At 37.8% G+C, this 72089-nt stretch overlaps 2 protein-coding genes and 2 long non-coding RNA genes across 13 annotated transcripts; 2 read left to right on the top strand and 2 right to left on the bottom strand.

The window, feature by feature from the left end:
- Positions 1-17794: 17794 nt before the first annotated feature.
- Positions 17795-24744, bottom strand: LOC133801972 (uncharacterized). 4 transcript variants are annotated; one of them, XR_009877097.1, is made up of 4 exons: positions 24608-24744; positions 24346-24520; positions 22374-22484; positions 17795-18609 (listed from the first exon to the last, which is right to left on the bottom strand). It is a non-coding gene; the product is annotated as an uncharacterized LOC133801972 (long non-coding RNA). The 4 variants fall into 4 exon arrangements; XR_009877096.1 differs by lacking the exon at positions 17795-18609 and adding an exon at positions 19170-19389; XR_009877100.1 differs by lacking the exon at positions 17795-18609 and adding an exon at positions 19398-19696.
- Positions 24252-25673, top strand: LOC133801965 (uncharacterized). The gene is made up of 2 exons (XM_062240201.1): positions 24252-25145; positions 25362-25673. Exons 1-2 carry the CDS (start codon positions 24310-24312, stop codon positions 25453-25455), a joined length of 930 nt encoding a protein of 309 aa, XP_062096185.1. The 5' UTR covers positions 24252-24309; the 3' UTR covers positions 25456-25673.
- Positions 25674-26978: 1305 nt separating this feature from the next.
- On the bottom strand, positions 26979-36390 carry LOC133801929 (uncharacterized). Of its 6 annotated transcripts, XM_062240176.1 has the most exons (12): positions 35976-36023; positions 35537-35651; positions 33345-33978; positions 32645-33263; positions 32473-32549; positions 31783-32388; positions 29575-31552; positions 28909-29070; positions 28779-28825; positions 28206-28331; positions 27494-27560; positions 26979-27420 (listed from the first exon to the last, which is right to left on the bottom strand). In XM_062240176.1, exons 7-12 carry the CDS (start codon positions 29765-29767, stop codon positions 27350-27352), a joined length of 666 nt encoding a protein of 221 aa, XP_062096160.1. In that variant the 5' UTR covers positions 29768-31552; positions 31783-32388; positions 32473-32549; positions 32645-33263; positions 33345-33978; positions 35537-35651; positions 35976-36023; the 3' UTR covers positions 26979-27349. The 6 variants fall into 6 exon arrangements, with proteins under 6 accessions (XP_062096160.1, XP_062096155.1, XP_062096146.1 ...); XM_062240171.1 differs by having other exon boundaries at positions 31783-32479; positions 32604-33263; XM_062240162.1 differs by lacking the exons at positions 33345-33978; positions 35537-35651; positions 35976-36023 and having other exon boundaries at positions 31783-32549; positions 32645-33333.
- A 28962-nt stretch (positions 36391-65352) lies between these two features.
- On the top strand, positions 65353-68235 carry LOC133824292 (uncharacterized). Of its 2 annotated transcripts, none has more exons than XR_009888510.1 (2): positions 65353-65868; positions 68170-68235. It is a non-coding gene; the product is annotated as an uncharacterized LOC133824292 (long non-coding RNA). The 2 variants fall into 2 exon arrangements; XR_009888511.1 differs by having other exon boundaries at positions 68150-68235.
- The last annotated feature ends 3854 nt before the right edge of the window (positions 68236-72089 follow it).

Below are 72089 nucleotides of genomic sequence, written 5' to 3'. Positions count from 1 at the left end.
CTTGACAAGAACCCCTACGATTGGAGGATTGTTGTGTTGAAAATGACAGCGATGGTTTGCAATCACATTCAAGGAATTATGAACAAAAGAAAGGTGTTGCTATGGCCCATAGAGCAATACTGGGTGTTAAGGGAAGCGTTGCCGATATATCCCGAGACCTTTCTCCAGTTGGCCATGTCATGGCACGACGTCATTCAGGATGACCTGGACTTTAGCACCATCGAGTACGTGATCTACGATCTTATGGATAACTATGATTTTATTCGTGTGGAGCCAGTTATGGTAAAGACGGATGATGGAGAGATGGAGGGGCATTATGAGACGGTGTATGATTTGGAAGGAGATATGGCATGTCAAGAGGTAGTGCATGCCATACCACAAGTAAGCGCTAGGATGAGGGCATTGCCAAGCGCTCCTGACTACTTCCACATTTCAGAGGACATCTTCGACTATAGCTCTGGGGACGAGTCCACAGTTGAGGACTAAAGTCTGTCACATAGATCCTTCAATGAAATGTTAACAAATAAAGATGGGATTTTTAAAGAACCCTAAGGACTTATGTTTTTGGTTATTGAACACTTTATGAGTTGTTTGAATTTTGGAATAATTTTGAACATGCTTTGAATGTTTAGGTTTAATAATTTCCTCGTGCAAACTCTAAATGGTGTGGATTTGAAATGTATGATAATTTTCATGAATATCTATCAAACCATTATGGGATTATCCTCCCTTATGATTTCCTTTTGGTGCCTTAAAATCTCATAATGTCAACAAGAGGAAGAGGAGGCAAGAAAAGAGGAGGAGGCTGAGGAAAGGGTGTTTCCACAAGATCTAAGGCCACAACAACTCCTGAAGTGAGAATGCCATCAGTCCAACCAGCAGCCCCAACTGCACCAACTGTGGATCTGGCCGCAGAGGTAGCAAGATTGAGGGAACAACTAAGGCGGAGAGATGAGGAATTAGCACATGCTAGGCAAGTGCCCCAAGTGCCCCAAGTGTCTCAAGTACCAGTAGCGCAGCCTCAGCCGCAAATACCACCCCCTACACCACTACCTATGACTTATGGGTTTGAGCCGGTTTATGAGCATTTCAAAAAGCAAGCCCTACCTACCTTTGAAGGGAAAGATGATCCCATGGTGGCAGAGGATTGGTTGAGATCAGTTGAGGTCATCTTCGATCATATGGATTTGAATGATCGCCAGAGAATTTCATGTGCAGCCCACTTACTCAAGTTGGATGCACGGATATGGTGGGATGTGGTTAAATAGACTCGTGACCTAAATAGCATGACTTGGGCAGACTTCGTTCAGGCATTTAGCAAGAATTATTACAGTGCGGCCGTGTTAGCACCCAAAGTAAATGAGTTCATGACTTTGGTTCATGGAAACCTATTTGTCACTGACTATGCGCAGGAGTTCATGACTTTGGTTCATGGAAACCTATCTGTCACTAACTATGCGCATAAGTTCGATAAATTGGCTAAATTTGCTCCTGAAGTTATACCAACTGAAGCTCTGTGAGTCCAAAGGTTCATGAGAGGACTTAAGCCAATGATTGCTAGGGACGTTAAGATGACCAATGCTGAGGTGGTCAGTTATGCTGAAGTACTAGATAAGGCACTCGAAGCAGAATACTAGGATCGGATATGGAAGAACAATGGTGGCAGAAAAGAGGCCCACTAAAACAAGGGATTCAATGAGGGCAATAAAAGGAAAGCTAATGAAGGGCATAATAGTGGCACCGATAAGAGACCTAGACCCCCGGCCACAAATGACAGTAGTCACAACACTCAGAACCACCATATCAACTGCAATAGTCGCTATAATGATCTGAACAGTGGGAATTACAAATGCAACAAAGTAGAGCACCCTAGCTATCCTAAATGCTCGAAACGACATATGAGAGAATGACAGGTCGACACCAACAAATGTTTCAAGTGTGGTCAGGCAGGACTTTTGAGAAAGGATTGCCCACAATGGAAAGAGGGATAGAATAGTAACAACAATCTAGTGCCAGCACGGGTTTTTGCTTTAACCCAGAATGAAGCAGCCAACAATAACACCGTAGTCACAGGTCAGCTCCCTAGTTCTGGTATAATGTGTAGAGTCCTTATTGGTTCTAGAGCGACTCACTCTTATATTTTCATGAATATGAATGATAAGTTGGGTATGCCTTATAAACTGTTTGAGCATAGTTTTAGTACAATGTTACCGTCGAGAGACATGATGTTGTCAACTAGATGGTTACAGTCAGCACAAATAATGATAGAGGGCAGGGAGTACCCGGAAGACCTTATAGAACTAAATATAGCAGACTATGATGCCATAGTTTGCATGGATTGGTTATCCAAACATGGAGCGATGATTGACTCTCAGAAGAAGACCATGGAGTTCAGACCAGAGGAAGGAGAACTCTTTTCTTTTAAAGGATAAGTAACGGGTTTTCGTACACCCATAATATCAGCACTGGAAGCACGGAATATGATGCAGCATGGTTGTTCGGCATTTCTGGCTAGTGTGGTGGATAAATCCAAGGAGACAAAGTTAAAACGGAGAATGTGCATATCATCTGTGAGTTTCCAGAAGTGTTTCCCGAGGAATTACCAAGATTACCCCCGGACAAAGAAATCGAATTCGTGATCGAACTTGCACCAGAAACAGCACAGATCTCTAAAGCACCCTATCGAATGGCACCTGCAAAGTTGAAGGAACTCAAGAACTAGCTACAAGAATTGTTGGATAAGGGGTTCATAAGACCCAGTCATTTTCCATTGGGGGCACCAATCCTATTTGTGAAAAAGAAGATGAGAGCATGAGAATGTGCATCGATTATCGAGAACTTAATAAGGTCACCATTAAAAACAAATATCCTTTGCCTAGGATAGATGATCTTTTTGATCAACTGCAAAGGGCAACAATATTCTCAAATATTGATCTGTGATCTGGGTATCATCAGTTGAAAGTAAAAGAGGGAGACATTCCTAAGACGACTTTCAGAACTCGCTACGGGAACTATGGGTTCCAAGTGATGTCTTTTGGACTCACAAATTCCCCAGCAACATTCATGGACATGATGAACAGGGTATTTAAGGACTATTTGGACAAGTTCGTAGTAGTGTTCATAGACGATATCCTTATCTACTCGAAGACCAAGAAGGAGCATGAGGAGCATTTAAGGTTGACCCTAAAAAGACTACGAGAACATCAGTTATATGCTAAGTTCTCTAAGTGTGAGTTTTGGCTGGAACAAGTAACTCCTAGGGCATATAGTGTCCAAGAATGGGATAGCAATGGATCCGTTAAAGATTGAGGTAATTATAGACTTGCCCCAACCGAAGAATGCCCCAGAGGTTTGAAGCTTCTTAGGGTTAGTGGGTTATTATCGAAAGTTTGTCAAAGGATTTTCAAAGATCGCCACACCCTTGACCAACTTGACCCGTAAACATCAGAAGTTTGCATGGACCAAGAAATGTGAAGAAAACTTTCAGACCATGAAGGATAAGTTGATCTCTGCACCTATCCTTTGTGTTCCCACAGAGGGCGGGAAGTTTGTGGTTTATTGTGACGCATCAAAAAACAACTTAGGGTGTGTGTTGATGCAGGATGGGAAGGTGGTAGCTTATGCTTCAAGACAACTCAAGGAATATGAGCAATGGTATCCCACTCATGATCTTGAGTTGGCAGCAGTGTTGTTCGCACTAAAGATATGGATACATCACCTATATGGGGATAAGTGAAAAATCTACACTAACCACAAAACTCTATGAGACAGCGAAGGTGGTTGGAACTAGTGAAAGACTATGATTGTGAAATTCTATACCACCCAGGCAAGGCCAATGTGGTTGCAGATGCACTGAGTAGGTGAGGATATGGGAGTGTCTCAGCACTGACCACAATAGAGATGCCTCTTCAGAAGGAGATTATAAAGGATGACATTGAGTTCGTGACAGGAGGCCTAGCAAACCTCACATTACAATCCTCCCTACTAGAACAAATTAGAGAAGGACAGAAAGTGGATGAAGCCCTAATGAAGCAAGAGGCTTTCGTACAGGAAAGTGGTAGCAGTGACTTCACAATGTCCAACAGTGGATTGAAACGATACAATGATAGGATTTGTGTGCTTGATAATGATGAGATTAAGGAAATTATTATGAAAGAGGCGCATATGACGCCCTATTCCTTACATCCAGGGTCGACAAAGATGTACCAAGACCTTAAGGCATTGTATTGGTGGCCTGGAATGAAGAAGGGTATTGCTGAGTTTGTTGTCAGATGCTTGACATGCCAGCAAGTCAAGGCAGAACATCAATGGCTAGCAGGGTTACTTCAACCGCTTTACATTCTGGAATGGAAATGGGAGGATATAGTAATGGATTTTGTGGTAGGACTACCCATGACCTCAAAGCAGCATGATTTTGCTTAGTTAATAGTGGATAGGTTCACTAAGTCTGCCCATTTTCTACCAGTTAAGACTACCTACTCGGCAGACCAATATGCAGAATTATATGTGAGTGAGATAATGAGACTTCATAGGGTTCCAAAGTCGATAATTTATGATCGAGGGTGACTGTTCACATCGAACTTTTGGAAGGGATTACAGAAAGCTATGGGAACAAGGTTAAAGTTTAGTACCGCGTTCCATCCCCAGACTGATGGGCAGTATGAGAAAACTATATAGATTCTAGAGGACATGTTGAGATATTGTGCTTTGGACTTTTCTGAGTCTTGGCACCGATACATACCCCTAATGGAGTTCTCCTATAATAATAGTTATCAATCCACTATTGGGATGGCTCCCTATGAGATGCTTTATGGGCACAAGTGTAGATCTCCTTTGCACTGGGATGAGGTTGGGGAGAAAGAGATTTTAGGCCCCAAGGCAGTTAGGTAAGCCAGTGAGGAGATCGAGAAAATTTGTCAAAGGATGCTTACTGCTCAAAGTAGGTAAAAGAGTTACGCGGACCTTAAGAGAAGGGACATCGAGTTTTTAGTGGGCGAGTTTGTGTTCTTGAGAGTCTTGCCGATGAAAGGTGTTATGCGATTTGGAAAGAAAGGGAAGTTGAGCCCGAGATATATAGGTCCATTTGAGATTTTGGGCGGAGTAGGGCAAGTTGCGTACCGTTTAGCACTTCCCCCAGCAATAGCTAAAACACATAATGTCTTTCACATCTCAATGTTGCGTAAGTACGTGTCAGATCCCTCTAATGTTTTTGAGTTACGAGCCGTTACTGAAGCAGGAGCTGAGTTACAATGAACATCCCGAGGGTGTTATTGAAAGGGGAATCAAGGAACTAAGATCCAAAAGGATTCCATTAGTTAAGGTCATGTGGAAGAATAGTACGAAACGAGAAGCAACATGGGAGTTGGAGGAAGACATGAGAGAAAGATACCCTGAGTTATTTGGTAAGAAATAATTTCGGGACGAAATTCCTTTTAAGGGTATATTGTAGCGCACCAAAAAAAATTATTTATTTTTTATTAATTTTTTGCTTTGTTTTATTTAATTGTTAAGTGTTATGAATTATTTTCTTTTAGAATTGTTTGTTAGAAATTGTGTGAATTTAATTGTTAATTATTTTATTTATTTATTAATTTAATTTGTGAGTAAAATGAGTTTTGATTGAAGGTACCAAGGTGCATGGTAAGTAGAGATGCACCTTAGTAATTAAGTGTGTGCATGTGCGTGGTTGCATGGTGTACATGCAGTAGAATTTTCCTACACATTTTGTTTCCTTTTATTTGAATTATTTTTATTTAATTAAAAGAATTAAAAAAAAAAAAGACAAAAGGAAATGAGAGTGTGTGTGTGTGTGTGAATGGAGGAATGGGAAGATAGGCTTACCTTTTAATTCCTATATTAGTTTCTCTTAATATTTTGTGAATTATGGGAATTGATTTGTGATGGGATAATGGAAGGAATTAAGGGAAGGAATATTGGGAAACTTCCTTTTTCTCTTCCTAGCTTAGGGTTCAGTCAAGGGAGCTTGATATAGAGAGGTTGAGTGTGAGAAACCTAGTGGTTGTCGAGTTCTAGAGAGAGAAGGAGAAGGAAGAACGTGAAGAAGGAGAGAAGGAGAGAAAGAAAGAGGAGAAGGAGAAGAAGGGCATTCGAAGTCTCTAAGGTATGGGTTTGGGTTATGATTTCTTTTCCTCCTCTTCTTGGTTCTAAGTTAATGGAATCTATGGTAATGCTAGGTCTTAATCTCATAAGAGCATAGGGAGTGTGATCTAGGGTTTCGGCCTACAAGGGTAAGAGTGTGTTGGTTCCTTATGTTAATCTATATGGGATTTTAGCTTGTTTGGTCTAATGATTTGGTGATGATGATAAGGTTGGAGGCTAGCAAACAAGAGGGTGACCATAGTCATTTTGGGTTTAGGTTTCTATCAAGGAGGTAGTTGATCTCTAAACCTTGTTTTTGACTTTGTTGTTATATTGAAAAGATCTTAAGGTTTTGATGGCTATTTGAATCCTTGCTATGTGTTGATTTGGGTTGTCTTTGAGATACTTGAATAAGATGCATGGTATTTTTTATTATCTTGGTAGATTGGATGGTGGGTTTCGGCCAAGCATATATAGGGGTTTCCTTTATATTTTATTTTATTTTATTATTGCTATTTTATGTTAGGTACATGTTCTAGGGTTCATTGTGTTTTTGGCCTAATAAATGATTTGGACTCTTGTTATTGAATCCATGAAATTTGATGAACATGTTTATGAGATTTTTATGTGTTTATGATGTATTAATAGGTTAAGGCATGCATGGGTGATGATTGATACATGCTAGGTTTCATGTGAATGTAAATGAGGATTTTGGTATTTTATGTTTATGTTCAAGAGGGTTTTCGGCCTAGGGGAGATTTTAGATGCATGTTGGTCAATTTATTTGATGTCACCTACACTCATTAGAAATATGCTAGGTTATTTGGTTAATTGAGAATTTTCTTACATCTTTTATAATTGTCAATTTGATGATACATGAAGGTTATAGTGTGAGTTTTGAGAAGCATGATGTAAAGATGAATTTTCATGATCAAATATGCTTGCTGATTTTGTGTATAATTGGTGAATAAGTTTGGTGAAATAATGATTTGCATGCATAAGTGATGTTCCAAATGATATGTTGATTTTATGTAAATAAAAGGGTATTTTAATTCACATTTAAAATGATATTTTTACTCAATTAATACCTACAGTTTTTTTATATATTTTTATGAAATATAAATTTTAATCCAAGTTTATTATTTTTGAGTGATTAATTTGTTGCTGGAAGTTTTGGGTAAAAAAAATAAGAAATGTCTTTAAATGAAAGAAATAGTGTGTATTTATTGAAATAAATTAATACCCTAAATTATATAGTGAAATGATATTTTTAAAATGTAGCCATGAATTTTCACAATATTAATAGGTGCAGTTTTCTTTAATTTTAATAAGAATTTGTTTGGGTTTAAATTCACTTTTTATTTTTGAACAAAATAAATAGTTGTTGAAAGTTTAGGTTAATAAGTTAAAAATAATGGATTTACACTACATAAATTAAGTCTTAAATAATACAAGTGAAAATATATTTTCCCACACTTAATCTTGTAATTTTGTTAATTTAACAGGAAATGTTATTTCTAAAGGAAACATGAAATTTTATAAGTGCTTCTAAATAATTTCAAGTTTTATTGTTTCTAAGTGATTTAAATAATAAACGTAAATATTATTTTATGAGAAATTTAAAGGGGTTAAATGAATTAGTGAATCAACCTTGAGACTTGAGTAAATAATGGTAAAATAATATGTTGCTGAATTTTTCTTGAAAAGATTAGAAATGAGTATGTAGAAATTATCGTTTTTAACGTCACTTTTTAACAACGCTCCCACTTATGCATGTCACATACAAATGCACTTTTACATTCAAAAATATGCCTATTATTCAAACATATAATTTTTACTTGGTAACCATGCATGGATAATAGGTAGAATTGGCATTATTGTTTTGTGATTCTATGTGAAAAATGTGCATGTTTGGAAATTATGTATAATTTGCACCGTGTGTGCATGGCCCATGCACACATGGGGTATATATGTTGGGCACGAGAAATCTCATGTAATGCTAAAGAAAACTATTTGATTATGATTATAGGCTCATTGTGAAGTTTGTCCCATTTTTTCTTTGCTCGGACCTGAGGTAAGGAAGTTGGATAAAATCTTTATATTTATGCTATGAAACGGTAAGGTTGGTTTGTATGAGGATAAATATATGTTATGTATGATGATATACTATGTGATATCAAGTACAAAATGCTATTTTGAGATGATATGATGAATTCGATGAATCAAGTATTTCATTTGTGTTGATATGACTGTATTGCATGTGTTTTGTATGTTGTATGAATAAGCAAATGGTTATTAGCATGTTGAACACGACACAACAAAGGGGTTACTGAGGATATAAAATGTAACCCGATTTACTAAGGTATGTCGTAACTCATAGGATGGACACACCGAGGTTATTCAAGGATCAGAGTCTCCTATTTACCTCAAGATGTGACATGGACAAGAGAGAGGGCCATGTTCACAAGGATGTGATGATAATGTTTGAATATGCTGATGATGTGTGATGTATGACATTTATGAATGATGTATGATGATGATGATTAAGTATGATGTATGATGATGCGTGGATATGATGTTGTATGAGTCTTACGATGTGATTATGTTATTTGTTGTGTCTTTCTTTGTATGCTGCTTGTACTTCCTTACTGGGATTTTAGCTCACCCCCTTACTTTCCCCTTTTTAGGTAATAAATAGGGTTTCTCTTTGGCACACGTTGTGATATGAGGAGTTCCGACGTCAGAGTGTGTATGGCGTGGGGGTATCCTATGGCGAATAAAACGATCAACTTAAACACCAAACTTTAAAGAACGATGTTATGGACTTTAATTTTTAAATAAAATATCAATGGGACTTAAACTTTATTTATTTTAAACGTTGCATAAGTACTCTCATTTTTATTTCTAACTATTAGACCCAACTTTCATGTTTTTGCAAGGCCCTACTGGATTTCCATATGTTAAGTGGCTTTCTTTTATAATTTTATAAGTATGGAGATATTTTACAAAGTAGTAGTTTAGGGCATTTTTACAATAGTAGGTAGATTCAATTAATATTTGGTATAAAATTAAGAGTTGTAAAAAGTGGCTAAAAATTGAACAACCAATCTAAAAACGGGTACTCACCCTTACTTATTAGTTAAACTCTTTAATATAATAAATCATTATTTACTATTCTAAATAATATTCCACTGAAAATATGAGATTGCACTCTTGAAATTATAGAATAATTTATGTACTTTCAGATAGTCCATTGATATAATCACCACATGCAATTCAATCCTTCAATAATTTTTTCATAATTAGAGCTACATTAAATTATCATTTTACCACTCTAATTATGTCTTTATCCTTAAGTATCATTAATTCACTAGCAAACAATTAATCTATAAACCTTTTATAAATTAGAGGTCTCAAACTATTCAGTTCCATAATTAACACCTAAGGGAACCATTTTTCAATCTTATGAAGAAGGTTTGGATTCCATATCTGTAAATCATGTCCCCAGCCATCTATGCCAGTGAATCTTTAAAACAAAAGTCTTAAGCCTGTTTTACAAACAAACTGTGACGAATGAATCGAAATGTCCAACTGACATGAACAAGAGTTAATGATCACTTCAAGATTTAAATTGATCTGCATATGATCATTGAGTGATATGATTATACCTTGTATGGTTTTTATATCATCAATTCATATGAAAACACCGGCATTTAGTAAATGGGTCCAGTTTCACTACAAAAAACTTAACTTTTAGTCACAGTCATTTAGTGACAACAAAAATAATCTGTGACTAAATGTATTTTTTAGTTATAATTTGTGGCAAATAATATTTTAGTGACAACAAATTTTTTGTGACAATATTTTTTTTTTTTTAATTTTATAAATTTTAGAAGGCCACGATAAAGTATTGAGACTAATAGTACATTTAGTGACAACTAATAAACATTTATGACTAAAATATGTCACTAATTCATATTTAGTTATAACCATAATTTGTTGTCACTAATAATTGATTTTTATTCACAACTATAACTTTATCTGTGACTAAAATATCCAAAATAAAACAAAAAATTATTTCTAAATTATTAATTAAAACAGTAAACACAGAAGACACTGTATCGTCTTCTCTCCTTTGCTCTCTCTCTCTCCTTCGCGCTCTCTCAACTCCATGTTCGATGGCTGAATTCATTGCCGATCAAATCTCTTTCTGATCAAATCTCTTTCTGATCAAATCTTTCTTCTTTCTCAGTTACAATACAGATTTTTGTCTTCTATCTTTTGTGTTTTCCCATCAACGGAGGCTTTCGCAAGGATTACGAACAAGGACCGAAGTTACTTCTAAGATCATCTTCACTTGGCCTATTTCAGCCGCTTCCAAAGGTTTGTTTTCTCTTATATCCTAATTTTTTGTCTCACCTTCAATATATATTTTTTTAGGTGTTCAAATTAGGGTTCGTAATTTGATTTTCCAACTCTTAATTGTCAAGAGTTTACACTATTGAGTTATTGTAGGATACCAGTTCTCTATGACTGTTTTTCTATATCATTTTCAAGATTTTGTGTTACTATCATTATTTGTTCATTGCCTACGGTTTCAAATTTAACGCATCAAATTAGCAGATTTTCAATTATGCATGTACTATAGAATTTCGCTACTATGGTGGTTTCAAAATTTTGAACTCTACTTATTTAGCCAATTTTTAGGTTTTGGCGTTGGTTTTCAAGAGAAATTTATATGTTTACGATAGACTTATAAAACAGGGGAGGATACTCAGAATATGAGTTTAAGTTAAAGTAATTGTATTGGTAATACTTCATTGAAAATATTCTACCATGTAGTTTAAATTAATTACAACTAATCTAGTATCTTGCTCTGGTTTAGGAATAGAACTGATATGATATATTGAGCAATGCTGGTAATTTGTGTTTAGTTAGTGGTGTGCACTGTGAAAGCAACATGAATGTGATTGTTGTATTTTGGATGTTTAGTCAAAATATGACTATATTGGACATTGTTAGTTTTAGCCTCTGCGAAAAATAAAGTTGTGAAACTTGAGGAAAGGACACATCCTATACGATGATCTACTTCATCTAGTACACAATCCTGGGCTAACTCCCTAATTGAAAAAGAGGTGTAATTTTTTTAGGGAGTTTTAACAAGTATTATGGCTCTTAAGGTTGGTTGAATGAATTTTTTCATCAAAAGTATTTTTGTCTTGATAACCACTTCTTTTTATGGATATAACCTACCATTAAATTTGTTATGATCTTCAGGGAATACTATTTACAAAAGAAATTCAATTAATTGAGGGTAGTGTTTTTAATTAATTGTAGGAGAGACCAAGATCTTAAGAAGTCTTTGTTATAAAAATGATGTTATTTCTTGCATCTTTAAGGAAGAATTGACCCTCCATGATGTGTGTTCACTTGTCCTTCTTTGCTATAATAATTGTATATGTGTTCACTTGTCTTCTTTGTCGTAATTGTTTCAAATATTGAATTTATCATTCAATGATTGTATATAGTAAGCATAAATTACAAAGTTGGCACCTCTAGGAGGTACAATATACTGATGTATTTACGCGTGCAAGTCAGATATTTTCATGGTCTCTATAACTCAACTAAGTTGAATTTTATTTATTGTATTTCTGGATAGGCTTTTGGGCCATAGCAATATCTAATAGAGCAAAAATGTGCTTCTCTTTAAAGGAAGTTGAAGAGCTATGGAAGTAGGTATGAGTATAACTTAGTACTCTTTTCATGTTAACCTTGTCATCTCTCTTTTTTTTTTAATCTTTAAGAAGTTGTTCAGGGAAATGTTTTTCAAATAAATGAGGTGTTGCTTTCTATTAGACATTTTTTCCATTAAGGATTTTTTAAACCATTTCAATAAAAATTGACCCCTAGTCTAGTTCATCATCCATGATTTATGAGTTACATGGCATTATATGAAAATATTTATACAAATCTAACGTAGCTCTTGATATCTATTTTTAAACTTAGAGTGGATAATGTCTTATTCTGAGTTTGTCTCTTAACAATAGAACTAGTAATTGATTTGGTAATTGTGTTTTCCCTTTGATCAAATGAAGGAATGTATATGTGTTTATTCTCTAATTGCTTTAGCATTACACTTTCCCTTAAATGTACAAGTGGTATTTTTTCCAGGCATGTTGTACTAGTTTGGCACTCATCATTACTATGCAATTCCTTTAAAATCAACTTCAGCTAGTTGTTAGTCTTAGCTTTCAATCAGTTAGTTTTACTACGTCTGGTTACTATTTGTTACCTGTTGTAGCTATATATACATCTCTTTGTAATATTCATGATCAATCAATAAGAAAGCTTCTCATTTCATTTATTTTCCTCTGTTCTACACTATGATTTGTAATAATTAGAATAAAGTATCATTTTCTCTTGCTCAGAATAAGGTGTAGTTGATCTCATAACAACATGCTGCAAGAAAGTTCACTTTTTTTCTCTGGCTAGCTCTTATTTACTTCTGTTTGTTAGTAACCAAATTGAGTGTGGAACTATATGACGGTGGGAGGAAGATATGGAAGTAGTCAAGGCTTTTGCAAAGAATGGAGGGGAAATGTGTTAAGACCTGAAAAAATAAGCAAGAACAAACCAGAAACCAAGCACAACACTAGCAAGACAGTAAGTAATTGAAGCACAAAAGTTCTGGAATTTCTATTAAGAGGAATAGGCAAATACACTCTCATAGCCACTGGTGGTATTCGAGAGACCACCAACTCTCCACACATTCAACAACTCACTCTAGGATACCCTTACAAACCAAGCCCTTACCTATTTATAAAATAAACCACAACCTATTCCCATTCCAAAACTGACAGCAATAACACACAACTTAAATAACATAATAGTAATTAATAGCAACCCATTACAATTCTATAACCCCAGAATATGAATCAGCACCCATTACAATTCTATAACCCCAGAATATGAATCAACACCTCTGTTTCTTACGTCTAACATAAGTGATGTGAGTTGGAGGCCTAACATTACCCACCGCCCAAACTCGAACCTTGTCCTCAAGGTTGAAATGGGGAAATTGCTCTGTAAGCACCTCAAAGCGCTCCCAAAAATCCTCAAAAGCTGGCAGCCCCTTCCACCTGATGAGAACCTCAGTACCCGTATAGTTGGGATGTGTGGAGGATCGCACACTAACCACCTCCAATGGTTCCACCAAAAGCTCCATGTCAGAAGAGAGATGAATAGGAATAGCAGGAAAAGATGCATGCTTACCCACTGCTAGCTTAAGTTGAGAGACATGGAAGACATCATGAATCTTGGATGTAGGGGTAACTTAAGCTGATATGCGACCTTTCCAATGCGGCGAAGTATCTCAAAGGGGCCATAAAATCTGGGAGCTAGTTTTTCATTGATTTTGCGAGCGAGGGACTGTTGTCGATAAGGCCTGAGTTTAACATAAACAAAGGTCCCGACCTCGTAATTCACATCACGACGTTTCGAATCAGCAAAGGATTGCATCTTTTGTTGGGCTCGAGAAAGGTGAGACTTTAACTCCGTCAAAATTACATCACGTTGAATCAGTTGTTGCTCTACTTCAGCATTGGCAGCAGAACCTAACTCGTAATGGATCAAGGGCGGAGGGTCGCGACCATAAAGAGCTTTAAAAGGTGTCATGCCTGCCGAAAAGTGGAAATAGTTATTGTAGCTATATTCAGCCCAAGATAGCCATGCAGACCAACGAGAGGGTTTATCCAAAGCAAAACAATGCAAATAGGTTTCTAAACCCCAGTTGACCACCTCGGATTGGCCATCAGTTTGTGGATGATAGGAGGAGCTTCATCTGAGTTCAGAGCCTTGCAAAGAGAACAACTCTCGCCAAAAAAGACTCATAAATATCTTATCCCGATCAGAAATAATACTCCGAGGTACGCCGTGTAAGCGAACCACACCCTGAATAAAAACTTCTGCCACAGAAGGGGCAGAAAATGGATGCTTCAAAGGAATAAAGTGTGCATATTTGGAAAGTCGATCGACAACTACTAGAATAGAATCATACCCTTTTGATTTAGGTAAGCCTTCAATGAAATCCATAGTAATATCATCCCAAACTTGTTGTGGAATTGGCAAGGGTTGAAGAAGTCCAGCTGGAGACATGGCTTCATACTTGCTGCGTTGACAAACATCACATGCAGCAACAAAATTCTGGACAGATCTTTTAATGCCTTTCCAATGAAACCCAGCTGCCAAACGATGATAAGTACGACGTATTCCAGCATGCCCTCCGACCACCCCGCAATGGAATTCGCGAAGCAATAATGGAATATAAGAAGAATCAGCGGGTAAAAAGAGTTTCCCATTGTATCTCAAATGGCCCCCAACAAGTGAATATGCAGAATAAGAAGCGGGATCTTGCTGCACGCAGTGCTTGATATTAGAAAGAAAGGCATCAGCATCAACTTGCTCCTTGAGTTCCTCAAAATCTTGAATGATTATGGCAGAAAGTGTACCCAGCGAGACTTCAACTGGTAATCGTGAAAGGGCATCAGCAGCAGTATTGGCACTTCCTGGCTTGTATTGAATGTCAAAATCATAGCTCAAAAGCTTTAATAACCATTTATGATGCTCGCCATCGACAACTCGCTGATCTAATAAAAATTTTAAGCTGCGTTGGTCCGTACGAACTATGAACTTTTGACCAAGAAGATATGGGCGCCACTTCTTAATAGCGAAAATAATTGCCATTAGTTCCCTCTCATAAACAGATTTAATGCAAGAGACAGAGCTGAGCTTGTGACTGTAAAAAGAAATGGGACGATCTTCTTGCATAAGGACAGCTCCCAACCCAAAACCAGATGCATCTGATTCAATCACAAATTGCTTAGAAAAATCAGGTAGCGCAAGCACTGGTACACTAATCATGGCTTCTTTAAGTTGGCGGAAAGCTGCCTCCGCTTCCGCATTCCACCCAAAAGCGTCTTTCTTCAGTTGCTGAGTTAATGGCCATGCGATCTTGCTGTAATCTCGCACAAAATGACGATAATAGCCAGTAAGGCCTAGAAAACCTCGTAAGGAACGAAGACTGGTTGGTTGAGGCCAGTCCACCATGGCTTGTACTTTTATTGGATCAACTGAGACTCCGGTATCATCAATGATATGCCCTAGATACTCAATCCTCGTTTGAGCAAAAACACATTTCTTAGAATTAGCATACAATTGATTTGCACGCAATAAAGAAAAAACACACCGTAAGTGATAAAGATGACTTTCTTTAGATGAACTGTATATCAGAATATCATCAAAGAAAACAAGAAAAAAATTTCGGAGATATTCACGAAAAACCTCATTCATCAAGGATTGGAAAGTGGAGGGGGCATTGGTAAGCCCAAACGGCATGACAAGAAACTCGCAATGCCCTTCATGAGTGCGAAAAGCAGTCTTGGGCACGTCTTCTCCACGGACACGAATCTGATGATATCCGGATTTAAAATCGATCTTGCTAAATACTCAGGCTCCATGTAATTCATCCAATAATTCCTCAATAACAGGGATAGGAAATTTATCGGGAACTGTTGCTCGATTCAAAGCGCGATAGTCAACACAAAAGCGCCAACTCCCATCTTTTTTCTTCACCAATAAAACTGGGCTAGAATACGGACTCGAACTAGGTTGGATAATCCCAGCCGCTAGCATCTCAGCCACCAACCGCTCAATTTCATCCTTTTGAAACTGAGGATATCGATAAGGACGAACCGAAATTGGTGAGGTGCCCTCCTTGAGAATAATGGCATGGTCCTTGATTCTAGTTGGGGGCAAGCAAGAAGGTATGTTGAAGACATCACTGAAATTAGTTAAGAGAGTGGCCACCGTTGGCGACGATATAGCCAACGAAGCCGAGTTATCCAAATCAGGTGCCAATAAAGTCATGTGCCCAAGTTCCAACAGCAGACCATGCCCCTCATGAGTGATCATTCGCATCATGGCATTTAAGGAAACTTGAGCTTTGCTCAAAGAAGGATCCCCCTGAAGCTTAACCCTCGAGCCTCCCACTGAAAACCTCATACACATGGTACCCCAGTTCATGTAAGATTCCCCAAGAGTAGACAACCATTGGTACCCCAAAATTACTTCCGAACTGCCCAAACGCAGAGGAAAGAAATTTGCAATCACATCAAATTGTTCCAGGTGTAAGCAAACTTGTCGGCATACCCCCATAGTACAAACCTCATCACCATTGCCCATAGCGACTCCGAACTCTCGTGTATGGCTAATAGGCAATTTTATCTCTTCAACTAGGCTTGCTGAAATAAAATTATGTGAGGCTCCATAATCAATTAAAATCACAACCTCTCGTTCGCCAATCAGCCCACACACCTTCATAGTGTGTGGAGAGCATAAACCCACTAAGGAAGAAAGGGATAACACTGGAGATTCTGGTTCATCCTCCACCTCTGAGTTGTCGGTAGTGGCTTTCGCGATCAATTCATCATCACCTAAATCTTCTGGTTCCTCATTGACCCATAAAACTTGAAGTTCCTTCTTCTTACAACGGTGTCCTGGACTAAATTTTTCATCACAACAAAAACAAAGTCCCTTCTCTCGTCTGGCTTGCATCTCTGCATCAGTTAATCTGTGAAAAGAAGATTAGTTAGGGGGTTTTGAAACTGATATATTAGAGGAAACTGGTCGATTAACAGGTATAGTGGATGCGTGAGAAGATCGGTGAGTGAAAGTAGCACCAAAAGGAGTACGCTGCCCCATTGATAAATTGGGTCCAGATCGGTATGACAAAAGGGCCTGATTTTTGTCTTCAATTTTCTGGGCTAATTTCATTTTCCTGACAAGGCCCATGGGCTCCAAAATTTTGAGTTCAGCCCTGATGCCATACTTTCCAATACTTGTTTCGATAAATCACGGAGAGGGGCTGAAAGTATTTCAAACTGCTTTATATACATCTGAACTGTGGTGAGTTGCCGAAGAGAAAAAAGTTTCTCGTGAAGTGACCCTTCTTGAGATGACAGGAAACGTTCGAGAAGCATGTCACGGAATTCGTTCCAGCCACGAAAAGGTCATCTTCCATCCTCCCAATAATACCACGAAAGAGCATCACCCTCAAGACACACCACTGCTGCGCGAAGCTTCTCTGAAGGAAGCATGTGGTTGATGTCGAAATACCTCTCAGCATGAAACAACCATCCATCTGGATTAACCCCATCGAAAATGGGCAGCTCCAACTTCCTGGGTAACAAATCAGACGAGTTTCTAGGCGTAAGTAACTCCGTAGAATTTTCGACGTCCATACTCTTCTCCTTATCACTACTAGAAGTTGCCGCTGGATTCGGACTCGCACCAAATCCAGCAGAAGGTTGAGGACCCAAGTTGGGCCTTTGATGAATAAAGTCATCGAACTGCCTAACAAGGGCGCAAATACTTGACTCCAGGTCTGGAATTTTATCGATTTCGTTGTGTAGTTTTTCAATTTCGAGTCCCTGGAACTCAGATCGCAACTGGCCAAATTCAGTGTGAATGGCCTCCAATTTTTCCTCCAAATCGTCGACCCGGTTCTCCACCCGTTTCACGCCCGCCATAGCCCAGGAAGGAGACTGCTCTGATACCACTGTTAAGACCTGAAAAAATAAGCAAGAACAAACCAGAAACCAAGCACAACACTAGCAAGACAGTAAGTAATTGAAGCACAAAAGTTCTGGAATTTCTATTAAGAGGAATAGGCAAATACACTCTCACAGCCACTGGTGGTATTCGAGAGACCACCAACTCTCCACACATTCAACAACTCACTCTAGGATACCCTTACAAACCAAGCCCTTACCTATTTATAAAATAAACCACAACCTATTCTCATTCCAAAACTGACAGCAATAACACACAACTTAAATAACATAATAGTAATTAATAGCAACCCATTACAATTCTATAACCCCAAAATATGAATCAGCACCTCTGTTTCTTACGTCTAACATAAGTGATGTGAGTTGGAGGCCTAACAAAATGTTAATATGTCTAGTACTTGATTCATAATCTTGTGATAATATGAAGTATATATTTACGACATAGTTACCTCCCTGTGAATTTGCAGGTCATTTGATGAACTTGAAGCAGAGATGCTCCAAGGCCAGAAACTACAATTTATAGCTAGAAACTCTACTTTGAATAAATTAGAATGAGAAAATAATGTCAGAATTTTGGTTTTCAATTTTAACTGACAATGCAATCACGCAATGTTCAAACTCTACTTTTATGAATGACAAACTTGGAGTAAGTTTTGAAAAGTTTTGAATTGGAAAGAGCCAGCTTTCTTATACTTTCCTTTTCCTCTTATCTCTTTTTTGCAAGGTGTCTCAACGACTAAAGAGCTTTTTGAGGTTTTGAGTCACTGAGGATGGCTAGAATTATTTCCAATGCTCACAATTGTGCATAAGATCTGCATTGATCGTCTCTCACCTTCAGCCATTGTTGAATGCAGTGAGTGCAAACCAAAGTTCTCCTTGCATACTGTTCATGGACAATAATTAATGTGAAGTAACAGCAATCATGGATATGATAATCAGTGTGAAGTAACAACATATTATGAAGTCAAGTGTACTATAAATTGTCTCTTAGAATGATACTATAGAGATTGTTGGAGCTGAAACATTTGCAATAGTTGGCTAGTATTTGAATGAAAAATATTTGTTGGAGGTTATTTCCAAGTTCATGAGTTTTTGTGTGGATTTTTTTAACCATTCAAATTACATGATATTTATGGATTGTTTTTGTTATTGTATTGATAAATGAGTTGTTAGTGACAATTTTGTGTTGTCACTAAAATAGTGTTAGTGACAACTCACCAAAGAAGTGTTAGTCAAAACAAAAATTATCACTAAAGATTAATGGGTTGTGACTAAAAGAAGTTGTCACTAATTGTGATGACTTCTGTAACGCCCTACTTCCTTAGAGCCGTTACTAAGTGAGTTTTTAAGACAAAACAATGTGCATTGAACTCGCTAACCGAGGATTTGAAACAAAAGTGTGACTAATTAAAAGTTAAGGCTGTAATCTTTGAAAATGCGTCGTTTCATTAAAACTTCTATTATTAAACATTTGGGATCCCAAAATAAGGTTTGAAAACTAATTACATCTTGAAATAAGGTTACAGTTGAGAAATCATAAAATCATAGATTATTACAGCCATTTTCGAATAAACCCCCAACCAAAGCAGTCGGGCAGGCCAAACATGTACGCGTCGCTTCACGCTCTCCGTACTCATGGTTGGTTGACTCAGTCATGCCCTACCTGCAACACGGAGCACCCGTGAGCCGAAGCCCAGCAAGAAAACTCATGCATAACGTAACATATGCAATTCATACAGTTTATCATAACAGATAATCCACATACAAACAAGTCAACCATTAGACTAAGCAAACACAGCCATGCCGCCCCCGAAGCCTTACCGAAGCCTGGGGTCTCGGTCCTCACTGTAGGGATATCACACGTATCCCCTGGGTCCTACCCTCACCATAAGCATCCCATGTGCTAGGTGTTACTTCCGGCTCCGCTGCCGTTCTCGGCCTTGCCGCCCTCGGCCATGCCGTACATTTTACTATAATCATATATAGCATAAATCAAACAACATTCAAACAAATATCAATTCATTTAAATCTGCACCCTAACATGTAATGCAATATAGGGTCGTGCCCTGCAATCATCTCATCATGCAACATGCAATATAGGGTCGTGCCCCGCAATCACACTATGGGCCCGTGCCCCATCCTACGGGTGTTATAGTTTTCTTACCTGCACTCCGAGCCTCCTGATGCACTAAAGCCGCGAGCACGGTCCTCAAGCACGAGCCTCTCCAATAGCCTAGTCACAACACACATAAAACACTTTTTAATACTAACCAACCCAAAACCACTTCCCGGGACCAATCCCGCACTCTCGGGACCTCTAATTCCCTAAAACAATACACCGGAACCATCCCCCGAGTCCCCGGGCAAAAGCCCAAAAAACCAGAATTTTGCCTGCCAAAATGGCCTAGGGCCGCGGCACTCCCCTCAAGGGTCGCGGCGCCCAGCGACCTACCCCTCTCCTGATGCAACCTCGCACCGCGGCGCCCAAGAACAGGGCCGCGGCGCTCATACGCGAACCCAGATTTTCTGGGTTTTCTCTTGCGTTTTTCCCGAACTTAAACCCCTCCAAATCATCCCAACAATAACCTAAGCCCCAAAACCCATTTCAAACTTCAAATAAACCATACATCAACCCATAAACATCATAACCCAACTCAATAACACAATCAAATCCCCAAAATCCACATCCTTGATTTAAATTTCAGAAAAAATAAAAACTCAAACTTCAAACTTAAACCATGCTCAAATTCCTTAACCCATAACAGAATCAAGCCTTAAATTGCTTAGAATCCATACCTTGAATGAAGAATCCAACCCTATGCTTCCTTGATCCATCCCCTAAGTCTTTTAATTTCAGCTCCATCACTCCTCTTCTTCTTCTTCTCCTTCTTCATGCCCTAGGTCTCCTTCTAGCTTTTCCTTTCTTAATTTTAGACAAAACCCCCAAAAATGCATAAATGCCAAACCGTTCACCCCATATAACCCAGCTGAAATTTGTCTATTACCCTTGCCAAAAGACCACATTACCCCTCCTTGCCTATCCTTTCCCAACTAAACCTCAAGGGCTTACTTGTCATTTTCTATCCATTACAATTCTACCATTTTACCATCAAAACCTGTTACTCTCTATGGTTACTAACAGTCACACAAGTTACCAAATTACCAGTCACCAAAATCTCTCAAGAACTAAGTTACAAAATCCCCGAATTACCCCTAGGCTCCTCCCGAGCCGGGTATAGAAATCTCGTTGTGACTCTTAAGTTAATTTGCTCTCTAGGACCGTCTCGGCACGTGCATCACCATACTAACACGACTCTCACGTGGTACAAATCACGGAATACAATTACCACATATATGCCCTCAGCGGGCTAAAATTACAAATATGCCCTTCAAACACAATCAGGGCCTACATGCATACTAATACACATAGTCATGCATCTCAGATAAACAAATAGTCAAATAACATGCTTTAAACCATAACCATGCATTTAACTCATTAAAATCAACACATGAATTCCATTATGCCCTCCAGGCACACTAATCAAGGTCCTTAAGCCTTATTAGCGATTTTGGGTCGTTACAACTTCTTAATAACTATTAGCTACAAATAATAGTTGTGACTAAAAGTGACATTTAATCACAAAGATATTTTTAAGGTGGCTAAAATTTTTAGCCACTGACTTTTTAGTAATAACTAGGTGTACTATTTTTTTGTGACTAAAATTTTTAGTCACAACTTTTTAAAGTTTTAGTCATAATTTTTGTTGTGACTAAAAGTTAAGTTTTTTGTAGTGTCTTTTATGATCATTATTATATTAAACACCTCCGTTGAGATATCTACTTACATCAGTGATTCAGATCTTGATCATATGTATTCATAATACCAGTGGACTGTACTAACAGTGTTTTGATTAAAGATTCCATAACTTTAATATAAACTGCGAGCTATTTAATTCATTATCTATTATCTTAATCATGTCATACATATACAAGATTATAACTACATTAATGAATTAGAAATTTTTTGATATTTATATAAATATTATTCAACAATAATCATTAATTTTATAAAAATATTTCTTTTATAAATTTCATAAATAACGAACTACTTTCATTGCTTTACAGGCACTATGACCAACAATTTTTCCTCTAATGGTGCAAGGCTCTTTGGTTGGGGTTCCCAATGGTTTTTGGGTGGGGGCTCTAGCAAGTCGTGGCTATTGGGTTCAATGAATCTAGCTGGTCATTCAACAAGGATGAGTTGGAAAATTATTGGTGGTCGATGGAGGTGCGCTACTGTCCTTCATGAGTTTAGTCGGCATCAATTTTTATTATATGGGGGTGTGTTTAATCCAAAAAGTTTACGAGCAATATCGATCTATATTTCGAATAAAGGTGAAGTGGATTATAAATTAATATTATTGAGCAGATCAACAATATTCACCAAGGATTTATCAATAAATTGTGAGAAACCTATTGTGGGTACCCGCATAAAAGCACTCTGATTCTTAAGTCAGACAAGATTCTCTCTTTATACTCTCTCAAGAAAATATGTTAGAAGGGAAATGAATCCAAAGGTCTCATTTCTGGTCCCTTGTAGACTATTCATAGATAAAATAAGACCATTAAAGTGACAGAAGAACTTACTTGACAATCTGGATCCAATGAGATTCGTACTGATCCAACCCTCTGGTGTTTAATTCGATCGATCCTTAGAAGGTCGGGCAAACTAACAACTTCTTCTTTTCCAAACCATTTCTTAGCACATGTTAAATGTTAATTATTCAAATATAGATTCAATCAAAGCATATATTTAAGTGTATATAAAATATTTATTAAATATGAAGATAAATTTGGTTCACACAGATTGAATATATTTGTTATTGTTGGGAATATCTAGGCTTTTCTTGGTTGTTTGGTTTTCTTCTTAGTTTTGTTGTTTAGTTTTTTTTTCCATGTGTGCGACTTTGTAGTAATTATCTGTTATTATTATTTTACCTACTATCTTAGCAAGTATGGTTTTGTTTAACTACCCGGCTCTGGCTTGTATTGTACTTTATTATTGTTTGGCCTATTTTACTTTATTATTGTATGGTCTATTTGGCCTTTATTATTGTTTGCTCGTCTTTCTCAATAGTGATTTGCTGTCGTGGCTTATCAAACAGTTATTGTATTGTAACCGATCCATATTATTTGTTGAATGAGATCTTTGTGTCTTAAAATTATTTTTTTTAAATATAATTTCTATGTCGTTCGTTTTGCTATCATATATGACTAAATCATGTGATGAACTTGAGAATTTAGCAAGGCCGTGAATTCAATGTTCTAATGTTTGAAGGGGCTCGCTCACTATTGATTTACTAACGCGTTTTGGTTTTACTTTTGAGACTCAAAACGTGATTTCAAGTGTATCGAAACACAAAAGTCATTTGACAAAAAACCAATCTACCTAATTTTCATTCCCTACAGATCAAACTTTATTAAAATGTTCTGAGCAGAAAAAGTTTATCAAAAGTACTATTTTAATTAAATTACTTGCTGCATTTGCCTTCTCCAAAAACACAAGATTTTCTTATTATTGAAAAAAAAAAACTAAATTTTGGTTTGTAGCACCAAAACTATTTTGTTTTAGTAAATGTAACATGTCTCTCCTTTCTTTGTCAGATGTACTCTCGTTTTGAATTCAATATTGATGAATATTATCTAACCAAATGTACTAGTTGGATCTACTTAATAAAATTGAATTTCCCTAGAAATGAATTAAAAATAAAACCTTTATAAAAACTTTCCTTGCGGCCAAGCACTTTCATAAAACAGTCAAAAACGCCTCATCGATAGGGACCGTTGAACTTTGACAATAAACTATCAATAACTTTCCAAAAAAAATTATTCAAAGTTTGAGACTCAATTTTCCAAGAAACTTCGATTTTTCAAGGTAGAATCACAATAAAAAGGAATAATGAAAGATATTTTGACTACCATGACTAATGCTACACCACATTATCAACACAGCAGAAAGCCAACCAATCAAAAGTGATTTGCCTATTTTCAATTTTCAATAATCAAGATTGAATTATTTTGCTGCATAGGAAAAATTATTCATATTATCATTCAATACGAACACATTATTTTTTCCTACTTTGGTTTCTTTCCTTGTAGCTGTGCCAATATTTCTGTGCCTTGTGAACTAGAAATAGTCTCATTGGACTTTATTTGTGGAACCTAAAGAATTTTCAGCTCTATAGAAAAAGAAAAATCAACAAAGGGATAATGAATAAACCACAAAAGCAGCAAAAATAAAAATAAACTATTTTATGATTATGCTTTTAAGCTGAATAATTTCTAGTAAACTTTTTCCTTTTTCATTACAGAAAATTTCTAATAAAACTTGACGAAGACAATTGTAGGAAAATAACAAGAATGAGACAATTACTTGCCCCTTCCCATCAAAGACGGCAATTGACCTGAGGCTCTATATTAAAATTTGTCCAATAAACTACATTGACTAGGTCCCTCTTCCATATATACTGCATTACTCACACACCATAATCTCACAAACAAATTATATTTTTTCAACAAAGCCATGCTTAATCACCAACAAAAACTGGATGAAACTCACCTTTGTTCTTCTGGTCCAACCTTAAAGATGCATGCCAGACGAAACAGCATCAGTGAGCAAGAATTCGCCTTCTGGGGTTCATGTAAATCCCCATATGAAGAGAGTTTTGATGGTGGTGGTCCTGATCATTTTAACAGTGGTAGCACTGAACCAGAGTTTCAAGCTACAGCCAATACTGAAGAAGAAGAAGAAGAAGGCTTTAGAGTTTACTCACCCCAATTATGGAAGACTAACCGTTCTAGTAGTAAACAAGAATCTTTACCTTTGCTTCCACACAACCATCATTACAGTAATCTCTCCCCAAATTCAAGGAGACAAGCAATAGTAGATGGTAGGAAAGAGCTCATGGAGATGATTCAACACTTGCCTGAATCTTGCTACGAGCTCTCTCTGAAAGATATTGTTGCAGAGGATCATAGTTTGCAGGAGGGTGAAGAAGATTCAACCACTGTCACCAAAGATGAGACTTTTGATGATTTCAAGGCGGAAGCACCAATTATGAAGCTGAATAGAAAGAAGAGGAGCATCAGAAAAGGTCAGATAACAAGGACGGGAAGTTTGGAAAGTGAAACTTTCCTGATAAAGTCGTTCCTTCCTTCATCTCTGGGCTCAAAGAAGAAAGCAAAAAGCGCCAGAGTTCCTTCGATCAAGTCGTCTGATGAAGCTGAGAGCGATGTGGATAAAGTGTGCTGGATAAAGGGCACTTTTATTGCAGGAAGAAGGAATAAGATTTGCAGAAGTAGCACTAGTGGCAGCAATAGTAGCAGCCAAAGCAGCAGCAGCAGCACTGGCATCACCAGGTATTTGCTTTACAATTTCAGTGCATAATCAAACATAACATGGTATAAAAGCTAATGAAACCATCTTGAATGAGAATTAGAAAAGTTTTGGAAGATAAGGAGTTGTTTGTACACAAACGAGTTATCTCGTTGGAAATTGAAGTTGTTTAAATTAAGGGAATGATTGAACTTTATCAGACAAATCTAACGGTTGGATTCTGTTCCTATATAATACAGATATGCTAGTGAGACTGATTTCATACCGGGTTGCTGGCCCTTTTTCTCTACAAGGAAAAGCAAAAGCATGAGAGAAAAAGGATGCATCTACTGAATGAGGAAGCACTCTTGGAATCCTACCACCAGCTACTAACCAATAGTAGAAAAAGAATATGAAATTTTAAGAAATGACTGCAACCAAGTTTTGCATGTATATAATCAAAGCATAATTTTTTGTTAGTTATGTTGTCCTTGGAAATGTAATAGAGTCAGTGAAAACTACAATGATTCATAACAGTGAAAATAAATGGATTTCCAATGCTGCTACTACTACTACTGTGAAAATAACTTCTTTTTTAAATCATTTTGTATTCTAGCTTAATTTTAATAATTTTTTGCAAAATAACATCCGACACTCAAGATAGGTGATCAAAAAATTTAGACAGCTAGTCAAAATTTTTAGACAACTATTCAAAATTTTAGACAGATGTCATTTTATAAAAAATTATTAAAACTATATCAAAGTGTAAAATAACTCCAAAAAACAGGTCATTATTATTATTATTAGTGTGTTTCACAGTTACAATAAGTGAAAACTTAAGGGTGTGATTGGTAGTTGATTTGGAAATAATTTTATGATTTTGAAAACTCAAAATTTGTGGGACCTACCAAAATATATGATTGGTAAATTGTTTTTGAAAACTATATCCTAATCAGAATTCTAATTTTGTGTTGTAATTTAGAAAACAACAATTTTTGTGTTTTCTCTGTTTTGTGATTCTTTCTCCAAAAACTTAAAATCAAAATCAAGGTTTGTTTGTTCTCTCTACTCCTATCCTTTGTATCATTGCTTGTATTTTTTTTTTGTTGCCAATTTTTATGACTTGAGTATGTTCCCACTAGTAATAAGGTGTTTATAGAACATTTTATGACATTTAGGATGCCCAATTCAAAAATAAGCTGTGCCGGTATTTTTATAGATGACAATGCAATATTGTTATGAATTTAATCAATAATTATTATTAAATTTTAATTTATCATTATAATTCAATTTTACTTAATTAAATCTATTGATAAATCAAAATTTAATATTATACAACCTATGTATATAAAATTAAAATAATATTCAGATTCAGTTGTTCCAATCACGTATTTAGTTTCTATTATATTTTTAAATTTAATACCAATCACAGATTCATTTGTTTAAAACTCAAAAATAGTTTAATGACATTCAACCAATCACATTTTCATAAACATGATTTTAGTCACTAAATTCAGATTTTCATTTCAGAATCTCACTTTTCAAAAATACAATTTTCTAATCGCGAACCAATCAGACCCTAATATACTAGCAATGAAACGTAACTATTTACAAAAATAAAAGTAAATAAGCAATATATCTTTTGAGAAAAATAAGATGTAGTCTCTTATCCTTTGTCCTAGCATATTTACCGCATCTACCCAGACAAAATCTTAGAGAAAACAAATATCACTACTATTGTAACATCTACAACTGGATCTAAGAAAGAGTAAGCATGAAGTATAGCAATTTCCGGAAAGCAACTCATTTGAACTTTTCACATCCATTTACTCGAAATCTTTAAGAAGAATGAAATAAACACTTTCAGAACTCAGAAGTGAGGAAAGAGAACTTTTGTAACGTGCATTATAAATAAACATGACACAAACTTAGCAAAAGCTTTTAAAAAAATAAAAAAAAATAAAAACTTGGCTCATAGCTCAAGCATAGAACTGAGTTGTACAGTAGTGACACATCCAAAAAAAATATTTAGGCTTATAAATATATCAAGATGATGGATCTTTTACATGAACATATTCCTTTTCAGAAAAAACAAGTCCTGCAGAATCATTAGTTCAGAACTTCAGATGAGACTATACCTACCTATGTTTCTTGCATAATTTAGTGTTTTTTTGAAGTGTATGTCAGCTCCTTTTTCCTGTAGTTATAACCTAAACCTGTTGTTTTGTATAGAAATAGTGTCCTCTTGTCAGATATCATTGCTTCTTGCCATCTTCACTATCTTCAATATCCTGTAGAAGTACGCCCCGTACTCTAGCCCTGTTTAATTATTGTGCCATTATCAGGTGAGAAGAACTTGGAAAATGGTAAAGGATACCAGATACCAACTTACCTTCGATGTGCAGGCACAACACGATTGGTAACCTTTGTTGATACTGTATCCCGAGCTGCTTGTTTCTCTACATTTTAAAAGTAAAGGAAGCTTATTAGCACTAAAATCAGAGATGATTCAACAAACACCAATAACAAGCTGTTAATACGCATCATAATCAACAAAGACAATTTGAAAACATAGCCAAAAGAGAACAGCCCTCGATAAGAGTACGCTAAAAGATTAGAATTGTTATTTGGATGAAATTGGAAGTACATTGCAAAATCAGTCTGGTAGCAGCGATTGAGGAAGTTGACAATACAGTTAAATTTAAGAACTACCTTACAAACAGTAATACAATTATGTGAATGTAGCTCGGCTATTTAGCTTGTAGAACTTTTATCTTCTCCGCGTATTTATGGAAAAAGCTCTTCCCTGTGTGTTTCTAATTTCCATAATTACTTTCAGCTTAAGGATTGACAGGAGGAAGAAAGCTAGGCTCTCCCAAATTACAAAACAATCAGATATAACTAATGAGCCCTTAGGATAGTCTATGTATAGATTAGGTAGTCTAATTAAAATATGTTATAAGTGGACTGCCTAACTAACTGCCCCACCTTCCCCTTTCTTCCTAGCATACGTGAACTTAATTATAAAGGAGTGCCAAGGGATCAAAAGATACAGCTAATGGGATAGTAAGTATTTAATGGCAAGAAAGAAAAAAAAAACTCACACCTGGACATTGCAAGCCATTATTCAATAACGCAGAAACACCAGCATTGTCAGTGGAGTTGGTCCTCTGTAACTTTGGCCTCCTGGAATACTGATCTAATTGCTTTAGGAGGCTTTCACTCTTTTCCTGACAGTTGAAGAAAATGTTTTAGCAATGACACTTCTGCAATGAGCTAACAAAAAGAGAGATCAACAAGTATATAGATGATATTTCACATGTGATGCTAAACAGTTAAAATCTTAGCGCACACTACCATTAAATCCTCAGCAATATTTTTCATCAAGGGCATGTTACCCCAATCCATAACGATAGTAATGCTTGCCAAGCATCAAAGCAAGCATTCAGCTACTACAATATATTTCTGATATTTTACATGTTGCTTAATCCCTGGAAAATTAATTAAACTTACGACACCACTTAAGCATGTAATACAAATATAATCAAGAATAATGACATAATATACATTACTGTTATTGCAGAAAAAACTTGAGAAGACATCCCTGTAAAGTTAAAAGGAAACAAAAAATCAACCTAGATTTACTATATATGATATGTGAATAGCAAGAAGCATACCCTCTCAGCAGATATCACTTTTGTCAGCATAACAGAACGATTTTGCTCTGGATACATCAAGAAAGAATTAATAGTTAATTCTAGCACATCGACACAGCATCCAACATGAGTACTGACAAGATAGTCTTACCTTCTACAAATAACTCACGAGTGCTTTTGAATGCTTTGAAGAGCTGAAGAGACAGATTTGCAATAGCAGCACTAGCTGCAGGGCCTGTTAGTTTTGCTAGAGAAATGGAGATCACCGGCATTCCCTTTGTTTTCTGAGCAACTAATTTTGCACTTGCCGCACCTGAAGTACCAAAAACATAATAAAAGCATTAATTTATGTAGTGACCTGAGGAAATCTCATATATATATATATATATACATATATACTGCCCAGAATAAAAACAGAAGCTAAACAAACAGTAAGCAATGGATAAACTTCCTTTTATGGAGAATAAGCAGACATGATCTTAGGTGGTATTCAAGAGACCACCCACTCCCCATACACACTGAAATCTTAATCAGGGATACCCCATACACACAAAATCCTTACTATTTATACACCAAACATCAGCCCATTCCCATTCCCAAACTGAAACTGAAACACACTTTAACTAATATCAATTATAGCAATAATAACCATCTATTCCCATTCTGTAACTGAAACACGCCCAAACTGAAACTGAAACACACTAACTAATATTAATTATAGTAACAATAACCATCTATTCCCATTATGTAACCACAGAATGTTAATGATGTTTCTTACGCCTAACATAACTAATGTGAATAGGAGGCCTAACATTACCCGCCGCCCAAACTCGAACCTTGTCCTCAAGGTTGACATGAGGAAATTTCTCCATAAGAAACTCAAATTTCTCCCAAGAATCTTCAAAAGCAGGCAACCCTTTCCAACGAATGAGAACTTCAGTACCCACTTGGCCTGGTTGAGTGGACGAGCGGACATTGATCACTTCCAATGGTTCTACCAACAGCTCCATGTTTAAAGAAAGATTAATGGGAATAGTAGGAAAAGTCGTATATTTGCCCACTGCTTTCTTGAGCTGAGAAACATGAAAACATCATGAATCTTGGATGCGGGAGATAACTTGAGTTGATAAGCAACCTGCCCAATGCGCCGAAGTATCTCAAAAGGGCCATAAAATCTAGGAGCTAACTTTTCATTGACCTTGCGAGGAAGAGATTGTTGTCGATAAGGTTGCAACTTAACATAAACAAAGTCCCCAAGCGTGAATGTAATATCGCGACGTTTAGAATCTGCAAAATGCTTCATTTTTTGTTGAGCACAAAGCAGGTGAGATTTCAACTCAGCCAAAATGGCATCACGCTGAAGCATTTGTTGATCGACTTCAGCATTGGCAGCAGAGCCCAACTCATAGGGAATCAATGGAGAGGGATCTCGGCAATAAAGAGCTTTAAAAGGTGACATACCAGCAGAAGAGTGGAAAGAAGTGTTGTAACTATATTCAGCCCACGATAACCACGTAAACCAGCAAGAAGGTTTATCCATGGAGAAACATTGCAAATATGTTTCCAAGCCCTTATTGACAATTTCTGACTGACCATTTGTTTGTGGATGGTAAGCGGAACTACGACGTAGTTCAGATCCTTGCAAAGTAAACAGCTCTCGCCAAAAAGGCTCATAAAATTTTTATCTCGATCAGAAAAAATACTGCATGGTATACCACGTAAGCAAACCACTTCACAAACAAATGTTGCAGCCATAGAAGGAGCAAAAAAGGGATGTTTCAGTGGAATGAAATGAGAATATTGCGTCAATCGATCAACTACCACCAATATGGAATCGTACCCATGAGATCCAGGCAATCCTTCTATAAAATCCATGGTAAGATCTTCTCATACTTGATTTGGAATTGGTAATGGTTGGAGATGGCCAGCGGGAGACATAGCTTCATACTTGCTACGTTGGCAAACATCACAAGTAACCACAAAATTCTGAACGAAACATTTAACCAGCTTACCGTTGTATCGCAAATGTCCTCCAATAAGCGAGTAAGCTGGAAAAGAAGCAGGATCTTGTTGCACGCAATGCTTGATATTAGAAAGAAAATGATCAGCATCTACCTGCTCTTGGCGCTCGTCAAAATCAAGAATGACAGGGGCTGAAAGAGTTGCCAATGAGACTCCTGATAGTCTTGAAAGGGCATCAGCAACAGTGTTAGTACTTCCAGGCTTGTACTGAATTTCAAAATCATAGCTCACAAGCTTCAATAACCCTTTATGGTGCTCACCATCAACCACTCATTGGTCCAATAAATATTTCATGCTACGTTGGTCAGTGCGAACTATGAACCTCTAACCAATCAGATATGGGCTTCACTTTTTAATGGCGAAAACAATTGCCATCAACTCCCTTTCATAAATTGATCTGATGCGCGCAACAGAGCTGAGTTTGTGGTCTGATGCGTGTAACAGAGCTGAGTTTGTGGTTGTAAAAGGCAATGGGACAGCCTTCCTGCATAAGAACAGCCCCTAAACCAAAGCTTGATGCATCGGTTTCAACCACAAATTTGCTTGGAAAAATCAGGTAAGGCAAGCACGGGTACGTTTATCATGGCTTCCGTAAGCTGCTGAAAAGTTGTGGTGGCCTCCTCATTCCAGCTGAAAGCATCTTTTTTAAGTTGTTGAGTCAAAGGTCAGGCAATCTTACTATAGTTCTTCACAAAACACCAACAATAGCCCGTAAGGCCACGGAAACCACGCAAGGACCTAAGAGTTTTTGGCTGAAGCCAGTCCACTATGGCCTGTATTTTGGAAGAATCAGCAGAAACCCCAAAATTGTCAATAACATGTCCCAAATACTCAATCCTTGATTGAGCAAAAACACACTTCTAGGATTAGGATATAATTTATGGGCACATAATACAGAGAAAACACACTGTAAATGATAAGAGTGAGTCTCTAGTGTTGAGCTGTAAATAAAGATATCATCAAAGAAAACAAGAATAAATTTTCAGAAATATTCACGAAAAACCTCATTCATCACTGACTAAAAGTGGAAGGAGCATTTGTAAGACCAAATGGCATTACAAGAAACTCTTAGTGCCCATCATGAGTACAGAAGGCAGTTTTTGGTATATCCTCAGCTCGAACTCGTATTTGATGATAGCCAGCCAGATTTGAGATCAATCTTGCTAAACACTAAAGCACCATGCAACTCATCCAAAAGTTCTTTAATAATAGAAGCAGAAAACTTATCTGGGCCAGTAGCTTGATTTAGGGTCCGATAGTCCACACAAAAGCATCAACTACCATCTTTCTTTCAAACAAGCAATACCAGAGTAAAAAAAAGGACTAAAGTCGGGTTGAATAATACCAACAGCCAACATTTCCACCACCAAGCGCTTGATCTCATCTTTCTGAAATTGTGGGATAATGACAAGGACAGACTAAGATGGGGGAGGTACCATCCTTGAGAACAATAGCATGGTCCCTTTCTCTTATGGGGGGGCAAACCAGAAGGCATCTCAAAAATGTCGTTGAATGCCGTTAAAAGACCCAAAATTGCGGAAGAAACTGGTGGAAGACGAAGTAACACTAACTTCCTCGGTTGAAGCTTTGTGAGTAATTTGTCCCAGTTCTAAAAGAATTCCATGTGCACCATGTTAAATAGTGTGCATCATAGTATGCAGAGAAACTTGAGCTTTAGACAATGCAAGGTCACCTTGCAACTGTATGCGTATACCTCCAATAGAGAATTTTATGGTCAGAGCTCCCCAATTCATATATGATTCTCCCAAACTGAAGAGGAAAAAAATCAGCAAGAACATCAAACTCAGGAAGATGCAAACATACCTGCCGACATATCCCTGTAGACTTAATTTCATCTCCCGTACCCAAAGTGACCGAATTCTTTAGTGGGCGACAAAGGTAGCTCCAGTTCAGCCACAAGAGAGGAAGAGATAAAGTTACGAGATGCTCCAGAATCAATCAAATCTAAAACCTCTCGCTCACCAATCCGACCTCGAACTTTCATTGTATAAGGAGCAAAAAGTCCCACCACATAGAAGAAGGGTCTACCACAGAAACATCATCTTTAATATTGGCTTCCTCCTCGTTGGCCTCAATGGACTCTTTGACCTCTAGCTCATCTCCATATACCAAAAGGACTTGCAATTCTTTTTTCTTACAACGGTATCCCAGTCCGAACTTTTCATCACAACGAAAGCAAATACCCTTTTCTCTTTTTTCCTGCATTTCTGCTTCTGTCAAATGCCGAAATTTAGAGGGAGTCGTTGTCTTAGCATAAGGATGAGCCGAAGGCATAGATGAAGACACAATGGGAAGTTGTTGCGCCACATTTCAAGAAAAATTAGACCCAAACGGACTAGAATGTCTTGTAGAGGAAATAGATCCACTTTGGTAAAGACATATAGTCATATTTTTATCCTCAATTTGTTGGGCCATGCGCATCATTCTGGGCAGCCCAATGGGCTCCATTAATCTCAATTTGGCCTGTATATCAGGTTGAAGGCCGTTCCTGAACACACTCTCCAAAATTGGTTAAGATAAATCATTTAGAGGGGCAAAGAGTACCTCAAATTGGCGGCGATATTCACAGACTGTGGTGGTTTGCCGAAGAGAAAATAGCTGGTCATGGAGAGCACCCTCTTGTGTTAGCTAAAATTGCTCCAGCAACAATTGTCTAAATTCTACCCAGCTGCGAAAAGGTCGTCGTCTTTCCTCATAATAGTACCACGACAGAGCATCGCCTTCCAAACATACCACAGCAGATCGAAGTTTCTCTGCCGATGAGAGGTGGTTAAGTTCAAAGTACCATTTTGCACGAAATAGCCAGCCTTTGGGGTTTACGCCATCAAACATGGGTAATTCAAGTCTTCACGGCAAAGAGTCTAGCGATGCTCTCGGTGTCGGAGAGTTGGTTGACACGTTGGTACCTTGTTCTTTGTCATTGCCACTGCCCGATGCCACTGGAGTTCAACAGCCGAAGAAGATGGTGGAATAGCTTCTTCTGACCGGTGAGTAAGGACGTCTAATCTTTTAACGAAGGCAACAATGCTTTCTTCAAGTAATGGGATTTTATCTATACCTGATTGAAGTCTTTCCATATCTAGCTTCTGAAAATCTGATCTCAGCTCCCCAATATCAGCTTGCATTAATTCTAATTTCTCTTCAAGGTCGTCGACCCGATTCTCGACCCGTTTCACGCCTGCCATAGCCCAAGAAGGAGAATGCTCTGATACCATTGTAGTGGCCTGAGGAAATCTCCTATATATATATATATATATATATATAGATATACTGCCTAGAACAAAAACAGAAACTAAACAAATAGAAAGCAATGGATAAACTTCCTTTTATGGAGAATAAGCACACATGATCTTAGGTGGTATTCGAGAGACCACCCACTCTCCATACACACTGAAACCTTAATCAGGGATAACCCATACACACAAAATCCTTACTATTTATACACCCAACGTCAGCCCATTCTCATTCCTAAACTAAAACTGAAACACACCCAAACTGAAAATGAAACACACTTAACTAATATTAATTATAGCAATAATAACCATCCATTCCCATTCTGTAACCACAGAATGTTAATGATGTTTCTTACGCCTAACATAAGTAATGTGAATAGGAGGCCTAACAATTTCCTAGCAGAAGTTTTTGGATTCATTTATCATCTTGAAAGTGGCATGCATCTACAATAATTAGCAAAAAAAATAAATGTGAATTGACATGAAGATAATCACTTCTTGCCCCATGCAAAACAACACAAACCCAAGCCTAAAAGATCTAGTTCATATTCTCCTAGCTTATTATAGTGACAGATGCCACTTTCTTCTGAGAAAGGTAGTCTAAGATTTATTACATTCACAGTCATAATGGTTCAAACACAAACACTCGAATCTTTTTCAGAAATATGCCAGGTGTGCAATGGAAACGTTATAGGCACTACTGTGAGCTAAATTCTAACAGAAAACATCTAGATTCTTTAACCCACAACTTCATCAAACCAAGAAAATAGTGACTAGCTTGTTAAGTCTCCACTCTCCACTGTAAATGAGAGATGGGTAACAAATATTTTGTTCATGATTTGTATCTGATGCATCTTTTTTTTTAATGTGAGAATGTACATGCACATAGTCGTGATGCTAAGAGAAAGGGAGGGCTTAATGGCCAAACATCTAAGCACCCCAAAGATCTCTGTCGAAAATCAACTAGCATAAAATAGACATTTTCTCTTATAACCCAGAGACATAACACATAAGTGCAAATTCAAATCAGAAAACTGACAGTCTCCAAAATCTTGACCCTCCGCTTGGAATTCAAATATGATGAGGGAAAGGGAAAAAAGTGGAGGGATTTTATTTTCTTTTGTTTGGAATTTTGGAGGAAAAAAAATGTTTTAGATAATCTAGAACAAAAACATAAAATAAGTTTGGAGGACTTGGAATTACAACAGAAGGATTAAAATTAAGAGTTTGAATGAAAAAAATTATGAGTTGGGAAAATGTTATAATTTGTTTTCCATGTAATTTCTTTCACATTTTTTTCCTCCACAATATATAAATTCAAAGAGATCCCTTTAGTGTCAAAAAGTACCCAAAAAATAAAAGGCAGTCCAATACATGTACAAATAAATGAAATAGGTCATGAATACAAATGTTTAACCTGACCAAATGACAGTAATGAGACCCTTTTGCTTCAATAATCAGAAAAAAAAATTATGATAATAAATAAAGGAAGCAAGAAATAACCATTGCCCAAGTTGGAATGCCCATCAAGAATAAGCTTTACATCTTGAGATTTTAAGGAAGCCATGACATACTCCATAAACTCAGACCAAGACCCTCCTATTCCAATGTCATCCCTCTGCAAAAAACGCCAACTCTCCATCAAATTCGTTTTAGGAAAAAAGTTTAGAAATAAAATGATACAGGAATAAAAGTAATAATAAATCTCCAATTGAACAAGAGATTCCACTAAAAAATCTAATATGGAAAAAGAATACAAAAACTCGAAATATATAACATAATTCATAAAGTAAGGTCCTTTACCTGGTAACTTGAAGAAAATTCTGACTCTTATGTCTCAAATTTAAGTAATTAAAATAGGTTCAACCGTATTGGATTGGAGCTAAACAAGTGAATATACCTTAAGCATGAAAATGAAGAAAAGAGAATGGAAAAGGCTAACCATGTCCTCCAGCTGCAGAACCGATCGAACGGCCTCCCAAGTGTTGGAGTGGAAATTAGTAACATGGATTGTGAGACGAGAAGTATCTGCACTAGCATGAACATGGAACAAAAATCGATCCAACTCTTCCGGCGATTGCCTACTCGCCCACTCCACTTTCAACTCCCCGAAGATGGGTTCCAAGTCTTGAAACCCCATTTAGCTTTGTTTGGTTAACCAGAAAATAATGAAGGAAAAACTGAGAAACGAGTTAGTGAAGACTGAAGAGACCAGGAATTATGTCGAGTACGAATGTATGGATTGATAGTTCCAGGGAGGGAGGGGGAAATTAATAAGGAAAAATTACAGCTCTTTCACGGTAATTTAAAGAAAAAATTGTTTTATACTGCAAATTATATTATTTACAAAAATAAGGTGGTCCTCCCAACTTTTTTCTTCCACCTGCATCCTCTTGATATGCAATTTTGAAGCTAACATATATTTTTTTTTTTTGTCAAATCAACATTTCTTTCAAATGTTATATTTCAAATCACTTTAATAATTTTTGTCAAATCAATACAATTTTGATCTTATATTTTAAGGAAAATTTGAGTGTTTATGCTTAATAAGCAGTTACAAGTCAAAACAATGTTAGGTATGTTAAAATACATTATTAGTGTTGGTATTAGTCTATATTACATTTAGTTAATTGGTATTAGCATTTTCGGGCCTGAATGAGTGATTTTTGTATCAGAACATGTGAGGAATATTTTTTTGTTATGTTATTTTGTCCTACACAGTCACTTGTCACTATATCAATGACTTGTGTTTTTGTACTCGGTATATATATATATATGAATGCACAGTCTCAGCATCATTTTGAACTGAGCTTAACCTTTTTCAATTTGTCAATTATCCTAATTTTGTATCAGAGCCATGTCGACCAACAATTCTTAGACTCCACTACCACAAGGGACCACCACTGGAGCTGTCCTAGCCTCTGCAGCAGCTACCCCACCAACTGCAGGTGTCAACAATGTCGCCATTACAGGAACCAACTTCCCTGGCACACATTCTCCCTCACCTTCTTTTACCCAGCCCTTCAATACCCTAAACCAACTGTAATGCCCTGAAATCCCTAATACGGTTTAATGGCTGGATTAGTAGGTCGGGAGGGCCATAATTGTGTTATTATGCTATTAAATGATTATATGCATGTGTTATGTGAATATATTATAATATAATGTTAAATGCATGTATGTGGGTCCACATTTAATTATAAGGGCATTTTGCTAATTTGGCCCGCTGAAGGCATATTTGTATATTTTGGTGCATGTTTATATTTTATGGATGAGATCCCATCATTATGTGGATATATTCGAGCTATTTGGCATGAGACGATCTTAGGTTGCAAGTTAGCGGTTTTGTCATAACGAGGTCAATTATTGGGATATTGGATAATGAGAATGATTATTTGATGATATATTGGGAGCTATTGAGATCAGGAGGAAATTGTGGGGGTTTTGACTATTTTGTCCCCAGGGGTGTTTTTGGGACCCCGAGCATTAGGATTATTTCAAGTTACTTAAGCTTGAAGTAACCTGTCAGAAAGAAACTTACGTTCAAACACCTTTCTCTTTCTCCTGTTATCCTTTGTGACCATTCGTTGCAATTTCGAAGAAAACTTGGGTTTTAGGAGTCAGAATCAAGCGAGGATCGAGGCATAGCGATCCTAGGAAAGATTTGAAGCTTCTTGACCGAAGGATTTAGCGAGAAACAACTTAATCAAAGGTAATCCAAGCTTTAAGTTTTGAGTTTTAGAGTTTTTAAGCTTTGATTTGGATTTTGTGTGTTAATGAGTTTTTGATTTGTTTGAACCTCGGGATTTGATGATTTTGGATCATTAGAATGTTTTGGAACTTTGATTTTTGGATTTGGAGATGTTTAAGTAGGTTTTTGGAAGGTTTAAAAGGTGAGAAATCGGAATTATGGCTGATTTCCAGGTGGGGGCCACGGCCCTGTTCTTGGGCGTCGCGGCCCAAGCATGATGCTGATGACGGTGGGGTTGAGGTGGACTGGGAGCCGCGGCCCTATTCTTGGGCACCGCGGCCCGAGCATGATGCTGATGACGGTGGGGTTGAGGTGGACTGGGGGTTGCGGCACTGGGGAAGGTGAGCCGCGGCGCTTGCCCCTGGTGCTCCTTGCCCCTGGTGCTCCTGTCTTGGCTGGGGGCCATGGCTCAGGGTTTTGGGGTCACGGCTCTTGAGGGTTTTTGAGGCCAAATAGATGTTTTGATCATGGGAACTCAAGTCTTAGGCCTCGAGATTGTTCCTACTACCCGGTTTAGTAGGATTCGATGTCCCGGAGGCTAGGTCTTGGTTCGGGAACCTTTGTTATTCATTTTATTGATGGAATCCCATATTTGGTTATGACTAGGTGACCGCTAAGGAACTTAAAGACAGGTCGTTCTCAAGGGTCGTTCTTTTGTTAATTCTCGCTCGAATCAGAGGTAAGAAAACTGCACCCCATATGTACACATGCATGGTTATTCATGAGGCATGTTGAATGTTTAAATGTGGACATTGATTGAATATCGAATGCTTAGCAAATCTTGCTCACTTGTGTATGGCACTGACTAAACAATCAGAATTGGCAATGGTGTCAGTATCAACTGTGAAGCTGTGACTCATTAGTCAAGTTCGGCAGTGGTACTGAGCACTGGTCACATGGTATTGACTCATAATTCAAGAACGGACTTAGCGTGTTAACGCAAGCCAACAAAGATTAGATCTAATTGACATCTGCATTGAATAACTCAAATGAGCATTAATGCTGGACTGACCTCAAGTTCGATGAAAACTAAAAGCGCTTGTCTAGCCAAAGGCTAGTCATTTAGAGCCAGGGCTAGCGAGCCTCGGTGAATGTTTAGTCACATGGCTATGGGTGTCGGGCCCCATAGTGACTTACCCATCAGTCGCTCATATGTTTAAGCTAGTGACTTACCCATCAGTCACTCATTTGTTTAAGCTAGTGACTTACCCATCAGTCACTCATTTGTTTATGCTAGTGACTTGCTCGTCAGTCACTCATTATGGTTTACCAGAACCTCAAGTGTTAAATCACTCATCTGATTAGAGCTATAAGCTCCTTCATGGTTAACGTAATCACAAAGTGATATTTACCCATCTGTTCAGGGCTATAAGCTCTGTATGATTATAATGATAATCATTTGATAGTATTTATATGCATTATTGTGTTTTCTTGCTGGGCTTTGGCTCATGGGTGCTATGTGGTGCAGGTAAAGGGAAAGAAAAGTTCACCCAGCCTTGAGTGGAGAGCTTAGGTGGTGATGTGTACATATGCGGCCGCTTGACCACCACGGCCAAGGAGTTCTCAGGGGAACTAAGGGGTTTACCTTATTTTTGTCGCTTAGATCGGCGGGTTGTAAATTTTACACTGTAATGACCATTTTGTATTGTAAATAACTTGTAAACGTTTTTATGGGCCCATGAACAGTTTTATGTTTTAAATAAAATGTATCATTTCCTTTTGATTGGTTTTCCACCTTAACCTATTAATAACACCTAGAAGCATGTTTTTAACCAAAGAACTCGGTTAGCGAGTTAAATTCACGGTTCAAAGTTCATCGTAACTGTCTTGGGGTAACCAGGGCATTTCACCAACCTTTCCCTCTCAAACTAGACCGAAACAACTACACACTCTGGAAAACTATGGTTTCTACCATTATTAGAGGCCATCGTTTGGATGGTTTCATCAATGGCTCTCGGGTATGTCCACCTGAATTATTCCTGCCGGTACTACCATCGGTGATGGCCAGCTCGGGTTTGGACTGAGAGTGAATCCTGAGTATGAGCACTGGATTGTGAATGATCAGCTTTTAATGGGCTTACTGTACAATTTGATGACTGAAACTATAGCTACAGAGGTGATGGGTTGTGTTTCTGCTTCAACATTCTGGGGGGAGTTGGAAAATCTCTATGGTGCTCATTCGAAGTCCAAAATGGATGAGACCCGTACTCTCATTCAAACTACTCGAAAAGGCTCTACCCCCATGATTGATTATCTCAAACAGAAAAAGACCTTGTCAGATGTGCTAGCTCTTGCAGAGGACCCATATCCAGGGTCACAGTTAGTGGAAAATGTTCTTTCAGGACTTGATGGTGAGTATCTACCTCTTATTCTTCTTGTTGAAACAAGAACCAGCACTACTTGGCAAGAATTGCAGGAGATGCTACTCAGTTTTGAGAGCAAATTGGATCGCCTACACGCACTGAGCTTGGTTAACCAGCCCAAATCCATTGCTCCAGCCCCTACTGCAAATCTCTCTACCCGATCTCCCAATCCAGGTCGAGGACGAGGACAATCTGGTTTCTCTAGTGGCCGTTTGACTTATCCAAGCTCAAATCGTGGTGGCTCCAATAGATCTCGAGGAAGAGGCAGATTTGGATCTGGCGGTTCAAAACCAACTTTCCAAGTCTGCGGCAAGTATGGTCACTCAGCAGCAGTGTGATATAATCGATATGATGAAGCATACATGTAACGCCCTACTACCTTAGAGCCGTTACTTAGTGAGTTTAAAATAGAAATCGTGCTTTTGACTGACTCTAAGTGGTTTCTAAAACCAAAAGTGTGGATAAATCAGAATTTAAGGCTGTACTCTTTTAAAATGTTTAACTTCATTGAAAACGTTAAGTATAAAACATATGGGATCCCAAAATAAGGTTTACAAAATATTTACAACTCAAAAATAGATTTACACCAGGTTAACTATCAAAAGAATGGATTAATACAGCCATTTACAAAATGCCCCCAACCAAAGCAATCGGGCAGGCCGAACATGTACGCGCCGCCCCCACGCTCTCCATACTCATGGCCGGTTGACTGACTCCTTGCTTTTACCTGCCACACGGAGCACCCATGAGCCGAAACCCAGCAAGAAAACCCAAATAGTACATAACATATGCAATCATATAGCTGGCATAATTCACTGATAAATAGGAAAACCATCAATAATAAACAAGTACGGCCATGCCGCCCCAGAGACCTTACCAAAGCCTGGGCTTTCGGTTCTCACCGCGAGGATAACTCATGTATCCCTTGGGTCCCACCCTGACTATAAGCATCCCATGTGCTGAGTGTTACTTTCGGCCCCACGGCCGTACCCGGCCTACGCCGCACTCGGCCCTTGCCGTTCATTTCATTATAATCACACATATAGTACATTCAAAATAATCATTCGCACACATCATGATTCACTTAGGGTTAAAAATTTGCACATAATACAATCTAGGGCCATGCCCTGGAATCACACAGTGGGGCCATGCCCTATTCTCGGGTGTTACGGTTTTCTTACCTTTAGATTCGGTAGCCTTGATCAACCTGACTCCTTGAGCACGATCTTACCCGAGCCCTTGCGCTTACCTAAGCAAAATCCATAAGTCAAAGTCATCACCAAATCCCAAGACCAAAACCTAGCCTCGGGACTAATCCCGAGCCCCCGGGAAGTCCTAGATCCCCAAAACAAAGTGGCGGAATCAAGCCCTGAACCCTAGGTCAAAATCCCTTCACAAAAGCCCAAAAATCCCCTCTGTGAACAGTGCAGCGCTACAGCGCTCAAAAGAGGGCGCTGTAGCGCTACAAGCAGAACCACCCCACCAGAACAGGGGCTAGCACTACAGCGCCCCCTGACTAGCGCTGTAGCGCTAGTTGCAGCCAAACCAAACCCAAAATCGCATTTTGCGATTTTCTTCTCCCATTTCAACACCAATCTTGCCCAAACCTTTTCCAACCACAAAAACACACATAACCACACCTCACACTCATCCCAAGCACCCCATGAACTCAATCCCAAGCTCAAGCAACCCACAACTCAAAATCTAAGACAATGAACCCAAAAACCAGAAAATCACTCAAACAACAAGGGTAGGGTCTTAGAAATCATACCGTGGGTGGAATTTTGACCTTGAATCGAACCCTAGACCTCCTTGGCTTGCACCTTCACAACCTTGACCTGTTTTCCCCAAAAACCCCATCCATTAAGCTCAAAACACAACTCAAAACCAGTCAAGCCCTAAAACAGAAAATCCCCAAGAACTTACCTCAAATTCAAATGTGATCTTGCTAACCCCTTGCCAATCCTCAAGCCTAGCTTAGGATCCTTGATGCTCAGCCTACCCTTGCTCTCCACTGAGCTTGACTCCAAGAAAAATGAAGGAATTAGGTTGGGAGAGCCACAAACCGTTCTTGGATAAAACCCTTCAACTTTCCCTCTCTTTTCTTTTCTCTTCTTTCTTTCTTTCTTTTTAGCCTATAACTTTTCTCTACTAAATCCACTAAGTATAAAGCCCTTCTTTAATTTATCTCTTACAAGCCTAATGACCAAAACGCCCTCCCTTACTAATTCTAAACCTTTATGTCCATAAAGGGGCATTTTAGTCATATTACCCAAATTCCCACTAATTCCTCAAGTGTTCCTAATAATTCCCGCTCGCTACCCAATACCTGATTAATCATCAAATATATTCCCAAATTCTCAATTAAACTCCCCAGGCTTAACCCAAGCCGGGTACAGGTTCCCGCTTTGACTTTCCGCTAACCCGCTCATTCTAGGATCGTCTCGAGTCATAGATCACAGGTATCAACATAGCCATGCCCAACATGGCCAAATTATAAATATGCTCAATCAGGTCTACATGCATACTAATTCACATAGTCATGCATCACAATTAATCAAATAGTCATATAACGTGCATTAAATCATAATCATGCATTAAATTCATAAAAGTCACACACAGAATCCCATTATGCCCTCCAGGCACACTACTCTAGGCCCTTAAGCCTTAATAGCGAATTTGGGGTCGTTACAACTATCCCCTCCTCATGAAAATTTCGTCCTCGAAATTTACCTGAACAACTCGGGATACCGCTCCCGTATATCCGACTCCAGTTCCCATGTCGCCTCTTCGACCTTGCTATTCCTCCACAATATTTTAACCAAGGCGATGGTCTTGCTCCTCAAGACTTTGTCCTTTCTATCAAGGATCTGAACAGGCTTTTCTTCGTACGATAAATCCCGATCCAACTCCAAGTTCTCATAGCTCAACACATGAGTAGTGTCCGACACATACTTCCGGAGCATGGATACATGAAACACGTCATGAACCCCTGATAGAGCTGGAGGCATTGCTAACCTGTAAGCCACCTCCTCAACTCGCTCTAGAACCTCAAATGGACCAACAAACCTGGGACTCAGCTTGCCCCGAACGCCAAATCGTTTTACTCCTCTCAGGGGTGAAACCCTGAGGAATACATGATCACCAACCTGAAATTCCACGCTCCTGCGTTTCTGATCTGAATAACTCTTCTGGCGACTCTGGGAGGCGAGCATACGAGCTCTAATTTTCTCAAGTGCCTCATTGGTCCTCTGAACCATCTCAGGACCTAAATACCTTCTCTCACCTGCCTCATCCCAGTGAATCGGTGATCTGCACTTTCTTCCATACAGCATCTCATACGGAGCCACTCTGATAGTCGCCTGATAACTATTATTGTACGAGAACTCAATCAGAGGGAGATACCTACTCCAAGATCCCTCAAAATCCAACACACAAGCTCGTAACATGTCCTCCAGTATCTGAATTGTCCTCTCAGACTGTCCATCCGTCTGAGGATGATAAGCGGTACTAAACCGAAGCTGTGTGCCCATTGCCTTCTGTAGGCTCTTCCAAAACTTGGAAGTAAAAGTGGGGTCTCTGTCGGATACTATCGACCTCGGAGCCCCATGAAGTCGAACAATCTCCTTTACATAAAGCTCTGCATACTGCTCCACAGTATAAGTCGTTTTCACAGGTAAAAAGTGGGCGGACTTAGTATACCTGTCCACAATCACCCACACTGAGTCATGCTGACCCACGGTCTTCGGCAATCCAACCACAAAGTCCATGGCAATATCTTCCCATTTCCACTCGGGAATCCCTAGAGGCTGTAATAATCCTGCTGGCCTCTGATGTTCCGCCTTAATCTGCTGACAGGTTAAGCATCTAGCCACATAGTCCACCACGCCCCTCTTCATGCCTGACCACCAATACAAAACCTTCAGGTCATGGTACATCTTCGTAGAGCCTGGGTGCAAAGAGTAGGGAGTGGTATGAGACTCGTCCAGAATCTCTCGCCAAATGTCTGGATCAATCGGAACACAAATCTGTCCTTTGTACTTTAACAAACCCATCTCAGAAACAGAGAAGTCCTTAGCTGCTCCAGTTAGGACATTCTCTCTACGTTCAACTAACTGGGGGTCCCTTCCCTGTGCTTCCTTAATCCTCTCGAGGAGCGTTGACTCGAGAGTAATGTTGGCCAACCTACCAACCACTAGCTCTATACCTGCTCTGGTCATCTCTCCAGCTAATCTATCAGATATCTGCCTCGAACTATACAGCTGTCCTAGGCCCCTCTTGCTCAATGCATCAGCCACTACATTAGCCTTCTCAGGATGGTATAGGATATCACAATCGTAATCCTTTACCAGCTCTAGCCACCGTCTCTGGCGCATGTTCAAGTCCTTCTGGGTAAAGAAATACTTTAGACTTTTGTGATCAGTGTATATCTCGCATCTCTCTCCATACAGATAGTGTCTCCCACCTTTAAGTGCGAATACCACTGCAGCTAACTCCAGGTCGTGCGTGGGATATCTCTGCTCGTACTCCTTTAATTTCCTTGACGCGTACGCTATCACCTTCCCAGCCTGCATCAACACGCATCCCAGACCCTGTCTGGAAGCGTCACAGTAGACCACAAACTTCTCATCATCTGTTGGCAGGCTCAGCACTGGTGCAGTAATCAACCGCTGCTTCAGCTCTTTAAAGCTATTCTCACATCGATCTATCCACACATACTTGGTCTTCTTCCTTGTCAGTTCTGTCAACGGAGTAGCAATTCTGGAGAACCCCTCTACAAACCGCCGGTAGTACCCTGCTAGTCCAAGGAAACTTCTAACTTCAGGAACACTGCAGGGTCTAGGCCAATCTCTCACTGCTTCCGTCTTGCTTGGGTCGACCAGTAACCCATCCTTACTAATAATATGGCCTAGAAATGAAACTTGCGATAACCAGAACTTGCACTTGCTAAACTTAGCATATAGCTTATGCTCTCTTAACCGCTGCAACACTAGGCGCAGATGATGCTCATGCTCTGTCTCTGACTGGGAGTATACTAGGATATCATCAATAAACACAATCACGAACTTATCCAGGTAATCCTTGAAAATTCTGTTCATCAAATCCATAAATGCCGTCGGGGCATTGGTTAACCCAAAGGACATAACCAAAAATTCATAATGCCCATACCGTGTCCGAAAAGCAGTCTTTGGTACGTCCTCTTCTTTGATCCTCAACTGATAGTAGCCTGATCGGAGATCAATCTTTGAAAACATTGTACTCCCTTGAAGCTGATCAAATAAATCGTCGATCCTAGGCAATGGATACTTGTTCTTGAAGGTCAGCTTATTCAACTCCCTGTAGTCTATGCACATCCGAAGCGATCCATCATTTTTCTTAACAAATAATACTGGAGCACCCCACGGCGAGAAACTTGGTCTGACAAACCCCAAATCAAGTAGTTCCTGCAACTGAATCTTCAATTCCTTTAATTCTACCGGAGCCATTCTGTAAGGTGCCTTGGATACTGGCTCTGCTCCCGGAGCTAACTCTATGCCGAACTCAATCTCCCACTGCGGCGGCAATCCCGGCAGATCTGATGGAAACAAGTCTGGAAACTCACAGACCACTCCAGTTTCATTCGGTCCCACTGTCGCCACCTTGGAGGAATCTACTATACTCGCTAGGAATCCTATGCAACCCTCCTGCATCAGGTCTCTAGCCTTTAGTGCTGAGATCAGAGGCACCCGTGGTCCATTCACTGTCCCCAAAAACACAAAGGGTGCCTCGCCTTCTGGTTCAAAGGTCACCATTCGTCGCCTACAATCAATTGTTGCTCCATACCGCGTCAACCAATCCATTCCTAGTATTATATCAAAATCGTCCATATCTAGCTCAATCAGGTCAACAAACAATTCTCTACCGTCTACTACTACTGGTAATGCTCTAACCCACCTCCTAGAGACTACCAGTTCTCCTGTAGGCAATATAGTCTGAAAACCCCTAGCATACAAAATACTAGGTCTACACAGCTGATCAATCACCCTAGTAGAAACAAATGAGTGCGTAGCACCAGAATCAATCAATGCGGTAAACAAGGATCCAGCGCTAAAAATCTGACCTGTGACCACTGATGGACTGGCCTCTGCCTCAGTCTGAGTCAAGGTGAAAACCCTAGCAGGAGCGAGGCTGTCACCCTGCCTTGGCTCCTCCATCTTAGCCTGCGGGCAATCTTTCTTCAAGTGACTGGTGCTTCCAAAAACAAAGCATGCCCTGGACCGGCACTCGCCCTGATGCCGTCGCCTGCATCAAGGACACAAGGGAGAGCCCCTCCAGTTGTCATTTCCGCCCTGGCGGCCACCCACAGAACCGCGAACCCTTCTGTCAGAACCATAGGGAGTAAATGAGTCTGGTACTCTCCTCTTCTGCTCACTGGGGCCGCTGCCCCGACTAGGCCCAGAAGAAGAAGGCACTACCCTCCTGGTATCGCGCTTAGCAGCACTATCTTTCCAGATCTGATCCTCAGCCCTCTCAGCAGTGAGGGATTTGTCTACCACTTGCGCATAGGTAGTCTCTGGAGCCATTGTAATACTCACGTCACGGGCGATCATTACATTTAATCCCCGTATAAACCTGTCCCTTCTGGCCGCATCAGTCGGCACTAGCTCTGGCGCAAACTTCGCCAATCTGTCAAATACCAGGGCGTATTCAGTGATAGATAACCTGCCTTGAGTCAGGTTGTTGAACTCATCCGCCTTCGCAGCTCGAACGGCTACGCTGTAGTATTTCTCGTTGAAAATGCTCTTGAATTCCTCCCAAGTCATAGTTGCAGTATCCCTTCGCTGCCCTACTACCTCCCACCATATTCGTGCATCATTTCTAAGCATATAACTGGCACAATCAACCCTATCCCTTCCTTCAACCCTCATGAAGTCCAGGATCACAGACATTGTACTCATCCACTGCTCAGCCTGCAGTGGGTCTGCTCTGCCCTCAAAGGTAGGAGGTTGCTGTTTTCTAAATCTTTCATACAGGGGTTCCAACCTGTTCTCAGTCACAGGTTGAACCGGAGCTGGTACCACGCTCGGCGGTGGTGGTAACCCAGTGGCTGGTGGAGGAGCTGGTTGCCTCAACTGACTAAGCTCTTCCTCTGTTTTCTTCAACCTAGCCTCCATCTCTGCTAAAATCTGCTGTCAGTTCTGAGGAGCAGGTGGAGGGTCCTGCCCCTGGTTATCATCCTCGGCCTGAATGCCGCAGAGTCTCGACGATTGGCGAGACATTACAACTAAATGCCTGCAATCAGTGACACCGCTCATTAGGCATGATAACAAGGTCCAATTTCCACCTCTCAATCTCAACAACAACCAAGGTCAATCGACCAAAATGTCATACAAATATCATACAGCATACAACGGGCCTTGCCCTGGCATCATGCATATGTTATTTCAATCATCATGCTCATAACAATCTAGGCAGGCACACAAAGCATTAACACATATTCATGAATATATCAATCGACCATACCAATCAACCCTGAGTCGAGCTTTTCAATGGCAGCGTGCGTACATGTTCGGTCAATCTCCAGAACCAATAAACCTTGGCTCGCTCTGATACCAAGTTGTAACGCCCTACTACCTTAGAGCCGTTACTTAGTGAGTTTAAAATAGAAATCGTGCTTTTGACTGACTCTAAGTAGTTTCTAAAACGAAAAGTGTGGATAAATCAGAATTTAAGGCTGTACTCTTTTAAAATGTTTAACTTCATTGAAAACATTAAGTATAAAACATATGGGATCCCAAAATAAGGTTTACAAAATATTTACAACTCAAAAATAGATTTACACCAGGTTAACTATCAAAAGAATGGATTAATACAGCCATTTACAAAATTCCCCCAACCAAAGCAATCGGGCAGGCCGAACATGTATGCGCCGCCCCCATGCTCTCCATACTCATGGTCGGTTGACTGACTCCTTGCTTTTACCTGCCACACGGAGCACCCGTGAGCCAAAACCCAGCAAGAAAACCCAAATAGTACATAACATATGCAATCATATAGCTGGCATAATTCACTGATAAATAGGAAAACCATCAATAATAAACAAGTACGGCCATGCCGCCCCAGAGACCTTACCAAAGCCTGGGCTTTCGGTTCTCACCGCGAGGATAACTCATGTATCCCTTGGGTCCCACCCTGACTATAAGCATCCCATGTGCTGAGTGTTACTTTCGGCCCCACGACTGTACCCGGCCTACGCCGCACTCGGCCCTTGCCGTTCATTTCATTATAATCACACATATAGTACATTCAAAATAATCATTCGCACACATCATGATTCACTTAGGGTTAAAAATTTGCACATAATACAATCTAGGGCCATGCCCTGGAATCACACAGTGGGGCCATGCCCTATTCTCGGGTGTTACGGTTTTCTTACCTTTAGATTCGGTAGCCTTGATCAACCTGACTCCTTGAGCACGATCTTACCCGAGCCCTTGCGCTTACCTAAGCAAAATCCATAAGTCAAAGTCATCACCAAATCCCAAGACCAAAACCTAGCCTCGGGACTAATCCCGAGCCCCCGGGAAGTCCTAGATCCCCAAAACAAAGTGGCGGAATCAAGCCCCGAACCCTAGGTCAAAATCCCTTCACAAAAGCCCAAAAATCCCCTTTGTGAACAGTGCAACGCTACAGCGCTCAAAAGAGGGCGCTGTAGCGCTACAAGCAGAACCACCCCACCAGAACAGGGGCTAGCGCTACAGCGCCCCCTGACTAGCGCTGTAGCGCTAGTTGCAGCCAAACCAAACCCAAAATCGCATTTTGCTATTTTCTTCTCCCATTTCAACACCAATCTTGCCCAAACCTTTTCCAACCACAAAAACACACATAACCACACCTCACACTCATCCCAAGCACCCCATGAACTCAATCCCAAGCTCAAGCAACCCACAACTCAAAATCTAAGACAATGAACCCAAAAACCAGAAAATCACTCAAACAACAAGGGTAGGGTCTTAGAAATCATACCGTGGGTGGAATTTTGACCTTGAATCGAACCCTAGACCTCCTTGGCTTGCACCTTCACAACCTTGACCTATTTTCCCCAAAAACCCCATCCATTAAGCTCAAAACACAACTCAAAACCACTCAAGCCCTAAAACAGAAGATCCCCAAGAACTTACCTCAAATTCAAATGTGATCTTGCTAACCCCTTGCCAATCCTCAAGCCTAGCTTAGGATCCTTGATGCTCAGCCTACCCTAGCTCTCCACTGAGCTTGACTCCAAGAAAAATGAAGGAATTAGGTTGGGAGAGCCACAAACCGTTCTTGGATAAAACCCTTCAGCTTTCCCTCTCTTTTCTTTTCTCTTCTTTCTTTCTTTCTTTTCAGCCTATAACTTTTCTCTACTAAATCCACTAAGTATAAAGCCCTTCTTTAATTTATCTCTTACAAGCCTAATGACCAAAACGCCCTCCCTTACTAATTCTAAACCTTTATGTCCATAAAGGGGCATTTTAGTCATATTACCCAAATTCCCACTAATTCCTCAAGTGTTCCTAATAATTCCCGCTCGCTACCCAATACCTGATTAATCATCAAATATATTCCCAAATTCTCAATTAAACTCCCCAGGCTTAACCCAAGCCGGGTACAGGTTCCTGCTTTGACTTTCCGCTAACCCGCTCATTCTAGGATCGTCTCGAGTCATAGATCACAGGTATCAACATAGCCATGCCCAACATGGCCAAATTACAAATATGCTCAATCAGGTCTACATGCATACTAATTCACATAGTCATGCATCACAATTAATCAAATAGTCATATAACGTGCATTAAATCATAATCATGCATTAAATTCATAAAAGTCACACACAGAATCCCATTATGCTCTCCAGGCACACTACTCTAGGCCCTTAAGCCTTAATAGCGAATTTGGGGTCGTTACAATACACGGGGTCAGAGCCTGCACACAACCAAACTCAGTCCAAACCAGTACCATCTGCTTATGTAGCTGCACCTAATGTTATTGGTAGTGAAGTCTGGTTCGCTGATAATGGAGCCAGTCATCATGTCACTGTCGATGCAACCAGTATGACTTAGAAGGTGGAAAATGGGGGTAAGGATAAACTGGTAGTAGGTAATGACAATCAATTACAAATATCTCATACTGGTTCTGGTAATCTAAGCACTACTCATGGAAAACAACCATTATTGCTTACTGATGTTTTGTTGGTGCCTGAAATTTCAAAGAATTTAACCAGTGTTTCCAAGCTTACTTCAGATAACAATGTGTTCTTTGAATTTCCCTCTAAATGTTGCTTTGTGAAGGACATGGAAACAAAGAAGGTACTACTTCAAGGGATGCTTAAGGATGGACTATACCAACTTCACTCAACAAATATGAGCAAATCAAGTCCTCACACTCATCCAAAAGTCTTCTCCAGTTTTTCTGTTTGTCAAAACAATGTATCTAAGTCTAGTCAATCTGTCATTACCCATAAGGATTTATGGCATAGAAGGTTAGGACATCTAGCTAGTAGAGTCCTTAACTTATTATCAAATCGTGGTTTTGTAAAAATTTCAGTCAAAGAAAAAGAACAGTTCTGTGATGCATGCCAAATTGGCAAATCTCATTCTCTGCCATTTAAAACATCCACAAGTAGAGCCGCCAAAGTGCTGGAACTAATTCACACAGACATATGGGGACCGACACCCATTATGTCTAACACAAACTACATATTTTATTTACATTTCATTGATGATTACAGCCACTATACATGGTTGTATCCACTCAAGCACAAGTCTGATGCTCTTAATGTTTCCATACAATTCAAAATGTTTGTAGAAAATCAGTTTAAAACCAAAATCAAAATATTGAGAACTGATTGGGGAGGAGAGTTTCAAGCCTTCACACAACTTGTTCAAGAAAATGGCATTCATCATCAATACTCTTGCCCACATACCTTAGCTCAAAATGGACGAGCCGAACGTAAACATCGACATATAGTCGAAATGGGGCTGACCTTATTAGCTCAGTCTTATATGCCATACAAGTATTGGGTTGATGCTTTCCAAATAGCGGTTTTTCTCATAAATCGTCTTCCAACTCCAGTCCTAAATCAAAGTCACCTTTTGAAATTCTTTTTCACAGAAAACCAGACTACAACTTACTGAAAACATTTGGTGCCTCATGCTTTCCTTGTATCAGACCTTATCAATCAAACAAGTTCCAATTTCACTCACTGAAATGTGTTAATCTTGGTTATAATGAGCAATTCAAGGGATACAAGTGCTTGAGTTCTACTGGCAGAGTATACATCTCTAGAAATGTTGTTTTTAATGAGGCAGAATTTCCTTTTGCTCTTGGGTTTCTGAATACTCTTGCACTAGAAAAATTTGTCATTGTGTCAAACTCTAGTTGGTCTCAACTTCCAACCATGCATGAAAACAGATGGTCTGAACAAACAGCTAAAACCACCAGCCAAGCTGCAGCATCCCAAGAAGCAATACCTACCCAAGAAGCAACGCAACCACAAAATGAAACTCAGGTTAGCAATCATCACTCTCTTGGTTCTGATCATGAGTCTTCAGACCATGATAAAAATTTTACAATGAGTCTTGATGCTATGGTGCAAGAAATGGACACTTTATCCACTGAAAATGATCCAGAAATTTCAGAAGTTGTTGTACTGTAACGACCCAAAATTACTAATAAGGCTTAAGGACCTTGGTTAGTGTGCTAGGAGGGCATAATTGGAAGTTGTGTGAATTAATGGTGTGATATGCATGATTATGTGAAATGCATGTGTTATGAGTATTTGATAAGCATGTGGGCCCTGTTTGGTTGTAAGGGCATAATTGTAATTTTGGCCCGTTAGGGCATAAATGTGATTTTGTGATAATCTGTTAAGACCACATTATTATGTGGATATATGTGTTTGCAGCTTTCGACACGAGGCGATCCTAGGGAGCAAGTAGCAGGAAAGTCACAACGGGACCCGGTACTTGACTTGGGGCAAGTCAAGGGGTATTTTCGGGTATTAGATGATTATTTGGATTATCGGGTTATGAAAATAAATAATTTGAGATATATTTAAGGTTAGGAAGCCGAAGTGGGAATATTGGGGAAATTTTACTGTTTTGCCCTCAGGGACGTTTCCGGTACCCCGAGCCTCGGGATAGACTTAAGTAACTAAGGTTAGACTAAGAAAAAAAATAGGAAACAGTAGAAACTCAAGGAACCAACTCTTCTCTCCCTCTCTCCTTTTCTCTCAAGGTACTCAGTGAAACCAAAGGATTTGTGGCTAGGAATTAGAGTTTGAGCTGAGCAATTGGAGGTTTAATTCAGTGGAAGCTAGGGGAAACAAGCTAGAAACAAAGGTAAGAACTTAATCATACTCTTGATCATTAGAATTCTGTGTTTTCGCTGGGTTTTAAGGGTGTTTATGGTTTTGATATTTAAGGACTGAATTGAAGCTAGGAACTTGGGAGTTAGCCCAGAAATAACTTGGAGAATTTGTTCTGCAGTGAAGGTAAGCTCAAAATTATGATTTAATGTTTGAATTTTGGTGTTTTCAGCTGGTTTGAGTGTGTTTGAGTGTGTGGGTTCAAAATATTGAAATGATGTTTTGATGGGTTTCTAGACTAGATTTCTATTGGGTTATGTTGTTGAAATCATGTTAGAATGTTAGGATAATTGAATTGTGTTGTTGGGATGGTTTAGGGTGGATTTGGCTGAGGTTTGAATGTTACAAATGGTGGTTTTTCTGGGTTCGCGGGGCTGAGCCGCGGCTCTGTTCTAGAGTGTCGCGGCCTTTCGGAGCAAGGAAGAGCCAGGAGGGCTCTGAGATGAGGGAGCGATGCGACACCACAGGGGCAGGGCTGCGGTGGTTGTCTGTGGTCAGAGAGGCCTAGCCTCTGTTTTAGGGGGCGGGTCACAGTGCAGGTCTTAGGGGTCATGGCCCTTATGGGCATTTGTGGCCTTTTGGAGTTTTTAAGCGTGGGAACCTAACCTTTGGTGCTCGGGATCGATCCCACTACCGTGTTTGGTGGAATTCGATGTCTCAGAGGCTAGAATTCTATCCGGAAACCCTTATGCAATTACTAATGGAATCCTTTATCATGGTTGTGACTAGGTGTACGCTTGGGCTCGGGGCAGGATCGTGCTCGAGGGTCGTCTCTCCTAATTAAAGCACTTGGAATTAAAGGTAAGAAAACTGCACCTGGTTGTGGAATTTATATTGGGACTAAGGGTTGCCTGTTTTGTATGCTCTATAAAGAGGATGATATTATGCCATGTGAATTTTAAATGGATGGTATCATGCCATGTAAATAGTAAATGTGCGGCCTAAGAGCGCCGGAGTTTACACTTGCGCACAGGGCGCAGCTCGGCCACTACTAGCCGAGGACAGCTTACTATGCATTGAGCTCAGTTTAAGCGGGCCGGAGTCAGTGCGTTAAACAGAGGGTGCGACCTAAGTTGTCGGCCCTAAGTATCATGTGATTTGAGTGCAATTATTATGATGATTATGATATGCTGGTTAGTTGAATGGCAGATTGTTAGCTTGTTGAATATTATCGTTGAATGGGTGGATATTGTGCACTGTTGAGTACTTGGTTATGTCTTGTGAAATAATTGAATATTATTAGTGATTATGTTTTCTTGCTGGGCCTTGGCTCACGGGTGCTACGTGGTGCAGGTAAGGGCAAGGGTAAGGCAAGTTAACCATGGGTTAGAGAGCTCTGGGGGCGAGGTGTACATTGTCAGCTGCTCGGCCGCCACGGTCGAGGAATTGTACAGGAACGAGAACCTAAAACGTGTATTTTGCCATTAGAGTGGCTTGGTTATTTATAAGCTTTGAAAATTTTGTAATTACGTTATTTAAACCTTGAATTGGGATCCCATGTACCAAACATGTATTTTAATGAAAATTATTCGTTTATAACCAAAATCCTTTAAAACTAACCTGTTTGTATCGTTAGATTCACATTTTTAATCAAATGACTTGATTAGCAAGTCTCGCACTATTTCAAACACACAGTGTAACGGTCTCGGTTATCCAGGGCGTTACAACTTGGTATCAGAGCATCCTATGTTTAAGGGTTCCTGGAGATAGGTTGGACATGTACACTCGCCGCTAAAGACAAGCCTGACTCAGGGTTCTATAATTGATATATGAGACTACATGCTTAGGTTTTTGATTGAAATATGGATGTATTATGTTGTATGACCATAGGGAGCATGAGAACTGATAGGGCCTGGCCCTTGACTATTGTATGATGAGATTGAGGCATGCTGATCAGCATTGTTGTTGCATGTGAATGAATATTTGGATAATGGTTTGCATACCGATTGTATGTGGGTGACTGCCCAAGTTGAATTTATATGTTATGCTTGTTTATTGGCTTGTAGGAAGCATGATAGAGTGTGAATAAACATGGTAGTAATAAATTGGGTAGCTAACTGCGTAGAATTGTGAATTAATGTTTATTATGCTTTATGTGTGCATGAATATTATGGTTATTTGGACCTAGATGTGGTTTGGTTCGGAGTGTGAACCTCAGGGCTGAGGAGCTTAGTCAGCGGTGGCGGATGAACTCAGATTGTTTGCATCCAGAATGGTTAAGCAGACCTGGCATCGTATTACAAGAGGGTTACAGATGATAGTTGGGGTTGGAAACCTCCATCTGCCCTGAGAGTTGCAGAGATGTTTGCTAGTATGTGAGTAAACGGTGTGGGTTTAATATAAGGATACAGGCAGATAAAGAGTCTTAAATGGAAGGCCAAAAAGGGCATTGACCTCTGGTTTGGGGAGGAAAATTCAGGTTTGTTTAAGAATTGGTTAGTGGATGGGCAAAGCTTCCTTGGAAATATGAAGATAAGAGGTCATAAATAAGGAGTTGCACTAAGTACTGGTGGCAGAAGGATGCCAGGAAATGGTATTCGGACCAAGATGCTGGCATAATGAGTTGGAAAGAACTCAGACGGTGATTTGATAAAAGAGTTTATAAAAGCATAGTCTGAGCTGCGAAGACTAATAGGCTTATAAGCTTGGTTTGGAATGATAAGGTAACAATAGTGTATATCAATGAGTTTTGTGAGTTGGGTAACTCATTTTGGACGGTTGGTACAGGTGGAGGTAGTTGGAAATGACAGCTCGGTTAAGGTTCAAACTCTGGTATGGGTCGGAGTATCAGGGTTGCTCCAATGTATGAGATCTTCATCTGTGTTTAGGCGGCAATGAGGGCCATGTTAGTTGTGATTTGGGGAAATGAGGTTAGAGCATGAATGTCATAGGGCAGGAGATGCAAAAGACAATACTTCCATTGGTGGAATTCAGTAAGGACCCACTTTTGGCAACCGAGGTAGAAGAACCCCAAGCAGTGCTATGGCACTTAATTTCTGATAAGAAGGGGGTTTGATTGTAAAGGTAGTCGTCAGGATGGTGACGGGGACCAGTGAGATTGTTTGATATGCACCTGAGGCAGAGTACATCACTTGGAAGGATATCAGGTGAGGGCATGATTTCTATATGAATGATTGATATGCTAGGATGGATTTCCCATGGTTAGGGAAACAGAGGACTAAGATGTTTTGCTATAGAAGAAGTCTGAGGCTAGTTCCTCGAAGACAATCAATTGATTGAATAGTTCACGTATTTGGTTATATAACGAGCTGGGAGAGTTCGACGTTGAGAATATGCCTCAAGGGTACTGTGCGGGTTGAAGGTATTAGTGTTTGTTGAGAAGGTATTAGACACTTCCATAAGAGAAATTGGGACATAAGTAATACAGAGGTTTGTGGTGAGAGCAATATAGCTTATCATATGGAAGCCTCGATGAGTTAAAATGAGAGATAATTTGTTAAGAGACAACCATGGATTGTAGGGGATATCATCTGGAGTACTTTAGTTGGACTGAATGGAAACTAAGCTGACCAATGGGGAATTTAGATGGGTATACAAGGAAAGATTGGGTGTGCTTCAAGGTCGGACTACATGTAGGTTTGATATCGGGAACAATGTGGCAGACAGTAATGGTTGACAGAAAGGATTACTGAAGCAGTTGAAGAAATTTGACCTTGGATTAGACAGAGCATCATATTGTGGAAATTATCGGTATCGTCTGTTAAGGATGAAGAGTTTTACATACTCGGTTATTAAACAGGACAATGTTTCCAGGAATTGATCTACGATCTGGTTATTACCAGCTGGAGACCAAGGAAAGAGACATTTAAGGAATTACTACTTGTACCGAGTAGGGTGTGAGGAATTGGTAACAAAGGTTCTTAACTAGTTCAAGCTTCAGCCACACAGGTAAGTTCTTCAAGCAGGAAATATAAGAACGGTATGGACAAGCCTCCTTCAGGTTTACGGGCGGTATGTCGGATTACTCTCCAGTCAAAGTGAGAAGTGATCGACTATTATGCTGAAGACGTTAGCACTAAGGAAGCAGGGTCACAGGTAAGGCTCTATGAAGTGTCAGATTGGTCTCGCTAGGGGTATTCATAATAGTGCTATAGGAAGAAGAGGGGTTAGGTATGAAGAGATTGGTTTGAAGTCACAAAGAAGCTATTGAAGAATGTCTGAAGGTCAGGAAGCACAACAAGACTGGTAAGCGCATCATCTACCACATAAGTAACTTCGCAGGCAGCTACATCAGAAATTAGAGGAACAGTATAACTTGAAGATTAGACCGAATGGATAGTGTCAGATCAAAAATTCGGAAGACAGGGTAAGAATTGATTAGCACTTGGTGAAGCAGGAATATGCGTGTTATGGTTGAGTATAGAGGGATAGCATAAAGGACCTAACCTATGATAAGGATATGATTCTGTGAGGGTGCATCACAGGTTGGGCACGCTCAGACTCAGGCTGATGTGAGGATGGATCACGTCTCGCAGTAGGTAAAATAAGAACATGATCGATATACCGGAAGTGGTAGGTAGGCAGAGTATGCATAGAGTAAGGTAATGAGCGTTTGGTCATTTGTAAGTAAGATAACGTTGAGACTAAGATTTAGTGAAATATAATGGATAGATGGTTGTTGTTGGAAATCCTCGGCTGTGCGAGGGAAATATTTGATTGTAGGAAGATCTTTTATTTGGGAAAAATGTGTGTTAGCTAAAAAGAACGTCATGGGTTATAATGGACTTGACAAGGTAATGATTGAGATTGGTATAGCCTTAGTGTGTGGTAATGAGCATGTATGTGTTCCTTTGGACAACGAAATCAAAAGTGATGGTTAGGAGGAAACAGGGAAGAACCCTATCAAGGTATTATGAGTTAGGGTACTAGGATCGGATGAATGATCTGATGGAAGTTTGGCGTGGAGATGGGAATTCTAAATAGACATCGTTCCACTCCCCAGGGTATGTTGTACTAGAAGGTTTGAGCGGGGACAGAATTCAGTGTACTTGAATATTGAGAGGTAAAGTGATATGGTGGTGGATCATCGGAATGGACCACATTGAACTATAAATAAGGTGATTGAACAAGGGAAAAATTGTAACTCAGCTGAATGAGTTAGCATAATTTGGTTTGTATAAATTAGTGATGGGGTAGAGCATTGCTAATGTTAAGTTGAGATCCATTTGTTTTCAAAGTTTTGGAAAGGGGTCAGAGAACGAAGAGAACCGAGTGGGAATCTAAAATTATTGATTGGTTGCAGATAGGATAGCAATTTGAGGGCTTAACAGTTATGTTAAGGAATTAAGCGTTAAGTGTGTGAACACTTGAGACACTATGGACAGTGTAATCCTTGAAGAGATAGTCACAGTGATGAATGCTGGAGTACAGCAAGGGTGACACAGCTTAGGACTTGGTAAGACGAAAAGCAAGGAGTACTACATGTAAAGAACGCCCTAGACTAATACTTACAAAACATTCGCATAACATAGTTTATAAAAGAATAACATTCATTATCAAAGTCTCACGGGGACTTGTTTAAAACCATGCAAGTTGGCGCCATAAGTTTTAAAATAAAACATAGATTTTTATGCAAAGTTCAAAGAAACCAAAAACTAAAAAACTGAGTCCCACTGATAATTTAGGAAAGTCTCTTAAAAACAAAACATAATTTAAATGGCGTTCTACGTTGATCGTTTTTCCGTCCATAGGATTACCCCACGCCATACACCCCATGATGATAGAACTCCTCATGTCACCACGCGTGCCATAAAGAAATCTTATTTGCTACCTGGAAGGAAAGTAAGGGGGTGAGCTAAAAGCCCAGTAAGGAAGTACAAACAAATAAGCAAGTAAGAATACAACAAAAACAAACACTAACGTTCATCTAAAACATCATGGTATATCATAACATAATCGTAACATATCATCATATCATAACATAATCGTAACATATCATCATATCATAACATAATCGTGACATATCATCATATCACAAACATACAGCATACATAATGAGCATGGATCGCTAGTTGTCCATGTCACCCTATGAGGTAAACAGGAGATCACTAGTCCTTGAATAACCTCGGTGCGTCCGCCCTAGGAGTTACGTCTCAATGTCCTTAGTAACTTGTTCGATGTATCTGACATCGTAATCTGTTTGATGTATCTAACATCATAATCTGTTTGATGTATCTGACATCGTAACTGGTTTGATGTATCTAACATCCATACACATATCACATTCAACATATCATCACGTTATGGCATTCATAATTCATAACAATTTATTCATACAACAGTCTTACCATTCATAGCATAAAATCATAGAATCTATCTAACTTCCTTACCTCAGGTCCAAGCTAAGAATTTCACAATCTTTCAACGAGCCTATATCATAATCAAAATAACATTTCTTAGGTTCATAAAATTACTATTTTGCCCTTCCATACAACTCATGTGTGCATGGGCCATGCACACATAATAACAGTTACACAAACACATGCAATTATCGCCATAAAAGAATAATGCTCGTTTTACCCATTTTACTAGCATGATCGTTTTATAAAAACCATATAGTTGAATAATAAACATAATTTTGGACGTAAAAGTGGATTTGCATGTAACATGCATACGTTGGAACAGTGCGTAATAAAGACGTTTTCAAAAACGATAAATCTACATTTCTTACTTTTATTGTTTTAAAATCAATAGACATATTACATGCTTTATTTTTCTTAAAATTTCTAAGTTGATTAAATTTTTCAAAACTTTATTTTATTTTATAAAATTATTTTATTTTAGCTCAAAAATAAAATATGTGACAAATTTCATTCATTAATCTCAAATTACAAAGAATTAACCAAAAAGCTTGGATTTAATTAAAATGCCTATTTTTAATATGTTCCTTTAGAAAAATAAATTTTATCATTGTGTTACTTAAATGAGGTGAGAAAATATATTTTTAAGTGTGGAAAAATATATTTTTATTTAAATTATTTAAGACTTAGTTTTATGTAACAAAATCCATATGTGACAATTAAATAACAATTTTTAACATTTTTAAAACAAACTTTCAGCCACCATTTATTTTCTCAAAAATCACAAATAAATAGAATCTAAATATTTTTCTCAATCAAAATAAAGGAAAAAATCATAACTTATCAAAATATGCATTCATACCATTAAAAATACCATTTTTCAATATTACCATAACTTAAGAAAAATAATTTATTCCAAAAACTCATCAAATTCATTTTAGTGAAACTCACTTCATATTTTCTTACAAAAATTCCAGCAACTATTTTTATCATTAAAAATCACCATATTTAATCTAAAAGCTCATATTTTCTCAAAAATCAATAAAAATTATGTAGGTAATTATTTGAGTAAAATATCATTTTAATGAGACTTAAAATCCCCTTTCTAATTTCATATAATTAACATAGCATCAATGACATTATTTATGCATGCAAATCATCTTTTTATCAACTTTTACCCAATTATTTCCAAAAAATCAGCAAGCATGATTTCTCATGAAACTCATCTTTTATCCCAAAAATTTCACATAAAATCATACATGTCCAAAATCTCATCATACTCTTATTATATACATGACTCTAATATTACTAACATATTCACATGAAATCTTATAAAACCAATTTTCTATTCCATTGAATCTACACATGAAATCCAACAACAATAACCATGGCAATAGCATACATAAATTCATAACACCATATCTCATGAACATGCCTTTACAAAAACCCTAACATAATTCTTATCATATTTCTAAAATCATCATTTACCATTTACATAAATCAAAGATTAAAAAGATAACCATAGCAATATAAACATAACATATCTCCTCATTATAAACCCTATCAAATCCATTCCCTCAATCATACCCATGAACCCTTTTTAAACAAATCATATTCTCAAAATATACAAATCATAATCATCAACCCTACAATAATCAACCATTAGCATCACCATAAAAAACCTCAAGGACAAACCCATCAAAACCAATATATAGGCTAAGAAAGACCATTACCTCTCTTGATTGTAAAATCAAGAACACAGTAGCAAGAAAACCTCTTGTCGCCCATAGATGATTTCCAAACACCATACACCCAAAGAAAGAAACCACAAAATCAACCTTAGATTAGAGAAGAGGGGAAGATCCAAAAGCAAATATGTGAAACACTAGTTGATAGATTCTTACCTAGGGTTCGAAACCCTCTTCTTCTTCTCCTTCTCTTTCTTTTCTTCTTCTTCTTCTCTAGAAAATATTGCAGCCCTTGCTTTCTCTCTCTCTAGCACGCCTCCTCTCTCTCTCTATCTCCTCTCTAGGTCACGGCCAAATGGCCTAATCTCTTCTTAATCCCCTTTTTAAATTCTCATTCCCATAAAGCCACTATCAAGAGGAAATGGTAAGTTTCCTTTCTTCCCCATTTTCCTTTAATTCCCTTTCATTTTTCTTTTATTATAATAGATATAAAATAATAAAGGGTGATCACATTCCTATCCCAAAATAGCTAGTGCCTTCCAAATTTTGATTTTATTACCTAAAAAAAAACAATCCTTTTCCCACTACACACCACACACTACACGTCCACACTAGCCATTTCCTTTATTTATTTATTTATTTTTTATTAACTAAAATAAATCCCATAAAGGAAAGAGTGTGTAGAAAATCTACACATGTGCACCTCATTGCCATGTACTAGCACACACTAAAATACTAGAGTGCATTACTATCTACCATGCACCTTAGTGCATTCAACCATAACTCACATAATCACATCAATTGTCACACTTATTTAAAATGTAACACTAATAGTAAAATAAACGTGTTACACAATTATTCACTTATTAAATTAATTAACCAAACAAACAATTAACAAATTTAAATTCAAAAGATTATACCAAACAATTCTAACAATTAAATAAAATAATAAATAATCAAATAAAACAAATAATCAACTAAATAAAATAACAACACTTAAATAAAACAATTCATCACACTTAACATTTAAATAAAATAAATCACAAAAATTAAATAATCTAAAAAAAAATATTTTTGGTGCGCTACACTACACAAAGTAAGGAAGTGGGGGATAGTGGATACTGTGGTTCAGTATTAGTTCCGGGGGGAACTAAAGAGGTTGTTGGAACTCTTAAGGCATGAGTGTCTGCCTATCTTAAAGGACATAAGAACTTGAAAATTTTTAACTTCGAAATACAAAGTTCCAGGATGAGAGTTTTGTATCTCTCCAAATAAGTGCAGATAAGGGAAAGTATGTTGTTCTGGAAAAGGAAGGGGAGTTCTGACTCCCGATTCAACAAGAATTCTGAGGATATCACCTTGGTAGAGGCAATGACTCATTATTATTTCGGGTAGCGAGAATAAGTCAATGATGCAATTGTTGTGAACTAAGTAGGCTCTGGAGTTCCTGCAGATCTGATGTATAAGTAAAAGTTAAAGAAGGTATAGTTATCAGACAAGATCTTGTGGAACAAACAAGATCGCCACTCACGCTTGAGTGTTATTGAAGATTAAGAGTAAAATCGTTGGACCTTGGGAATTATAGTCAGAGGTAAGAGGTTTATTGTCTGATTTGTTCAAGTAAATTTCGAGGACGAAATTAGTGTAAGGAGGGGATAGTTGTAATGACCCAAAATTACTAATAAGGCTTCAGGGCCTTGATTAGTGTGCCGGGAGGGCATAATTGGAAGTTGTGTGAATTAATGGTGTGATATGCATGATTATGTGAAATGCATGTTTTTGAGTATTTGATAAGCATGCGGGGCCCTGTTTGGTTGTAAGGGCATAATTGTAATTTTGGCCCGTTATGGCATAAATGTGATTTTGTGATAATTTGTTAAGACCACATTATTATGTGGATATATGTGTTTGCATCTTTCGACATGAGGCGATCCTAGGGAGCAAGTAGCGGGAAAGTCACAACAGGACCCGGTACTTGACTTGGGGCAAGTCAAGGGGTATTTCGAGTATTAGATGATTATTTGGATTATCGGGTTATGAAAATAAATAATTTGAGATATATTTGAGGTTAGGAAGCCTAAGTGGGAATATTGGGGAAATTTTACCGTTTTTCCCTCGGGGACGTTTTCGGTACCCCAAGCCTCGGGATAGACTTAAGTAACTAAGGTTAGACTAAGAAAAAAAAATAGAAAACAGTAGAAACTCAAGGAACCGACTCTTCTCTCCCTCTCTCCTTTTGTGGCTGGGAATTAGAGTTTGAGCTGAGCAATTGGAGGTTTAATTCAGTGGAAGCTAGGGGAAACAAGCTAGAAACAAAGGTAAGAACTGAATCATACTCTTGATCATTAGAATTCTGTGTTTTCGCTGGGTTTTAAGGGTGTTTATGGTTTTGATATTTAAGGATTGAATTGAAGCTAGGAACTTGGGAGTTAGCCCAAAAATAACTTGGAGAATTTGTTCTGCAGTGAAGGTAAGCTCGAAATTATGATTTAATGTTTGAATTCTGGTGTTTTCATGGCTGGTTTGAGTGTGTGGGTTCAAAAGATTGAAATGATGTTTTGATGGGTTTCTAGACTAGATTTATGTTGGGTTATGTTGTTGAAATCATGTTAGAATGTTGGGATAATTGAATTGTGTTATTGGGATGGTTTAGGGTGGATTTGGTTGAGATTTGAATGTTACAAATGGTGGTTTTTCTAGGTTCGCGGGGCTGGGCCGCGGCTCTGTTCTAGAGTGCTGCGGCCCTTCGGAGCAAGGAAGAGCTAGGAGGGCTCTGAGACGAGGGAGCGCCGCGGCGCCACAAGGGCAAGGCTGCGGTGGTGTCTGTGGTCAGAGAGGCCTAGCCTCTGTTTTAGGGGGCGGGCCGCGGCGCAGGTCTTAGGGGCCGCAGCCCTTAAGGGCATTTGTGGCCTTTTGGAGTTTTTAAGCATGGGAACCTAACCTTTGGTGCTCGAGATCGATCCCACTACCGTGTTTGGTGGAATTCGATGTCCTGGAGGCTAGAATTCTATCCGGAAACCCTTATGCAATTACTTATGGAATCCTTTATCATGGTTGTGACTAGGTGTAAGCTTGGGCACGGGGCAGGATCGTGCTCGGGGGTCGTCCACTACAACAAAAGCCCATTTCATAACACAAAAATTTAACACTTTTAAAAAAGTATTATAATATATATAAGTGTATATGTATATAGGCGGGACTTAATTGCAATTTGGCGCCTAATTTTCCCCAGCTCCCCAAAAATTTTCACACGATTCCAATTCACCAAAAAAAAAAAAAGAAAAAAACCCACCAGTCGGTCCCCGATTCCCCTCTCTCTCTCTTGTTTCTCTGTGTTTACTCCCTCTCTCTCTCTTCGTTTCTCTATGTTTACCCCCTCTCTCTCGCTCTCTTCGTTTACCTTCTCTCTCTCTCTTCGTTTCTCGACCAATCTGCCCAGGAGGAGGACGATTAAGCTTGCCCAGGTACGTTTTCCTCTCTTCGTGTAAATGTGTATGAATACCCATTTTCAAGTTCGACATTTTTAGTTCTTCTCTGCGCAGGCTTTGTTTTTCAAGTGGGTTTTTGACATTTTCAAGTTCTACCCAAGATGTATGCAAGCTATAGAGGAGTCTGCAAAGAAAGAGCTCAGTAAGACAAGCCGAATCATGTACTATTCTTTTTTAATGCTTTATATCAGTTATAGTTTTTTGGTGTTGGGTTCTTATCCATGATGCATTTTGTTTGATTCTCTGCTATGATGATATTTGTTATGGACTTTTTGAGAAACTGGTAGTTTTGTTTTTTCTTTTCTTTCTAAAATGGGAATTCTCTTTTTGGACGGTTTATGATGATGTGTTCTTTTCTTTCTAAACTGGAAGTCTTGTTTTTTATGGACTGTTTATGATGCTCTGTCAAGTACACCTGAGGATCACATCGTCCCTTTCGAACTGCTATAGGCCATGATGATGAACATTTAAGTTCTCAGGTGCATAGGCATTTGACAAAGTAACAACATATCAACATTGTGTGTGGTGGTGCAACTGTTTAATGATAAAAGCATGAAATTTATTATTATGAAAATCATGAGCAGTGTCTGAGAAAAAGAGCCCATGTTCTCATTCTACCAATTTAATTAAAAATCATCAAAGCACCAATCCAATATTCAACTTATAAAACTGCCACTTTTATTTTTCTTTGTTCTTTCTTTCTTTTCGGTCCATTATTTTCCTTCTTTAGTAAAACTTATTTGGCTGGTATAGGTGAAAGAGAGAGATAGTCTTTAATGCTACTCCAAGGAACCCCTGAACATGGCAGTTGTAGTTGTACAGTGATAGAGCTTAACTTCCTCTGCTCTTATCTCTTCACACCACCATTAACACTCCTGCAAAACAGTGTTAATGTATTTGGTCATTACAATGTCTCCATTATACAAATATTTAAATATATGTTATATAAAAGTGTAGTACTTGGTAATTGTATAAATAAAAATGAATTAAATAATAATAATACAGTCTTATAAGGAAACTGAAATTAATTATTATTGATGGAGCTATAGTAGTGTAGTTGATAACTTGATATTTAGTACATGACATTTTAGTAGTCAAACTCCATAGGTGTTGAACTAATGATGATATATATTTGATAAATTGTAGTGAAAATCAAACATTATTATAAGTATATATAGATACATCTATTTTATTATGCTTTCTTAGTTTGAAATTATCAAGATCAATAGCTAGAGATACACTATATTGATTTTTCTTAATATTTTATTTTGTAAATATAAGATTTTTCATATAATCACAAGAATTTGAGTCAAGAAGTACTAACCTTGTAGTAAGGCACTTTAGAGCATAATGAAAGATTAAAGAGGCATTGGTAATTATTTTTTTAACATTCTGAAAGCTAAAGCTAAGCTAATGTATTTTCTTTTTCTTTGCATGCTATTTTTCTTCCTGAGATTAGTTTATTGTTCCACAGTTACCAATGAAGTTTTCAAGTTGTTTTAAGCATTTAACTTTCTTAAAACTAACATCTTGTTTCACTTGCTGTTTTTATGAGTATCATCTTAGTGGGGGGCATTCATTTATTTTATTTTTTTCACAGGACTTTCATGTAATGTCAGCTTGTTTCTTAATTTTAAATTGCATCAAACTCACCTATAAATTTAAAGCTCAATCAATTTCTTACTGCATATCTTCTTTGTTTCATGGTTGTTATATATTGTAGCTGCAGTGTGGGGTTAAAGAAATGAAACAGATTATTTATTGACAAGTTGCCACCACAATCAGCGTCTTCCCATATTCTCTCGAATTACTCACATCTCTAATCAACTAATACCAGGTTCATTCATCTAATGATTCTATCTCTCTCTCTCTATGAAGCATTATCATAATAACAAATGGAAATAAATGCTCTGAGATTATTATTATTAATAATATCTATTTTCTTGTCTGCTTCTTTGTTGATGGAGAACACTTTAAAAAGTGGTGGTCCAACTTTTAAGTCTCCTTCTCTATAGACTACTCCATCCATTAGTATATATAGTTTATAGTTGAGTGATAGAGCTTAAAAATAAGATATGAAAATATCCTCCTTTCATTTTGTTTTGCTTTTAGTCTAATGGGATTTATACATATATAGAGAGAAATTTGACAGCTTATTGTAATTTTTTCTTTAAAATTTTCTTGGATTATAATTAAAAGAGTGGAGGCACAGGTTGAAAAAATTATTACAAGTAAATGTTTTGTCTTTTTACAACCTACAGCACCAATAGGCCTGAAAATTATATACATTTAAGTCTCATCACAATTGATCAAACCATTGCTTATCACTATGTGTTAACTTCCTAGACCAAACCCCTGTAATTCTATATTTGACCACAATCTTTATATTCTGTACAATTGAATCTATTTGTTTACATCTGAAATGCCACAAAGTTTCATTTCTGTTTGACCATATTTGATAGACCATAGCAGCAATTGTGACAGTAAGCACTCCTTTTTTAAAACGACTATGCTTGCTATGTCTAATACTACTTATTAACCTGTGTAAAGAAGCAGCTGATGTATTCCAATGTAACCATGTCTTTAAGTCTTGTAACACCCTGCAACTATTCAAGCAGTCAAAATATAAATGCTGTATAGTTTCCAATATACTGAGTCTGTCCCATACCATCTGTTGCCAATATACTGAGTCAAGCACTGGACAAAATATCTGACAGCCTTGCTTAATCTGATATTTCTCAGTTGAGAACTTTTGAGTATCTAAGCTCTGTTTAAACCTATTTTTGACAGCCACTATTTGTTTCTAGTACCAGATACTTGATGATGGAGCTGATATACTTTTTCTGATTTACCAAAAACAAAAAAATGTTTTTGTCTTTTTCCTTTTTTAAATGTGTCTCCATTTGTACAAGTTGCAATATGCTTTCGTTTTCTAATTTATTAGATAGATTTTGATTTATTTTTCTTTTATGGATAAAAAGTTTCCAACTTGATCACATACATACGGACAAATAGTTTCTCCATCCATATACTTAGTTTGGTATTCATTTTGGGAGTATAGTGCATGCTAGTTTAAGCCATTATCATGAAAGTCAATTCCTAAAATATCTAAACTTTAAAAAACCTCTTACAAAGAAACACACTACTTTAATCATCCATCACAATAATAAACTAATATATTTAGTAAACGGTATACTATTTTTCTTATGTTTATTTGGAATCTATCAAAATGACATTTTCATAAGCATCAATTTTACATAATATCAACGATGTTTTTAACATAATAATATATATGACGGGGGCAAATGTTTTGTTGGGGACCAGTAGTTTGGTTCGTATATAAAATGAGCTGCAGCCTCATTATTAAGTACAAAATTTAACCTTGTCACCCACAACATTAGTGCAGCCTTCACATCTATATATATCTATGATCTCTCCTTCTACTTCTCTCGGGTGACATTAATCCATTTGTGTTTATCTTCATGTTAAGAGGAAGGATTGTTATTTGCACTTAATGTTTTCATAATGCTCCGTCATGTTTATTGTTTTAAGCTATTATGTATTGTTCCCATAAATCCTTCAGTGGTTTGACTGTTTAAATGCTAGAATGCTCAATTTTTTTTTGTTTTTTTTTCTTCTATTTTTGACTTCACTGGATTGCTCATGTTGCAGGTTTAAACGATTGACTAGTCGAAATGAAGTAGTTGTGTCTGCTCAAGACTATAAGTTTTATTCTCCAAGACATAAATTTAGGCGTGTTGCTTCAAGTTATGTGTCTAAAATCCCTGGTTTACCTGTAAGCATTAATAGAATTTGTCACATGATCATACGAAAATAAAATCCACTTAATTAGTTTACATGTGTATATGTATATATATGTGGATATTTCTTAATCTAATTTGATGGTTAGTTTCATTCATCTGATCTTAAGAAATTACCAACCACTTTGAAGATAAGATACTACCATGTAGAATGGCTTCACACACATCTTTATGTTCAGCTCTAACGATTTAACCCTGCCAAATAAACTATTTTGACCTTCAACTAATAAGAAGTAATTTCATGAATTTTATGGTTTTTTTGTATCATTTAATTTTAATTTTGTATTAATCTTTTAGGTATTGATTATATTCTTTAGGTTGTGGATCGAATTGGCAAGGAGCATTGCAAAGTTAATTAAGTTGATTATTAATTGCAAGAGGTACGGAATTATGTTCTTTTAACTCTTATTATTAATATCTTAAAAATGTTAGAGGAGTTTGAATATCTTAAATATTCATCCATAGAGAAGTAGGTTCTGAGATTAAAATTGTGTGCTGTGGTGATAACGGAAGGTTGAAAACTTGTGTGTATTAGAGAAGTAGGTTCTAGAAAATTTGTTTGTGTGTTGCGGTGATATAAGGAAGAAAACTTATTGTGTGTTGTTTGAATTTTTTGACTTGGTATTGATAGATGGTTATGTAAGCTTTTATATGTATAGATTAGATTTTTCACTTAGTCATATTGTTTTCATTATTTCCATATGTATAGATTAGATTTTTTAGCCATAAATATTGATGAAAAATAACTCAAATAACAATTATATGTATAATCAAAGATAAAAACAAGTTATACTAATATATAACCAGCCAAAATTATTCCTTAGTGCAAAACCAAGTGGGATGCTACCATAAATTTTTAAATTATATTTTAAGAAAATCAAGGCTTAAATGCCACTGTAGAATTAATTGCCACAAATAAATAAGCAATTAATAATATATAAATATATGTTTACCTTGACATATAATTCAAATTTAGCAAGGATGGCTGCAACAGTCACGCCAATGATATAAAACAGAACATCCCACCACACATTCAGAAAAACAGAATATAGACCCAATGAACAACCAAAAGAGAAAAAAGGGCCTTCTCAGTTCATATTTTTTGTTACAAATGATCAAAAACTAGGTGAAAACAGATAAAAGAAATATAAAAGGACACTATTTAAAAGTAAATAAAATCCACAAAGCTACTTAATGAGTAAGGGAATTAACATTGAATTGATACATGTATTGTGAAGAGTATCCATGTTTAGAAGCAATGGGTGAAAGGGAGAGATATACGATCATTCCATAGAGCAAAGAACATATAATATGTCAATTAGATACCTTTGAAAGATACCCACCAACTTTAGCAGTCTGATCATTCCATGTTTAGAAGCAATGGGTGATAGCAGTTTCTCTAAGTTCCTAAAGTTATTCCTTATGGGAAAGCCTTTGAAAGACACCCACTAGCTTTAGCAGTCTGAAAAATGTGATGGCAAATATTTTATGCAATTTGATATGGTCCTTTGATATTATCAGTGTACTACAAATCTGTATAAGAACTGATCTCAGCTTATATATCTCAGTTTTTTTACGCTACTAACTCATAAATCTACTTGAGCATTCTGGAAATCTTTATTTTCATGACACAATAATCATAGACATGTGACTTCCCAATGTAGTAGTTGAAGAGAGTAATTACATATATATAATATAATGATAAAAATGTTTTCCCCTCAACTTCACAGTTTAGTGGTTACAGTTTAACTAAAACCAACATTTTGATATTTTAGAAAAAAATTCGTTTCCATTGCAGCAAAAAAAAGACTTACCAGCAAACTGGAATGATGGTTTGAGAAGAAGTTACAAGTAAAACAAGAGAGTGAAAGAGGTATTAACAATAAAGACAACTTTTTCATTCATTAGGAATATAGTTTGAGAAAGTTAAAAGACTTCTTAAGAACATGGAGACTAGGAAACCAAAATCGTTTGATCTTATAAACTTGAAAGAAGACATATAACCTTACATAAGCATTTAAACTATTTTTATTGTATTTCAAAGTAATGATAAATTACTATTAAAAATATTAATCATAATATGTTTTTTGGCTTTTAAATCTGACATTTTATTCTCTACTGTGAGTACACTTGTATGAAATGTAAGAGCTGGCATGAAGTTTGCAATGATCTTTGTATACTATAGGAGAAAGACTTGAAGTGAAAAAATACCAAACAAAGAACATTACGTGTCTTACCAAATAATATACCATCAAAAAACCCTTAATAAAGAAAACGATTTAGTTTTTCCCCTAAACAAAAAGGTCTCTTCATACAACCCTGTCAAGAAAGTGATGCTACTCAAGTCCAAAGGTCTATACCTTGTCAAAAGTAATATTATATTTAATTAACTCCTATGATGAGCCACCAATTATATATAATATCATTCATTATTTATTTTTATTACACTGATTATCCTAAATCTCAAGTTCTTCCTGCAAGAATTATAGAGCAATAAAATTATTACATATTAAAACAATGTCAACTATAACTTCTTAGCCACACCAATCAATGATTCAAATTCTATGTTCTCAGCTTTTCTAAGAGCCAGCATAAAAAAAGAAAACACATGATATAAGAGACAGAGATGCTATAATAAAATCAAAACATATGCAAAAGTAGTTCAAAGCAATTAGAAAAATGTGATGCCTGCTTATGTTTCTCAAATATGGTAGTTCCCAGATAAACAACAACTATGAATGCAAACAAAAAAGACACACCCATGCAAAATGTACTATCAAGATTCTCACCATGACTAGACAAAATATATAATGTTCTCCCAAAATTCTCACCAATCTCGATCACTACCAGTGCCTAAGAGTACCCCAAGCATTTAGTCACTTCCATGATCAATAGAGATTCACTTGAAAGAAAAAACAAAAAACCCTAACTCCATAACCAGTATTATACACACTATAGCTTAAGGTATGGGATAAGTGAATAGAACATAAACCAATGCTAACATTTTTTCTTTCAAACTAATAACTTAAAAGTGGCTAAGGATCACACCAATTCCTTAATTAGAAGACTAGTGATCACAAAAGAATAATACTTTTTTAAAAAATCCCAAATTCGAATTCTTTTTCCTCAATGAAAAAAAATAGCATAAAGTTACAAATAGTAGAAATGTCACTACAATTTGCCAGAGGCAACTTTAAGAACACAGACAATAACCAACAAGAATATAGTTTATCATAAAAAAACAAAACGTTACACCTATTTGTGGATGCTGCTTACCATTTTCTTCGCAATGCCAATTATAATATAGTCTGAGCCATGTTTAGATGAGTGTTCTAAATTGAGTTTCAGCTTGAAAAGCATAATATGCATATAGATAACCAAAAGATCTGTCCAATCCTAAAACTACGGTGGGGTGATGCCCACTAAGTACTAAGCAAAATAATTCAGTAATCAATTCTTCTGCAAAGAAAAAAATGTACAAATTAAGATGCCATATAAACAATCATTTCCCACTTGAAGACATATAGTAGATACATAAAATGAAACATGAAGACATAAAAATCATTGCATCCAAAGCAGAAGCTGCAAATTCCATAAAATTCAGTAAATATAATAGAGTTTTACAATGTCAAAACTAAAAACCAACTCTAGAGAAAACATGCCCACTTGAAACAATGACCCATTCACTTTGTTTTAAAACCTTTCCAAGCAACAAATTGCTTGAAAATGTACCTCACATTAACTATGAATTAAAATCTGAGTAAGATACTCCAACAAGTCATCTTTGGTTTATTCAATTCCACCAAGGCATGGAATGGAGAGACTTGGAATTCTCTTTTAAGATGACCTGAAATTCAACCAAGGCATGTTTTCTTTTAAAAGCATGTATGTTAATGACCTTGTCATGACCCTGAAATTACAACCGCAAATAATGTGATTGTCTTGTCTAACAGTTGTTAAACCCAGACAAAAAACAAGATTTTATTAAGAGAACAACATCAAATTCAAATTCATTGGAGATGGATAAAAGTTGGATCCATCAAGTGTTTGGTTTCTTTGTTTGCTTTGGTGTAGTTGTGAATTCATTATTTTGTATATGGTGTCCTCTCTTGGATATAATTTCCATAGCATTTTTCTTGAAGTAATTTGTGATGCTAGATAATAAAAATAAAATATTTCTTTGTTTATTTTGTAGATGTGACAAGCGAAATAGAAAAGGATACTTAATTTTGAAGAC

This window comes from Humulus lupulus, chromosome 1, assembly GCF_963169125.1.
Source record: "Humulus lupulus chromosome 1, drHumLupu1.1, whole genome shotgun sequence".
NCBI lineage: Eukaryota > Viridiplantae > Streptophyta > Magnoliopsida > Rosales > Cannabaceae > Humulus > Humulus lupulus.
This window is presented reverse-complemented; position numbering and strand designations above follow the sequence as displayed.

Coding starts and splice junctions, on each gene's coding strand:
- LOC133801965 (XM_062240201.1), top strand. CDS start 24,310: ATGCTTAATCACCAACAAAAACTGGATGAAACTCACCTTTGTTCTTCT. Junction 25,146..25,361: donor AGCAGCACTGGCATCACCAG/GTATTTGCTTTA, acceptor TATATAATACAG/ATATGCTAGTGAGACTGATT.
- LOC133801929 (XM_062240156.1), bottom strand. CDS start 36,173: ATGGGGTTTCAAGACTTGGAACCCATCTTCGGGGAGTTGAAAGTGGAG. Junction 29,071..35,536: donor GCATTCCAACTTGGGCAATG/GTTATTTCTTGC, acceptor TTGGTACTTCAG/GTGCGGCAAGTGCAAAATTA. Junction 27,421..27,493: donor GTTGTGCCTGCACATCGAAG/GTAAGTTGGTAT, acceptor ATAATTAAACAG/GGCTAGAGTACGGGGCGTAC.